At 36.5% G+C, this 72,089-nt stretch overlaps 1 protein-coding gene across 8 annotated transcripts; it reads left to right on the forward strand.

Moving 5' to 3' along the window:
- The first annotated feature begins 21,030 nt into the window (after nucleotides 1–21,030).
- POSTN (periostin) lies at nucleotides 21,031–55,348 on the forward strand. 8 transcript variants are annotated; one of them, XM_004012111.5, is made up of 23 exons: nucleotides 21,031–21,191; nucleotides 22,475–22,573; nucleotides 25,711–25,775; nucleotides 27,778–27,935; nucleotides 30,596–30,760; nucleotides 31,633–31,779; nucleotides 32,325–32,466; nucleotides 33,604–33,816; nucleotides 34,678–34,812; nucleotides 35,918–36,066; nucleotides 38,110–38,246; nucleotides 38,815–38,945; nucleotides 39,459–39,589; nucleotides 39,689–39,791; nucleotides 39,899–39,966; nucleotides 40,931–40,976; nucleotides 43,877–43,957; nucleotides 46,573–46,662; nucleotides 47,348–47,437; nucleotides 48,275–48,352; nucleotides 48,737–48,820; nucleotides 53,308–53,349; nucleotides 54,554–55,348. In XM_004012111.5, exons 1-23 carry the CDS (start codon nucleotides 21,073–21,075, stop codon nucleotides 54,589–54,591), a joined length of 2,511 nt encoding a protein of 836 aa, XP_004012160.3. In that variant the 5' UTR covers nucleotides 21,031–21,072; the 3' UTR covers nucleotides 54,592–55,348. The 8 variants fall into 8 exon arrangements, with proteins under 8 accessions (XP_004012160.3, XP_012039934.3, XP_004012161.3 ...); XM_012184544.4 differs by lacking the exon at nucleotides 48,737–48,820; XM_004012112.5 differs by lacking the exon at nucleotides 46,573–46,662.
- The last annotated feature ends 16,741 nt before the right edge of the window (nucleotides 55,349–72,089 follow it).

Genomic DNA, 72,089 nt, shown 5'->3' on the forward strand with positions numbered 1-72,089 from the left:
ACTCTGCATATAAGTTAAATAAGCAGGTGACAATATACAGTCTTGATGTACTCCTTTTCCTATTTGGAACCAGTCTGTTGTTCCATGTCCAGTTCTAACTGTTGCTTTCTGACCTGCATATGATTTCTCAAGAGGCAAGTCAGGTGGTCTGGTATTCCCATCTCTTTCAGAATTTTCCACAGTTTGTTGTGATCCACACAGTCGAAGGCTTTAGCTTAGTCAATAAAGCAGAAGTAGACGTTTTTCTGGAACACTCTTGCTTTTTCGATGATCCAATGCATGTTGGCAATTTGACCTCTGGTTCCTCTGCCTTTTCTAAAACCAGCTTGAACATCTGGAAGTTTACAGTTCACATACTGTTGAAGCCTGACTTGGAGGATTTTGAGCATACTTCACTAGCATGTGAGATGACTGCAACTGTGCGGTAGTTTGAGCATTCTTTGGCATTGCCTTTCTTTGGGATTGGAATGAAAACTGACCTTTTCCAGTCCTGTGGCCACTGCTGAATTTTCCAAATTTGCTGGCATGTTGAGTGCAACACTTTCACAGCATCATCTTTTAGAATTTGAAATAGTTCAACTGGAATTCCATCACTTCCACTAGATTTGTTCATAGTGATGCTTCTGAAGCCCACTTGACTTCACATTCCAGGATGTCTCATTCTAGGCTGGTGATCATACCATCATGATTATCTGGGTTGTGAAGATCTGTTTTGTATAGTTTTTCTGTGTATCCTTGCCATCTCTTCTTAATTTCTTCTGCTTCTGTGAGGTCCATACCATTTCTGTCCTTTATTGTGCTCATCTTTGCATGAAATGTTCCCTTGGTATCTCTAATTTTCTTGAAGAGATCTCTAGACTTTCCCATTCTATTGTTTTTCCTCTATTTCTTTGCATTGATCTGTGAGGAAGGCTTTCCTGTCTCTGTTATTCTTTGGAACTCTGCATTCAAATGGGTATATCTTTCCCTTTCTCCTTTGCCTTTTGCTTCTCTTCTATTCACAGCTATTTGTAAGGCCTCCACAGACAACCATTTTGCCTTTTTGCATTCTTTTTCCCTTGGGGATGGTGTTGATCCCTGCCTCTTGTACAATGTCCACAAACCTCCATCCATAGTTCATCAGGTACTCTATCAGATCTAATCACTTGAATCTATTTCTCATTTCCACTGTATAATCATAAGGGAGTTGACCTTCATACCTGAATGGTGTAGTGGTTTTCCCTACTTTCTTCAATTTAAGTCTTAATTTGGCAATAAGGAGTTCATGGTCTGTGCCACAGTCAGCTCCTGGTCTTGTTTTGCTGACTGTATAGAACTTCTACATCTTTGGCTGCAAAGAATATAATCAATCTGATTTTGGTATCGACCATCTGTGAATGTCCATGTATAGAGTCTTCTCTTCTGTTGCTGGAAGACAGTGTTTGCTATGACAAGTGTGTTCTCTTGGCAAAACTCTAATTAGCCTTTGCCCTGCTTCATTCTGTACTCCAAGGCCAAATTTGCCTGTTACTCCAGGTGTTTCTTGACTTCCTACTTTTGCATTCCAGTCCCCTATAATGAAAAGAACATCTTTTGGGGGTGTTAGTTCTAGAAGGTCTTGTAGGTCTTTATGGTACCATTCAACTTCAGCTTCTTTAGCATTACTGGTGGGACATAGACTTGGATTACTGTGATATTAAATGGTTTGCCTTGGAAATGAACAAAGATCATTGTGTCATTTTTGAGCCTGCATCCAAGTACTGCATTTTGGACTCTTTTGTTGACTATGATGGCTACTCCATTTCTTCTAAGGGATTCTTACCCACAGTAGTAGATATAATGGTCATCTGAGTTAAATTCACCCATTCCAGTCCATTTTAGTTTGCTGATTCCTAAAATGTTGATGCTTACTTTTGCCATCTCCTGTTGGCCCACTTCCAATTTGCCTTGATTCATGGACCTAATTTTCCAGGTTCCTATGCAATATTGCTCTTTACAGCATCGGACTTTACTTCCATCACCAGTCACATCCACAACTGGGTGTTATTTTTGCTTTGGCTCCATCCCTTCATTCTTTCTGGAGTTTTTTCTCCACTGCTCTCCAATAGCATATTGGGCACCAACCAACCTGGGAAGTTCATCTTTCAGTGTCTTATCTTTTTGCCTTTTCATACTGTTCATGGGGTTCTGAAGGCAAGAATATTGGAGTGGTTTGCCATTCCCTTCTCTAGTGGACCACGTTTTGTCAGAGCTCTCTACCATGACCCGTCCATCTTGAGTGTCCCTATACGGCATGGCTCATAGTTTTCATTGAGTTAGACAAGGCTGTGGTCCATGTGATCAGGCTGGTTAGTTTCCTGTGATTGTAGGTTTCAGTCTGCCTACCTTCTCATGGAGGCTTATGGACGCTTCCTGATGGGAGAGACTGACTGGAGGGAAACTGGGTCTTGTTCTGATGGGCAGGGCCATGTTGGGTAAATCTTTAATCCAATTTTCTGTTGATGGATGGGGCTGTGTTCCCTCCCTATTATTTTACTGGGACCAAACTATGGTGGCTCAGAGGTTAAAGTGTCTGCCTCCAATGCGGGAGACCCAGGTTTGATCCCTGGGTTGGGAAGATCCCCTGGAGAAGGAAATGGCAACCCACTCCAGTATTCTTGCCTGGAGAATCCCATGGACGGAGGAGCCTGGCGGTCCACAGCCATGGGGTCGCAGAGTCGGACACGACTGAGCGACTTCACTCACTCACTCAAGCAAACTATGGTGGAGGTAATGAAGATAATGGTGACCTCCTTCAAAAAGTCCTATGCACTCACTGCTACACTCAGTGCCCCAGCCCCACAGCAGGCCACCACCAACTCAGCCTCCATTGGAGACTCCTGGACACTCACGGGCAAGTCTGGGTCAGTCTCTTGTGGGGTCATTGCTCCTTTCTCCTGGTCCTGGTGCACACAAGGGTCTCTTTGTGCCCAGCAAGTTTGTTTTTCCAGTCTGTGTAAGTTCTGGCGGCTCTACAGTGGGATTAATGGTGAACTCCTCCAAGAGGGCTTATGCCATATCCAGGTCTGCTGCACCCAGAGCCCCTGTCCCTGTGGCAGTCCACTGCTGACCTGTACCTCCTCAGGAGACACTCAAACACAGTTCTGTCTCAGTCGCTGTGGGCCTCTGGGTCCTAGTGCACATAAGGTTTGTTTGAGCCCGCTGAGCATCTCTGGCGGGTATGGGTCTTGATTCTAAACATGATTTTGCCCCTCCTACCATCTTCTGGAGCTTCTACTTTGTTCTTGGACATAGGGTATCTCTTCACAGTCACTCCCGCACCACACAGCCGCTGTTCCCATGCTGTGCAATTTAACAAAGAAATGAAAGTAAGAAAAGAAATCTATTTTGGGACACTACTTATACCAAGACATTTTCACACCTATTTCCTTTAATGTAACTCATAAAGGTTGTTAATGAATAAGTTTTGCAGGAAGAAGAGATTGAGAAAGTTTAGCACTTTGCGTCAAATGCGTATTTGGGGAATATTCTAACATATGCAACTCATTTCAAAGAGAAAGAGGAGGAAGAGGAGGCAGCAAAGGAAGGGGAGGAAGAAGAAGAGAAAGTAGAAAGAGAAATCAATATTTCATGGGATAAACACTTCATCTTATCATTGTCACAATAACTAGATGTGATAAACTCTGTTCCCATAATATTATTCAAAAATTGATGATCACAGAGTTTTTATGATCTTTCCATGTGATTCATAACTAAAAGGTAGTGGAGTTGAGATTTGAACTCAGTTATTTGTAAACCCAAAGCCAATGCTCTTCTGATTCTGTCACTATTTTTGACAGTAAAAAGAAAGGCAGATTTTTAGAAAACTGTATTTGGGCTGATTCTTACAGTCATGGTAAATGAGGGAGAAGGTGTTCCTTCTTATTTACAAGTCTCCATGCTTCTGTTAGCTGGAGTTACGTTGTTTGCATTTATATGTTAACATTATACTAAAAATAAAGTTATGAGGAAATTATGATTAGTAAGCTATTATCCCGTACACATATGATCACCATCATGGTAATTGTTTCCTCTCACATTGGATAACCTGTCACAGAACCACTATAGAAACACAAAGAAGAAGAAAGATTTTTTTCCTTTGCTTTCTGCTCCACAGAATGTAGACTTGCAGATTCACCACATGAGTCTAGAGAAATGCTCCCAGAAATAAGCCCCAGCAGTGATTTATGCAATAAAAAAATGAAGGGTGGTGTGGCATTAAGTACACTCTTCAATAAAGATGCATAAGGATGACTGCGTTTTCCATTAATAATGCACAGGGATTTTTAACAAGCTATGCCTACCCTAACTTTTCATATTTGTTCTGTCTTTTTTCTTGAGCTCCCATGTTATCTTATGGATTCATGTCACCACTAATAATAACTGTAGACTCTGATAAAGATTTCAGTCAACTGATTATTGTGTAAGTGATGAATATAATAGCAGCAGATGAAAAGTCAACAGTTACAGAAGGCAAAATCAGCTCTGTGTACAAAAAAATAAAAGAGAGACACAGTGCCTCACCACAAAGTCAGGGAGGGTCTATTGTCATAACATGATGTCTTACAAAGGGTTATTGTAAACATTTGATTTGAGAGCAAAGTTAAGAAATGCTGCTTCTGTTTGCATTTTTGAAGTGCTGTATTTTTAAGATTTCTGTCATGAAATTTTTGACACACAGCCTTTACCTGAATCTAAAATACAGTGACTGTTGTATTCTTGCCATACCCTCTGCAGGAAGATTTCAGCTATTGAAGAGAACTGGTTGTTGGCTGGTTGGAAGAGAACAAATAGAGGCACAGATGCCCTTTGTTTATGCCTCTCTGCTGTCACCCAGCATCCTCTTACCTACTCAGCCTGCTAGTTCTCAGGATAAATGATGGCCTTTCTCATATAAGAAGGCTCTATTGACTGGACTCAAGTAGAGAAATAATGGCAATCGTCACAAGTTCTAACTCTTCTAACACAGGTTATTACAATAGAAATCTGTCTATTTCCAACCTCTCACTCCCTGTCAAGAAGCAGGGGCATCTCTGAGGGAATTTTTACAGAAGAGACATAATATGTTGTGTCCAGGTCCTAAACGTTTTGCTTCTGAGGGATTGGCAGGGAGGGGGGGACTGTGAACTCCAATCACAAAGAGAGTGGTCCAAGGATGACTTCAAAGTGATACTGACCTTGGAACATGTATTTGAGTGTGAGTTTGTACACTGATATGTGCATGTCTGTGACACAGGCAGGGAGTACCCACAGCCTGGCTCCCAGCTCAGGGGAGATGATCAGAGGTAATTCTTCCCAATGGGGAAATGTTTGGCAATGGCTACAAACTCGTAAGTTCAGTGCAGCAGTCTTTTAAAGAGTTTTAAAGAGAGGGAGAGTGTGGGATGATTTGGGAGAATGGCATTGAAACATGTATACTGTCATGTAATAATGAATCGCCAGTCTATGTTTGATACAGGATACAGGATGCTTGGGGCTGGTGCACGAGGATGATCCAGAGAGATGATATGGGGTGGGAGGTGGGAGGGGGATTCAGGATTGGGAACTCATGTATACCCGTGGCTGATTCATGTCAATGTATGGCAAAACCAATACAGTATTGTAAAGCAAAATAAAGTAAAAATAAAAATTTTAAAAATTAAAAAAAGTTTTCCATTCCCTTTGTTCATCAGTATCATGAAATTCCCTGTATGCAAATAGTAATACTAAATATAACAAAAGCAAAAAATGTGATTCAGACTCTGCAGATCTTTCAAAAATGCTCACATCAAATATACCCAGGGAATTCCCTGGTGGTCCAGCGGCTAAGAATCCACCTTCCATTGCGGGGGACGTAGGTTCAACCCCTGGTTGAGGAACTAAGATCCCATGAATTGCAAAGTGAATAAGCCCTTGCCCTACAACTACCCAGCCAGCATGTGGCAGTGAAAGGTCCTGCATACCCCAACTGAGATCCAGTGCAGCCAAATAAATAAATAAACAAGTATAAATAACTGCATCCAAATAATACACTTTGATATGTAAAGGTGATGAAACTGAGGGGTAAAAGGTTAAACTGTTGCCAGTGTCACAGACCTGGTAGAATTCATATTAATAACTGCTCGATGTTATAGAAGAGCATCACCCATTCTCTACTCTTAAAAACAAATGCTTAGCCATGCTTCTTTTACATCCTACCTGCTTTGAGCTTCTCATCCCTGCTCTCTTTTGTCCATGATGGGAACCCAGAGCTTAAATGTGAGGTTGCTGCTGGTGAAAGGAATCTCAGACTTGTATGAAGAAGCAGATGACACTTCGTCCCCTCCAGGTTCCATGAAGATGTTGACATTTATAAAAATTCATTGTCAAAAACATAAAGAAGCATCACACTTCTGACTTGTACCAACATGTAGGAAGATACAAATTATTGTTTGGAATTCCCTATTCAGAGGAATATGTAAGCGTTGGTATCTCACCTAAGTTAACAATGTATTAGCTGGAGAATTTCCAAGTTGGAAGGAAACTTTCAAATCCTCTCCAGCACTCTAATTTTAACTGAGGTTTTGTGAAGTGAAATTATATTCACAAGGTTACACAGCAAGTTAGAGGTGGAAACAACTCTGGAATGCAAGTTTCCAGTTTCCTAAGCCAGCATCTTAAGTCCCATCTACATGACCAGCCTTGAAGAATCATATGAACAGAACCTAATACTTATTGCATGTTATATTTTAGAACTTGCTGTATATGAGACCTGATTGGGGTTGCTCAGAACCTGAGGTGACATTGTAGTTGGCTAAGAGCTCATAGCTCTAATTTTAAAATCACCCTTAGATCATATAATGTATGATCGGCATGACATTTACATCAAGTCAAATTCAGAAAGTTTAAGAATGAATTCATATTCTGCCCAGGAGGTGCTAGTGGTAAAGAATCCACCTGCCAATGCAGGAGATGCAAGAGACACGGGTTTGATCTCTAAGTCAAAACGGAAATGAAGGAAATGATCCCTAAGTCCCTGGAGAAGGAAATGGCAACCTGCTTCAGTATTCTTGCCTGGAAAATCCATGGACAGAAGAGTCTGGTGGGCTACAGCTTTGCAAAGGGTTGAACATGACTGAGCACCAGCACCAACCAACCAACAGCCAATAACTCATCATATTTCATCTCTTTGTAGAATTTGTTCTGGGTGTCACTAAACACCAGGGATCTAGTGAAAAGTTTATCACAACCTGGGGCCCACTAATCACAATTTGGTTGGTAGTGGTTTATTCTGGCTCATCTAAAATAGTGTGCAAAGTCAGAAGACTTGAACTATCACTTCAAACTCCATCATTTAAGTCTTATTCTAACTTACATTCACCAAGAGCTAGTTGCCTTAGCAATAAAGTAGAGTTAATCATAGAACTTGACTTACAGACTTACCAGCATCAAGTGAGGTAAAGTGCTTGAAAGTTCTTTGAATTGCAGAAATGATAAATGAACATAGCCTGGTGGATCTTGCCTGAACTCAACTTACAGATGCCCCAGAAGCAAGAAAGAGGTTGAAAGATGACAAAATCTCTCTCTCTCTCTCTCTCTCTCTCTCTCTCTCTCTCTCTTTCTCTCACACATACACTGATAGATCCTTGGGGAACAAAACATGTTTATTTTCAGCTGAGGGTTTGGGGACAGAGTGGTAGCCCAGGACATTATAAATAGAGTGTAGGGGCTTCCCTGGCGGCTCAGCGGTAAAGAATCTGCCTATCAATGCAGGAGACGTGGGTTCGGCCCTGATTTGGGAAGATCCCAAGTGCCATGGATCAGCTAAGCCCACGTGCCACAACTACTGAGCCTGTGCTCCGCAACAGCGTCTCTTGTTGTAGATGGCAACAGCTCGAAGCACCACAGCTAGCGAGGAGCCCAGGCAGCAGTGAAGCCCCAGCACAGCCGAGAATAAACGAACAGAAATTATTTTTATGAAAAAAGATTGGTTGAAGAATAGACTTCTAGATATTGTCACTAAGGGAATGGGTATCTGTGATATCCTATGAGATTGAATGTTACATGTCTGTCAGGAGTAGCAAGCTAAATCTACACAGAGCTACATGGGTTGATTTTAAAACATGTTATTGAGTGAAAAATACACATCTGTAGGAAATCTGAACACACAAAATTCTTGATTGCTTTACAATTTGTAAGAACCATCTTCTCCCATTTTGCACACTTTTTCCTGGTGAAAAATTAAAACTTCCACCCTCTCAGACATGTTTTGAAGAAGCCTTTTCCCTTGGGCTTCCCTGGTGGCTCAGATGGTAAAGCATCTGCCTGCAATGCAGGAGACTCGGGTTCACTCCCTGGGTCGGGAAGATTCCCTGGAGAAGGAAATGGCAACCCACTCCAGTACTCTTGCCTGGAAAATCCCATGGACGGAGGAGCCTGGTAGGCTACAGCCCATGGGGTCGCAGAGAGTCGGACACGACTGAGCGGCTTCACTTTCACTCTCTGTAGGAAAGTACTATTTGTGTACATTTGTAATCTGCACATACATAAAACAGAACAAAACACTACATTTTTCCTGCCACACACATATATTAGCAATGAATTGAGTTTCTATAATAGAGGAACACTATGTGGGATGGGTTTTTTTTAAAAAAAGAAAATAATAAAACAGAACATGGGAGGAACTTTAGCAGAAACTAACACAACATTATAATGCAATCATACTCCAATAATAAAATTTTTTAAATTAAAAAATTTCAAGGTGGAAAAATTTGAAATATATAATCATAATGACTTTCTGGTTTTTAAAAAATAGTAGTCTCCCTTTCCTACTCTCAAATCACTTTTGAACCTTTTGGGGAGCCAGCCCTACTTTCCAGAGAAAGCCTTCTTACGTAAGTAATAAATGTCTTTATATCCTCTTGTGCATGTGTGGAATCATCAGTCTTGAACTCTAGACCAAATGTGAGTAGTGGAATTGATCCTGCTGCTACTCAGGAAGCCACAAATTAAAAAGGAAGACAAAAGACACACCGGTACTAACTTCCGTTCTTCTGATCTTTTTAATGATGATGCTGGCCCAAGGAGCCAACACGTGGTAAAAGAAAATTGCCAGAAAGAGCTATGCATTGATTACTTTTATCCTTTTAACTGAAATACCATTAAGGCTGAAAGCTAAAGAGAAATATTTTTATAATTTTTATCTCTATTTCATTTTGAATAAAATAAAAATAGCACTTAAGCAAAATAAGTCTTTTATAAGCCACAGGGAATATATTTCTATGGTAACATGATCCCCAACAGAAATAGCGACAGAGATCTTGACACACTCTCAGGATTCGTTTTCTCTTGATATGATACAGTGGCATATAGATAAGTCCTGCAAAGACTTTAAACAGAATTCTTAAGCTACGATGGAAGGCAACTGTCATAATGAGGTTATATAAAGCGTTACCCTCAAAGTCATTGTGCCAAACAATCAGAAGTTCCTTTTTGGACTGTGCATTTCACATGTTACAAAGGGATACAAAGCATAGCTGCTTTTTCAGGGCACATCAGCAGAATAGCAATCCTGTCAGGTACACCTTACTTTTCAGTTATTCTCAACTATTTATGTCTCCTGGCAGCCAAAAGCCAAACCGTGTATCCACAAATAAATATCTTGGATCTGTTTAGACAAAATACTAAAAAGGATTCTTTAAAATTCAACTTACATTTATTGACAAGCAAATATGTAAATTATTTATAATTTCCGATGCATTACTGAACAGTATTTCTATGAGTATATTGTGGTTGTTGTTCAGTCGCTAAGTTGTGTCAGCCTCTTTGCAACACCATGGACTAAGCCCATCAGAATCCTCTGTCCATGGGGACTTCCCAGGCAAGAATACTGGAAAGTGTTAGTCGCTTAGTCGTGTCTGACTGTGACTCCGTGGCTCCTGTGTCCATGGGATTTCCCAGGCAAGAATATTGGAGTCAGTTGCCTTTTCCTTCTCCAGGGGATCTTCCCGACTCAGAGATCGAACCCACATCTCCTGCATTGACAGGGAGATTCTTTACCACTGAGCCACCAGGGAAGCCCTCTTAAATGTGTATAAATATATATATATTTCTTATTCTTTTTAATGTGGACACTTTGCATTTTGAAAACGTGTCAGTTGAGCATCTCACTGTCATCATGCCAGGATCATACAACCCTAATAGTGAACTTATGCATCTAGTACTTTGTCTTTTGTGCATTTGACCTGTACTTTCTCCTCCATACCTGGGCTCTTCCTGTATGTCCCCTGAGTTGATTATCTAAGTAGGCTGAGTAGGTGCTTCTATGTTTTTTTCTCCCCCCAGAAGTGTCTTATTCCTCTGACTCTAAATCCTCCTCACCTGCTGTACAATATAAAAATCATACAAATATACACAATCCCACTTCAAACAAAAATAACTCTGGGCATTTTCATTGATATTTTTGTTGCTACAGCAAAATAGTTCCTTGAGCTCAATCACCATGCCTATCAAGGCTGAAAAAGAAAAATTGTCTCTTACTGTCTTGGTGGCTCAGACGGTAAAGCGTCTTCCCGCCATGCGGGAGACCTGGGTTCAACCCCTGGGTAGGGAAGATCCCCTGGAGAAGGAAATGGCAATCCACTCCAGCACTCTTGCCTGGAAAATCCCATGGGCAGAGGAGCCTGATAGGCTACAGTCTATGGGGTCGCAAAGAGTTGGACACGACTGAGCGACTTCAATTCAATTCAATTCAACTGTCTCTTGAAGGTCTCACTAGACATAAAAACAGAATTGGCATTTTTGAGTATTATTCACTTCCATCAACCTTGAAAAGGCACAGAATTTACTTTATTTGGACATTTACTTTAAAACTCTCTCTTACTTTAAAAATAACTCCTAAAACATCTCTGAGGGGGGAAAGGACAGATATTATTAGCTGATTAGTCAGCTAAGGACACTGAGGCACAAAGATGCTAAGCAATTTTCCAATGATTTCATTGCTGAAGACGAGATAACAAAGGGTTCCACCCTGGACATCTGACTCCCAAGTAGCAGCCTCTTTAAAGTATATATACAGCAGTGTCTCTCTCTTTGTCTCATCTTTAAGCTTTTAATTTCTTTACTCTGTCCTTACTTTCATTAATATTTAAATCTTTTAAATTTTAACAGTAATGTATAAGTTTCCATGAAAGAAGAAAGATCCAATGCAAAAGCTATGGAAAGGAATAAAAGACGAAAAATAAGCAATCTTTACTAAGGGGTCAACATGGTGCCAGTCATAAGTTTCTTTACAGTTTTCCTTAATTTTTCTTACCAAGATCTGAAATCAGCAGAAAGAAACTCATTTTTACCTTTAGAAGATGATCGATCAAAGTTTTACCCCTGTTCCTCAGAGCTGTATCTTAACAGATGAATTTGTTAAAAAAAAAAAAAAAGACTTTCATGTACATAAAGTTTCAGGCTGTATCAGACAGTGGATGACTTTAGCAGGATGAAGAATTTGGAAGAGAAGGAAAGAGTGTCTCTGCTCATCTCTGAGAACATATCCAGCAAGAATTTTCCTACTCAGCCTTTCAGATTCTCTTCTCTGCCTTAAATTTGATAGTTTGGATCACTTCCAGTCCATTGTCAAACCCCAGACATGATCCATCTCACCTTCCCCCATTTTAACCATGTGTGTGGTGATATAACATTATCTGAATCAAATGCAATCCTAAAAATCATCTAATTGCTTTATTTTGAACTCATCTAAAAAAATATTGAGTTCTAAATATTTCATCTCTTCAAGTGATTTGTATATGCTAAGTTAATTAGAAGCTGAAAGCATTTCTTTGATTAACTTTAAAGGAACAACAACAAAATCCAACTAGTACACTTTGTGTCAGAACATCTGAACCAGTGGCTGCCAATCCTGGCTGTTTATTATCATTTCTTGGGAAAGTATTTATTCATTTATTTATTTTCTAGGGTGGTGGTCTGGCTATCTGCACTTTTAAAAAGCTCTTCAGGTCATTCTAATGTACAGTTAGGGTCAACAAGCATTAATCTAGACATTTCATATAGCAGTACTTTAGAGCCCAAGTTAGCTGGGGAATGGTCACAATATTTTTTCCCTATATAATTATAAAACCCTCACATTTTTAAAGGGTCAGTGAATATATAGTTAAGCTAAAAGTCAGTTTTTAGGACTTTAGTTATTATAGCCAAAATATTTTCATCTGCTACCTCCTGAATTTGTTATTTTGTCAATAAAATCTCAAAGGAATTAGTCAAGGCTGAACAAACTCTGAAGGAAATTTATCTCCTTTACAGTTGCAAAAAGTGGTTGTAACCACTAGGGGTCAGGCAGTTAAATCTGTAATATGATACACAAACACTAAAGTTACCCAGTTTAGAATTCCATACCCTGATTTCAAAAATACTTTCTAAATTTTCTTCCATCATTAAAACTCACGTCCTTTCAAAAGTTCAAAGCCATTTCCTTCCTGGGTGGATAGGTGTTTTACACGCTATTTAGTCCACGCTTCAAAATTCTAAAGAGAACTGTAATCCAGGAGAATGGAAAGTTAAAGCATGATCGGCATGATGATTTTCAAAAAATAAAATAGGAAATAAAGCTATTAGGTATATAGTTCTTCCACATACATGATCTGATTTCACCACTGTTTAGAGGACTCTGTAGGCATTTCTAGGTCTACCAGAAGTCCCAGGGCCTAATGCTATTCTCCCATTGCCACAAGTATTTTTATCCTCTTGTCATTGAGGGGTGTTGTCTATGAGCCCTCTTCTGACATTTGGACTGACTTGTGACACTTTCAGTCATTATTACTGTGACTGAACATCGTGTGTGCTCAGAGTCAGCTCATTAAAAAACATGCATGTTAGTTGGATCATGCAGCTATCATGTACAAAGCCTAACTACTCTGAGGCCACCACAAACTGGAGAGGCCATGGGGAAATGCTCCAGCTGACAGTGCCAGCTGAGCTCAGCCTTCCAGCCCACCTTGCCAATGTGCTTGGCCTCCAAGTGAAGACACCATCTTGGCAATAGAGCCTCCTTCAGTGCAAGGTGTTTCGGGTGGCGGCTGGCAGCCACTGACCAGCCATTCTGGCCTCCCCAGCTGAAGCTGCCGACAGCACAGCAGGATGGATCTTCACTGTGCACTGTGAGAATTCCCAGACCCAGAGAAATCCACTGCTATTCCCGCCTATGGGGTTGCACAAAGTCGGACACGACTGAAGCGACTTAGCAGCAGCAAGCTCAGAATGGTGTGTTAGGCAGAGCTAGATAACTGGAACTCCCAGAGAAATTAACTGAGCTCCCTCCCTTCAACTGGGGTTTTGCCAAAGCAGAAATGTCCAAAATATGGGTCAACTGGGGCAAATGATTTGTTCTTTCATTATACCCATTAACCTTTGGGTATAAAGCTTGGGGTGGGGGGAGAAAAGGTGTAAAAAAAAGCTGGCGAAAAAGTCACTGCTGCATGGTAAAAATATGTGCTGATAGGTGTTTAAATACAATTGAAAACATAATCTGTCTTAAAATTGAAATTCCCCAAATACTGTATAGATGTGAGAGTTGGACTATAAAGAAAGCTGAATGCCAACGAATTGGTGCTTTTGAACTGTGGTGTTGGAGAAGACTCTTGAGAGTCCCTTGGACAGCAAGGAGATCCAACCAGTCCATCCTAAAGGAAATTAGTCCTGAAAATTCATTGGAAGGACTGATGTTGAAGGTGAAACTCCAAAACTTTGAGACTTCTGATGCAAAGAACTGACTCATCTGAAAAGACCCTGATGCTGGGAAAGATTGAAGGCGGGAAGAGAAGGGGATGACAGAGGATGAGATGATTGGATGGCATCACCAACTCAATGGACATGAGTTTGAGTAAACTCCAGGAGTTGATGATGGACAGGGAGGTTTGGCGTACCGCAGTCCATAGGGTTGCAAGGAGTTGGACATGACTGAGCGACAAAACTGAACTGACTGAAATACTCTGACTGAAGAAATATTAATTTACAGCCTCTATTTTTTTTTACTGCTTGGCTATTAAAGTTTCTTACTGTACCAGCACTATCAACTCCCACCCAAAGTAAAGTTTTTCTCCCACATTTTACTTTGTGTGTGAATTCCAAACACTGCTGATGTACATCAATATATTCATTATAATAAATAGCTACTATTGTTATTTTTAAGATCCCTTGGAGAAGGAATGGCAACCCACTCCTGTATTCTTGCCTGGAGAATCCCATGGACAGAGGAGCCTGGCGGGCTACAGTCCACAGGGCCACAAAGAGTAGGATACAACTGAGCAACTGAGCGTGTGCATGCGTGTGCGCACACACACACACACACATGCACACACACACATGCACACACACATGCACACACACACACATGCATATTTAAGACTTTGCCTGGAAAAATCCATGCACTAGGAGCCTGGTGGGCTATAGTCCATGGGTTCTGGACACTACTGAGCACTCACACTTACTTAAACTGCAAATGACTTGCTACAGGTAAAAAATATGCAATTATGAGTGTGTCTATGAAAATGAAAAGCAGACTTAATAAAAAATTCTTGTCTCATTTAAGGTAAAAGCTGCCATCAACTACTATAAGCCTTATTTTTTTTATCTGAATAAGAACCATAGAATTAGTCTCTATACCACTCGAATGACTTTTCTCTCCAGAACTCTTTCTAATAAGGTCATTTTTTGTGGTTTGTTATATCCTGGGAGACTATCATGTCCAAACCCTTGTATAAGTTGTACATGTAGATATAATCTTAGGTCCTAAGACTCGTCTAATTCCATTTTCCCCACAACTACAGGTATCTCTGGGGACAAGAATAAAAATGGCATTTGTTAAACAAGGAGAATAGGAGGTCTTTCCATTTCTGTTCCCCACAGTGCTAACATAGTACCTCAAGATTAGTTTGCACACAAGAAAATTGTAGCAAGTAAAAACCTTCTGCAATGCATGCATTTAGAGAAGTGACATTTTTGAGGACATTTGAAAAAGGAAATCGGGAAATCTCATGATATAGGGGGAGAGAAAGAAGAATCTCCAATAGCAAAAATGCTCAGTCTCTGCAACTGGAAAGTTATTATATAAGATTGATATCTGGAGAAGTGGAGAAAATCAGTTTATTTTAAAGCAGCCTCAATCTTTGAGGCTAGCAGACAGATGTTAGTTGAAAAATGAGAAGTAGGGGCTTCCTTCATGATCCAATGGTTACGAATTCTGCTTGCAATGCAGGGGGCTCAGGTCCAGTCCCTGTTGCATAACTAAAATTCCATATGCCTCAGAGCAACTGAGCCCACGCACCATGACTGGAAAGTCCGCGTGCCACAGCTGGAGAGTCCAAGCGCCACAGTGCAAGGTCCTGCATGACCCAACGAAGACCCCACTTGCTGCAACTAAGACATGACACAGCCAAACAAACAAATAAATACTTTAAAAGAGACAGAAAGAGAGAAAGGGATGTGAGAAGTAACTCAACTTGGGTTGTTTTCCTGGAAGAAGTACGAGAAACTTCTCAGGTATGCAGAGAGGGAGAGAATATAGGCAATGCATTACAAACACTGGACACAGAAGTTGAGGATTTGAGGACAATGACAACATTGGACAAATAAATGGAGGAGATATCAGCAGACAGAGGGCTAAATATGAGGCCTGAGAATATTTCTGTTTCAGAAGGACAAAAGGAGGTGATAAACAGATTATCGTGAATGATGGTGTTAGCGTAATTCAGACCATTCTTTTAGGAGAACACATATGCCGGACAGGACATTGAAATTCTAGCACTTTAAGTGATGGATGTCTACAGAGTTCTTTCAACAGCAGCAGTTATCCATCCCTCCATCTCACAATCTGGTCTAAAAGGATATTAGAAGTTATCTGTAAGTGGGAGACAGATGATGACTAGAGTCTTAACTATCTCTGAAATGAGGACTTAGTTCAAATCTCTGTGAGAGAAAAGATCAAAGGCACCTGTCAACAGCATCAAGCAGGCAAGAAACATGAGGAGGAACCAACAGTTGAAAATAAACTGCAGAATTGATCATTTCCAATCAGTTACCTGACATAGAAAAGTCCATCACAATTTCTTATCCTTGTCACTAGTCTATGTCACTGTAGCACAACAACAAAACTCAGATTAAAAAAACAATGAAGTGATTCATTCTTCAGACATATACATACAAACACAAGACCAAATTTTTCACTTTTTATCTGGATTTGACATCATTTATTGCAGTCAATCTAAATCAGCTTGAAAATATTTTATGTAAGAGATCATTGCTAATCTTTAGTTGCCTGGTATTCTGAAATGCACATAAAATGTTTAAGATTATTTTATGTCCAGTTCATATTAATTATTATTTTAATCAAAATGTTATCTGTGCTTCTGGAAACATATACTGCACTTTCTCCACTAGATGTCTCCAGAGAAATACAAGTAAATACTGGTAATAAGAAGTGTTTCTAATACACTCCCATTTTAAAATTTCCAAAAGTTTGGAGCTTAAAGAAGGACAAATAGTGAAACAATGGTTACTTAGTATAGGAGTGAAATCTGTCACTGACAGATTTTTAAAGAAAATGAAGGTCTAAGTACATTTTTATAAAAAGATAGCACACTGTCCACATTTACCACAGAAAGCCAACTGATTTCTAAATGAATTAACATTAAAAGAGAGGTCATTTAATGCTTTCTTTGGGATCCGGTTAAGTCATATCTTTCTTGGAATATGATTTCATTATCTTAAAAATGTTTGGCCAGGGCATGCCTGAAGATCTATGGGCAAAGATCTGTAGAGGAAGAAATCCACTGGAAGAAATCCAATGGGTGGATGGCTGGGGAAGTGACCTTTCTTATAGGCTTTACAAGGTGTTAGCCACCAATATCTGAATCTATAATACTGCCCTTCTGACCTCTTTTAAGTTGGCCATTAATGTTCAATTTTATTTTGGTCATGTGAGTGTTTTAATGAGGAAAAAATTGCAAAATTTAATTTGGGGCTTAATTTGAATTCCTTCTACTGAGTTCAACATAATCTAATCACTTTAAGAAAATGTTTTCTCTCATTTGAGGGAAGTAACATCTCTGGGGTCTTTGTCAGAACTTCAGTTTACAAGGCTGCAAACCCAGGTACCAAGGAAGGCTGTACCCGTCACTGGTGAATGTGCTTGGACACTGAGAATTAGGTCCCCAAGAAAGTCCTTTTAAGCTAAGGTGCTTCAAAGCCTTAAGGTGTTTTACAAGTAAGTTCTACTACTGGTATTTTACAAATGAGCCAATAGGAAAGAAAAGCAGTACTAAAGAAACATCAAGATTCCACAAAAAAAAAAAGAAGAAAAGAAAAAAGAAAACAAGACGAGATTTTAAATTATTGGATAATTCGATTCAATTATTGGATCACTCCAGATCATGCAATACCAAGGACATTCTGTTTTTTAAAAACCTGCTCTTGGCTTGAGTATCTAGGTTTGTTGAATCCATAGGCCATGTCCAATCCTAGAGTGTGCAGAATAAGTTTAATGTTTGTTACAGGCTGGTGATAGGGCTTCCTTAGTGTTTCAGACAGTAAAGAATCGACCTGCAGTGAGAGACCCAGGTTCCATCCCTGGGTTGGGAAAATTCCCTGGAGAAGGGAATAGCAATCTACTCCAGTACTCTCGCCAGGAGAATTCCGTAGACAGAGAAGTCTGGCGGGCCACAGTCCATGGGGTCGCCAAGAGTAGAACACGACTGAGTGACTACCATTTTTCACATCCTGGTGATAATAAGCACAATACTTTAATCACATCACAGTCTCCAGAGGTTACAAGGCCTCTACAATGACCCACCTGATGATTTGCAAACTGCCAGTAAATTAGCATCCTGATAGAAACAAACATCTCCTTCAGACACATTATTTTTCTTTGGTTGTAAATCATTTCTTTTTCAGTAATGACTTACATTTCCAGGTCAAACTCTGCAACCCTGAAAGTCAGACAATTGCCAAGGTTTCAATCTTCCTCCAGACTGCTAATAAAATTATGTAGCCAACACAGGGGCAGGATCTTTTCATGAAACAGAAGAATAAGGGTCCTGTGTGGAGAGAAAGCAAGAGATTAACCCTTAGTGACTTCTCTGAAAGGAGAGAATTGTGTTGCTCTCAAGATTTTAAAATCTTTTCTCTACAGCTTGGACAGTGTTTTCTTCCCATTCTCTGAAACTATTTCCTTCCCTCACCCTACACCAAGTTGTTGATGGACCATAGTTCCATTATTAGCTTCCTTAAAGCCAGGATGATGGCTAAAGTAGTTGCTTGGACTTCCTCCCACTATATAATGTCTTATAATATCGCACTTCTGGGATAAGCTCAGCATTTTAAATTGCAGTGCTTTTTTTTTTACCCTAAATGTTCCTTCTCTTGGAATGTTCTCCAACCTCTAAATTTACATGTAATTTAGATGTACAATCTGGTCCTCATTTTCAAGATCCTCTTTGATGGCATTACTCATCCTGAATGTAAATATTTGTTGAGGGCTAACATGTGTTGACATCCATGGGACTTTTACAAGTTCCAAATATAATGCTCAGGATGGCTACATTTAAGGCTCAATTATTCAAAACTCTGAAAAGAAAGATTTAAGAACCCTCTTTTTAAAATATGAACATATACCATGCTTCTTACAAAAAGTAAATCTCTAACTCCTTTCAGAAGAGAACAGTCGCCTTTTGAAATACAAATGCCTTTCCATTTTCACGACTTTTTTCATGCAATTATTTGTCCATTTGTGCCACTGAAGGAATCAGGATGAATGGAAGCCATTGATTCCCACGGATAAAATTGTGGTCACAGGAACAAATACTTCAAAATTGTTCTTGAAAATAATCAATATATTTTCCATTTATAGGCACTGTTAAGAAAGTAGGTAACAACAGAATATTATTAATTTTGCTTTCACGCCTATCTTCATAAGTCTATGTGTTATCATTCTGAACCAGATTTAAAGAACTTTTTTACTCTTGATACATATTAACCAAGTTTATATCTTCCACTGAACACCTCAGTCCTTTTTCTCCAGTCCAACCCCACTGGATATGAGTAGATTTCAGCTTCATCACAAAAGTGCTTATTAACAGTTACAGCTGTCTAAAACGAAAAGGGTTGCATTAATCGCAGAGAGCATCTCAGTAAAGAGTGATGACTATTAATATTTACAGTGATGATGTTGGAGAGGTTTCTGTATTTTGAGTTTGATCTGTTTCTCTGTAATTCTAAAATTCTACCATTATATCTTAAGATACTCAATCTACATTATATTGCCTCACCAGCCTAGAATTGAAGACTTTTATATAACTGTTATTAATAATCTAATAGCTAATATATTGATATCAGAACTTGTTTTCATAAAAGCTTTTCCATCCTATTCAATAAACAATTACTGATCACCTACTATTTAAACCTACTATATAAAGCAAACCAGTGACATTAAAATTAAAATAATTCCATTCAGAGGAACATAAGTGATAGATTAATTCTCCTTCCCACGAGGGACCAGGGAAAGCATATAATTTACTTCTTACCATCTTCTCTCCAGTTCTCCTTCTGAATTGCTCTTGCGTTTTCTGTACCTTAATATCAAGGTTTTCAAATTGAAAAGAAGCCTCTAAACATATTTTAGAATTTATTATTTTATTGTATGCTTTCTTAATAAACTAGCAGCACATTGCAGAATTATTTCAGTGCCCCAAGACAAAATCCTATAGCAAGCTTAATATAACTCTCCTGGTCCTTGGAATCCTCTCTGGCCCATTCCAGTCCCCCTTAAAAGTCTATCCAATTGGGCAACACAGTTTCATTTTCAGATTTCTCTACATTGCCAGTGGGGAATCAACTCTGATGGACCATTATAGCGGGAATACTTTGCAACAAGAATGTATTTGAATTATGCTTTTACTTTAGGATAATGTATGACTTGTTTATCCAGGGAGACTGCAGTTATTGCAGGTAATTTTTGACTTCTGATGTTCAGATTTCTTTCATCCAAAGCATTCTGAACATTTCCTGTATCATATATGGGGTGGTGAGAGTGGATATTCTCTTGGCTAGGAAATGCACTGCGTAACACTGAGACTTTAGTTACTCTTTGTAAAAGAGAAGAAGCAGAATTCCGGCAATGCCCTTGTTTCTTAACACATATTGCATTATTCCCTTTCAGTTAGATTGGTAATAGTGGTTTCCAAAAGGGCATGCTTTTGCCCTCTGGTTACCAATAGATGTGCTCTCCAGAAATGGTCAACGTCATGCCCTGTATGTAAGGAAAAAACAACAAAGCGCACATGGTTTTCCTTTGCTGCTTCATTTCAAAAGTTAGGGCAACTTGCCAGAGCTGGATGTGTGTTAACTCTATCTATGCCTCGACATCTGAAAGGAGAAGTGAAATGGGACGTATCCCCCCAGTTTAGTGAAAACATGATCCCTCCTACATGTTTCACCATCAAGTTAGAATTCTAATCTCATACTCTGTGAAAGTTTGTATCTAGACAACATTTGTTTTTAATCAGCAGTCGTTACTGCCTTGTGATTATCAGACTTACATCTACCTTTGCTTACTGGTGAAAAATAATAACCTTTCAGTTCGGCTGTGAACTGAATATGACAAGATGTGATAAGATCCAATCATGCTCTCACTGAGCACGGGGACAGGGACTCTGAAAGGTATGGATTACAGAATGATCCTTAACGTCTAAATGAAATCATTTCCCATAAAAGCCCTCTAAATTACAAATGAATAAGATGGAAATATGAACCTGAAATGAGTCAGGAAGTAAAATAAAGAGAAAAATAAATCATTCAAAAATAAATGTCTTTTGGAGAGTGAGAAGAAAAAGGAGGCTCAGTTTGCTCAGTTAACACAACTGACAAAAGCGGATTTTAGCTGGCAACTTGAAGTTGCTGATGCCTTTTGGAGAGAGTTCAGATTCCCAGGTTGATACAGAGCTCCCTCCCAGAACTCTGACATGTATATAAGCTCTGAGCTCTCCAAAGCCCACTGCCAGTTCTCTTCGTGAACTAACTGCAGCGGAGAGACTAAAGATGATTCCTTTCTTACCAGTATTTTCTCTGTTCCTGCTGCTGGTTGTTAACCCTGCAAATGCCAATGGTCACTATGACAAGATCTTGGCTCACAGCCGTATCAGGGGCCGGGATCAGGGGTAAGTCAGTGGTTTGATTCTATAAACCTTTCCCTACCCCCACCCCCTTAGCTTGTTGTATGTATAGTTCTACATAAAGTTTCTTATTTATACCTCAGGGTTTTATTCCTACTTATTTGTAATAAGAAAAAGGAACAAATGAGTAATCTGTGGTTTATGTACATGTCTTAAACTTTAAGAATTACTGTCCAAATAATTTGTGTATAATTGCTTTTTATGAAACATTGCAAGATTTTAGTCTAGTTAGCAACATTTAATGGGGCATTTCTTTATGATTCAGTTTATTTGTGTTTTATTTCCTTCTAAATTTCCAGAATGAGGTTTTCAAAATTAAAGAATCTGTAGCTAGAGGCTCTCATTACATAAATAACTTTGAAATATCTCACATTATGTTAGGGAAAATTTCATTTATGTATGAAAATTACACAATAGATAATGTAACAAGTTTTCTGAAGTTTTTTGAAGCATTTAAGAATGCTTTTAAATTTTGCATTCTATAAAATTTGCAATAACTTGATTTCATAGAAAAAACTACAACTGAGTTTCTCAAAGTTATCAGACAATTTAGTAACTTAACCAAGCATTTAGTATTAATTTTTGAAATGGATCTTGGCACTGCTGCCTGTGTCTCAGAGGAATTTTTCATCATGCTTCCAAGTTCCCTTGCCTTACAGAGCAAATAAGACTCGCATCTCTTTAAGGGAGAAAAACACTTAAAATTCTGGCAGAGAATGTTTTAATCTAATTACTTCCAGGCAAAGAAATAAATTTTCCTTTGGGCAGCCATATTATTTAAGTTAATCTTAACATTCATTTACTTCTGTGATTGCTTACCTAGAAAATTACAGAGTACAGTATCTTGGGACTTAGTAAAACTTGTCTATTTTGCTGTCTAATCTGTCATTGTTCCAGGGCCCTGAAGCCACTCCCATGCCCTACGTGAGTACACGTTTGGTTTAAAAGGGTCAGGGCATCACCTACTATTAAAAGTAATAAGAAACATATTGTTAAAATCTATTAGATTAACTTCTGAAATACTGGCATTGTATTCCCAGAAGTGTACAATTTCCTCTCCGTCTCTCACAGTTAGTTTTTCTAATGACTCAGTAGGATTGGATCAAGAATGAGATCTGCTCATGACTGGAGTCACATCTTTGAAAATCTAAGCCACATATTAACTTTCTCTTTTTCTTTCTTTGTTTTTAACCACCTGACCTATAGATATGAAAAGCTATTTGTTAATGTTATGACATTAATGTTCTTTCCTTACTTCTGTCTTCCAGTCCAAATGTCTGTGCCCTTCAACAGATTTTGGGCACCAAAAAGAAATACTTCAGTACCTGCAGGAACTGGTATCAAGGTGCCATCTGTGGGAAAAAAACGTAAGTCTCATCTGTTCTTTAATGTGCCAGTTCCAAAGACAACACTGCGATGCCCATGGCTTTCTTTGGACAGAAACACACACTGTTCTTTTGAAAATACTCTCCAAAATTGGTAGCTTAAAAAAAAAAAAAATGGATCACTGTGAATAAAGAAATTTCTCCTGCATTTCTCCCTGTGCTCATAAAACTAACTTTTTCCTTAATTCTATGGCACTGGCCCTGTGACCTGCTATAGAATCACTGTAATAGTTTGGCTATGTCATTTCTACTCCTGGTTAGGCCTCTTTTATCTTGGGGCTTCCTAGTGGCTCAGTTGGTAAAGAATCTGCTTGTGATCCAGGAGACCTAGGTTCAATCCCTGGGTCAGGAAGATCCCTGGAAAAGGAAATGGCCACTGGCCACGTGACTTGGTATAGAATCACAGAGAATTTGAATGGAATCACTGAGGGTTTGACTATGTCATTTCTCCTCCTGGTTTGGCTTTTTTTATCTTGGGGAAGTCAATTAACCTCATTATCTCAGTTTTCTCCTTTTACTAAAAAGTGGGCCAGAGGAACAGATTGATCTGAAAAATCAGGATTTTAAGGTAAGATTGTTTGCCTCCAGTCATTTAGAAATTATCTAAAATACTTCACTTTACCCCAGAGTTTTCATCAAAGATTAAAGTTGGAAAAGATTCAAGTTTCATGTTTTCATTTAATCCAGTCACTCCATCCCAAACTGTCAGATTCTCAGAGTCTCCAAAGGTGATAATGGAAGCCCACCACTATATCTACTATTTCAATAACCAAAAAAGATGATTACTCCCCAACTTAGTTATCTGTTTCACTGATTAACTTAAAATTGGAAAACATTTTTTATTACTTAATAGCTTATTGGTTTAATCAATTAATACATATTGGCAAGTTCTTCATTTTAAGATGAAGGAGCTGAGTTCTAGACAGAACAAATTACTAGATCAAAAAGGTCAGAGATGTCATCCTTGGTCAAGAAAACAGTGGAAATGGCTCCTGCCTGCTTCCTATTAATTTGGACCCCACCTTCAGTGAAGGATACCCTGAGAACCACAATATGGGAGATACATCATCATTAAACTTCATATACCCTAAATAGGTGAAAGCATTAGGGTATTGTTAAAAATATATTCCTAACTTAATAATATTGGTTACAAATACTAAATCACATCACCTTTTGGAGTCTTCAATGCTTTACCTAAATTCACCTGAAAGGTGAATTTAATTCATTTTCTGAAGGGAAAGAAAGGGAAAGAAAGTGAAGTCACTCAGTCGTGTCCAACTCTTTGCGACCCCATGGACTGTAGCCTACCAGGGTCCTCCATCCATGGGATTTTCCAGGCAAGAATACTGGAGTGGGTTGCCATTTCCTTCTCCAGGAGATCTTCCCGACCCAGGGATTGAACCCCGGTCCCCTGCATTGTAGGCAGACGTTTTACCATCTGAGCCACCAGGGAAGCTCTGAAGGTAAAATGAATGAACAAATGTGAAATTACTAAATAATTCTAATTCATAATGTTAGTCATCCTTAAGTTTAAATTATTTTAAGCAAATCGGATATACGCTGGTGGGAAAAGGAGGTATGAACAGATACTATTTAAAATGCATAGGGTTATCTTTATTTCTACTAAGAATCATGTATTCAAAACATACAGCCTTAGCTGGACTTTCCATAGTAATCAAGTTTAGTACCCCACAGGACACTGCTGCCTGTTCCCACACATTGGCTTAATGTAATTGTAACTAATGTTACTTCTTGACCAGGACATTATTCCTATTAGTTTGCAGACATCTGCTAGACTTATTAGTCATTGACACAATTGCAATGTAAGTCAGTGGTTACAAGGATACTGGCCATGATTTAGGTCAGGCCCTAGTTGGGAATGCCAAAGCTCTGGATTCTTCTCCCTTTGTTCTTTATATTCTTGATTACCATGAGGCTTATTTGGAATGCACACTAACTACAAAAGAGAGGACCTGCTTTCTGAAACATTTAAGGGAAATCTTTATTACACCCTTCCTGGAAGTTAAGGAAATCTGATATAATCTTACTTTAATCCTCTAAATATATTAGAAATGCCAAGGCTTGTACAAGGCATATGCCAAGAATCCTTCTTGCTTTCCATTAAAAAAAATTCCTGCTTTGAAGTCTGGCTTTTTACCAGAAATATAACATGTCTTCTTTGATTAATTATATTAGCTTATTTCTGTTAACTTCATTTTCACAAACACATTGACATCTGTGCTCTGGAATAAATGTAAATGCTAGTTTTAAATAACCAAAGAAATCAATAATATTGACAGGAAGAATGCCTGATTTGCCATCTGCTTGCAGCTGCTAAAAATTCCAAAGTCATCTTTAGGAACTTATGTATCAGTTGACAGAAATATATTGAATGATTTGCTCAAGGTCACACATCTACTAGGTAGTAGAACTGAGAACCAAACTTCATTCTGGCTCCACGATCCTAGAACTTTTCCACCAGCCATGAGGCTAATGAGAAATGAAACTCATATGACTACCTTAATGTCAAAAAATGTCAAAGATATGGCTTTTCCAGTAATCATGTGCGGATGTGAGAGTTGGACCATCCAGAAGGCTAAGCGCAGAAGAACTGATGCTTTTGAATTGTGGTGCTGGATAAAACTCGTTAAATTTCTTTGGACAGCAAGGAGATCAAACCAGTCCATCCTAAAGGAAATCAATCCTGAATATTCATTGGAAGGATTGATGCTGAAGCTCTAATACTTTGGCTACCTGATGTGAAGAGCCAACTCACTAGGAAAAAACCTGATACTGGGAAAGGTTGAAGGCAGGAAGAGAAGGGGACAACAGAGGATGAGATGGTTGGGTGGCATCACCCACTCAATGGACTTGAGTTTGAGCAAACTTAGGGAGATAGTGAAGGACGGGGAAGCCTGGCCTGCTGCTTCATGGGGTTGCAAAGAGTCAGACACAACTTATCAACTAAACAACAATGTCATAAACAAACAAAAGAACAACAAACTTGATATCTAAATTATCAATAAGTCATGGCAATAAATGATATGTTTTGCTAACTTAGTCAAAATGTATCCTATGCAGTGCCTCCATTTTAATATTAATTTTCTTCCAATGTATAGGACTGTGTTATATGAATGCTGCCCTGGTTATATGAGGATGGAAGGAATGAAAGGCTGCCCAGCAGGTAATGTATCAATTATAGAATTAAATGAAAAATTTGTCTTGTGTGAGGAAAAAAGAGTTGAATTAGCTTTTAGAGAAGCCAATATGTGTGTGTGTGTGTGTGTTTAGCACCCTGATAAATCCTAGATATATTCTCCATATCTTAATCACTAGTTTATCATGGCAATAAAGCATGAAAACATACATCTTGTACACTGGATGCTGGACAACAGACGCTTATTCCAAATTTAAATTAGTTCAACATTCCTTCAAGACGAAGATCCTCACTACAAAATGCCTTTTTTTGAACTTGTCTAGAAACATGGGTTGACTACTTGGCAAGGCATCATCTTTTCTGATTTAACTGCTCAACAGCTCTGATTTTATAAGATTCTTCGTACTGAAAGTTGGTTTCCTGTAACTCGCCAACTTGAGAAAAAATAGTTAATCTATTTCCTCTTTGAGATGACAGCCATTCAAATATTTAACACAAGTCATCACACCCTTCCTCCAGCTACTCTCTTTTCCCCAGTAGAATCTTCCTTTCTGTGGGCTCATCACCCACAGTTTGAATGGGATCTAGACTTTGGAGCCCTTACTGTCATGGACAGCAACCCATGGAAAACCTCTAATCCAGTCTTTTTTTTTTTTTTTTTTTAATTGGGATCCAAAACTGGTGTCTACAACCCATGTGTGACCAGGCCGTGGAGAGAATATTAAGACAAATATGTCAGTGTAGGGAGCTCCTGAACTTTTGTTGATGTCATTGGTAACCATGTTATGCCATTAGCTCATGTTGAATTTTTAATTAATTAATACAGATTAGCAGTCTGTTTTATATGAATACTATCGAATCAAGTCTTCCACAGGAATTTGTTTGTGGCATTTAACCTGTTAATTTGGACTCATTTTCCCCATTCTGTTGGGATGTCTTTAAATCCTGATTTTGCAATTTAATTTACTAATTGCATACCTGTTCTTTCTATTGTCACAAAGATAAGAATCATCTCTCCTGTGATATGATCCAAATCATACTAAACTTCAAATAAGGTCATGAAGAGTAAGTTGGCTGTACCCAACCTAAAGGCTAACATTCACATATTAATTTTCATTCTGAAGTTCAGGAGATTTCTGGAAGTGTTAGATATTTTAATCTATTTTCTTCCTGAAATTATGATGAAAAGAAGTAGGTCTACATATTTCTTTCAGGGATCCAAATCTATATAATTATGATCCTTACACCTACAAGTATTATACTACTTAGGAGCTTTAAGCCAACATGAAAAAAATTATTACCTTGGCCACTCTCAGAGAGAAGTGAGGAAATTTTTTTCAATGAAATGATCAAAGATACTTAGTGATAATTGTGATTGAACCCTTACAGACATAGCAGATTTGACAACTAAATAGATAAAATATTAAACTAGGATAATAATTTAAAATTATTTGACCTTCAACATAAAGGACAAGTATTTTGGGGCTTCCCAGATGGCACCAGTGGTAAAGAATCTGCTTGCCAATGAAGGAGACACAAGAGATGCAGGTTCAATCCCTGGATTGGGAAGATCCCCTGGAGTATGAAATGGCAACCCATGCCAATACTCTTGCCTACAAAATTCCATGGACAGAGGAGCCTGGAAGACCCTAACACTGGGAAAGATTGAAGGCAAAACAAAATGGGGATGGCAGAGGATGAGATGGTTAGATAGCATCACTAAACCAATGGACATGAGTTTGAGAAAACTGTGGAAGATAGTGAAGGACAAGGAAGCCTGGCATGCTGCAATTCATTGAGTCACAAACAGTCGGACAGGACTGAGTGATCAAACAACAGCAACAACAATAGTACTTTATCATTTGACGTTCAAAAGGCAACTTTCATAGAAAACTGATGATTCACAGACTTGTGTTGCTAAAATCATCCATTAAATATCTTGAGGGACTTCTTGTAAAGGTTAAATCATTGTAAAATAACATTTTTGACATTTTCTCCTAAGTACTTACTCATCTCTTGATTATTTCAGTGATGCCTATTGACCATGTTTATGGAACCCTGGGCATTGTGGGAGCTACCACCACACAGCACTATTCTGATGTCTCAAAACTGAGGGAGGAGATTGAAGGACAGGGATCATTCACTTACTTCGCACCGAGTAACGAAGCTTGGGACAACCTGGATCCTGTAATTCATTATTTTTAATGAATATAACTTTTCCTGTTATTGTTATATTATTTCAATTGATTTATTAACTTAGAAATTAATAGAAATTGTATATCTTTTTGTTGTGCATATATGATGATACATAAAAGGATGAGGGTATTAAGGATGCTCCTTAATTGAGGGTAAGGAAAAAGTGGCTCAGTGGTAAAGAATACGCCTGCCAGTGCAGGAGATGTGGGTTCAATCCCTGCATTGGGCAGATCCCCTGGAGAAGGACGTGGCAACCCATTCCAGTATTCTTGCCTGGAAAATTCCCAAAGACAGAGGACCTTGGCGGGCTACAGTCCATGAGGTCGCAAAGAGCTGGTCATGAATGAACATGCAAAAAAATGAACAAAAAAGGAGCAAATCATTTTAGTACCTCCATGAATGGAATAACAGCCCAGCAGGCTCATAGACTAATAACAAAAAAGGCAAACCAACAGTAGATTGAACAAGCACTTATTACTCCATTTTACTCCTTTTCTCTTTCCCTTTTGGTTGTGGAGAATTATAGGTAATTTTAGATGATGTATCTTGTAGAAAGGCAAGTTAAGAAGCCTCTTGAAATGTTATTTTTAATAAGCTCTATTAGATATATATTTATCATTTTAATTGTATATAAATGTATATGACTGTTTAAAGACTGACATAAGTGTATATGGATATTTAAATGAAGGGTTGTAAATTATGCATTTAATTTTCAGGTTTTTCTATGCATAGTCTGATTTATAGCACACTAAATTATGGCTCAATATCCAGATCTATATAACTGGTATAGAAATATATTCCTACTTTCTACTTGATATGAAGATGAACTGAAAATTACTACTAGAGTCATGTCAGTTCAGTTCAGTCACTCAGTCATGTCCACCTTTTTGCAACCTCATGGACTGCAGCATACCAGGCTTCCCTGTCCATCACCAACTCCTGGAGCTTACTCAAACTCATGAGTCATATAGTATTTGGTAAAACTTAGGTAGATTCTTTGGGATTTTACCTTGATACATTAACTGTGAGGTTACTTGCTAACAAATACAGAACTTTCCCTCTTCTGGTTGTCTTTGATCAAATCTCTAACCACCTTGCTGGCCCTTTTGGCAGACTCCTCTTCTTCCTCGTCTTAAGAATGGGTTTTATTAAAGCCTCTTCTAGGAACTCTACTCTGCAGTTCATATGCACTTCAGATGGCTTCAGCTTTCACTTAATGCACAGAACCATGAAGTCTGTGTTTCTGGATCCCCAGAAGAATATTTCTAACACCTGTCTTAATATTTCTCCTTGGATACACCATCTATATTTTTAAACAAACTGTTATCCAAAACAGATGCCACTTTCTCCCCGTCAAAAACTGCTTTTCTGCTGTTTCCATAACTGGCAACCCCAATCTCAGAGTTCAAACTTTAAAATTATGAGTCATCCTTACTTCTCCCCTCTTCAGTTCTTAGAAACTACTATTAGTCATCCACAGCTCATTTTTCATCCTCATAATACTCTCCTTCTGTTACACATTGCCACCAGATTAACCTTCTTAAAGCCCGGGCTAATTGTTGTATTCTAATGCCGCAAAAGGGGCTTAGTGGCTCTCTATTGCCAGTTTAATTTACTCTTTGCTTGGGAATTAAAGTCTTCTATGTCATTGTCCCATACACTTTTCTAAAATTTCTCCCTATTATCTGAGAAACATAAAACCACACTGGACAACTTCTGCTTTCTTTGCCAGCAGTTGGACTTAGAAAGATCACTACAACATTCCTACCCTATCTACCTATCCTACAAGACCTGTCTTCAAACTTTGGATTGCTGGCCATTTTCATTTGACCTAGAAAGCATTTATTTCCTCCGTCTGTCCTTTATCTAATCATGCTTATATTTACCAGCTGCTATAGCATCCGTGGGCTTCCTAGGTGGAGCTAGTGGTAAAGAACCTGCTTGCCAATCCAGGAGATGCAAGAGACACAGGTTTAATCCCTTGGTCAGGAAGATCCCCTGGAGGAGGGCATGGCAACCCACTTGCCTGGAAAATCCCATAGACAGAGCAGCCTAGTGGGCTACAGTCCATAGGGTCTCAAAGAGTCAGACACAACTGAAGTGACTTAACATGAACACACATAGGATAAGTACCTCAAAGATCAAGATTTCACCTTACTTATCATTGTATTTCTCATAACACCAAGTACAGTATGATATGATATTGAATAAATGAAAGGTACAGAATGGTTGAATTCTTGAATGTTATAGAATAAACATAAAACACATTAAAATTACAATATTGTATGTATACAAATATAATGCCATTTTTAATTTTTTCCACCCTAAAATTTTAAATATCTGATAATTTCATACCCCCTAAGCCTTGACAGCAAGAGCATCTCTTCATCAATATAGTCATTAAAATTTTTGTTTTGACTCTAAAAATGTCCAAATACTCTGTAAGATCGGAAAGACTTTACTGAGTACCTGTACTTATAAAATTTCTTAGTCAGTTGAAATAATATAATTTTAAGTTATTTATTTCAACTTGTTTTGACCATCTGGGTAATTCAGTGAGACAATAATAAGAGAGTATAAACAGTGTGATTACAGGCATTTTAATAATTAACTATAATAAAATAAACTTCTGCCATTTCAATTTTTCCTAGGATATCCGGAGAGGTCTGGAGAGCAATGTGAATGTTGAATTACTGAATGCTTTACATAGCCACATGGTTAATAAGAGAATGTTGACCAAGGACTTGAAAAATGGCATGATTATCCCTTCAATGTATAACAACTTGGGGCTCTTCATTAACCATTATCCTAATGGGGTAAGTTTATGTAATAAAAAGTACATTGATCAATAACACTGCCCCTAATTTTTTCTATGACCTTTATATAAGGTTTACAGAAATAATAAAATGTCAGTGAATAAACTTTTCCTTACATGTAAAGCATGTGAATTTCCAATTCAGTGACTGATTTCTACCAATGAGTGTTGGCAAGGAAGAAATTAAATGGACAGTTTGTTGACAGTAGACTTAGATGTTCTGCAAAGGGAAATTTTATTAGCTGATGTGTTTGAATAATAAGAGAAAAATAAAGAATAAGAATTTATCAAAGAATAATCAGAGAATGAGAATTCTTTTATTCATCCCCTTGCGACTATACTGATTTAGATTTTTGTGGGTTTTGATAAGCATGTTTTGATAAAGTCATTGTGGGAAACTTCCAGCAAGGTCATGGGGCTCTTCCAGTAGTCAGATTTCCAGGGACAGAAAGGATCAGTGATGAAGCAATATTCAGGAAATCACTGAAATAGAACTGATTACATTTACGTAATAATTGTTTCTGTCTCAGAACTTGGCCTACATTAGAAATAGTGTATGACTATCTCTATTAAAAAAAGTGAGCAATAAAAACAATAATTCAAAAAATGTTTTTGCCTTATGTTTCTAGACATGTTAAGTACAACTGGGTTCTCAACTGGTTCCATTTTCTCTTAGTTTTGGGTTTTGTTTTGTTTTTTTTTTTTTTAGACACAATAATTTGTAAGTCTCCATCCTCAGCATTTGTATTCAGAATGTCAGTTCTTTTATGTTACATTTACCAATAAACTTGAGACATGGGAAATGGGCTTGCAGTCTCAATGGTCAACAGACAGCTGTGATTTCTGCAATCTGATTTTCCCAAATAATTGCAGGTTGTCACTGTGAACTGTGCTCGAATCATCCATGGGAACCAGATTGCAACAAATGGCGTGGTGCATGTCATTGACCGTGTCCTTACACAAATTGGTACCTCAATTCAGGACTTCATTGAAGCAGAAGATGAGCTCTCATCTTTTAGGGTATGTCCAAGAAGTAACAGCAGATTGTTTTGGACCACTGAAATTCTCCTCTTCTCCATCAGATTCTAAAAAAATAATAAAAAGCTATTAATTAACAAAAGACTGTCAATTCTAGCAGACACATAAGCAGTATATTTCTTGAAATGAAAAGGTTTTCATTTTACACAGAAGAACTCATCTTCTCATATGAAAGAATAATATTTATGTGGACATAATAAAGAATGATGAGTTATGTAACTGAAGTGTATTGAACACATTTAGAATGTGTCCATCAGTTATTACACTAACTGCTGGATATTGCTTCAGTCACACAGGCATTAGCAGAATTTCCCATCTAAAATACAGTTTGTAGAAAGTTCGAAATAACATGGCTGTTTGTGCAAAAAATAACAATAATTTTTTTTAAAGATCTAACAAGAGTAAGATATAATTTCTACAGCTTTCTATAGGGTCAACTCTCTGGTGTCAGCCTAGACTGAGTGTCTTGTAACTTTTTTTCTGAATTTGCAACATACAAGCCTCTGAAAAGCACATTTGTGTTTCAGGCAGCTGCCATCACATCTGATATATTGGAGGCGCTCGGGAGAGATGGTCACTTCACACTCTTTGCTCCTACCAATGAAGCTTTTGAGAAACTTCCACGAGGAGTTCTAGAAAGGATCATGGGAGATAAAGTGGCTTCAGAAGGTACTTAAGTGTCTTTGTCTATGAGAAGCCTCCCAGGATTCCAAGAAAAGGAAATGAAAAAGAGATTAAGTCCTGCCAATGCTATTATTTTTGATAAGCAAAGGCAAAGAAAAACTTTTATTTTGAGGCAGATGATAAAAATCTTTGAAAGAGTAGACAAAGTAATTAAATAATTAATTTAATAATCCAAGTAATTAAGTACTCCGGGTACACTAAAAATCACATGTTTCTGCGCTGCTTTCAAGTAAATAAGTAGCAGGCATTAAAAAGAATTAGAAAGTGCTGAAATATTAGATCATCCAAGTTTAATATTATATATATTATTCAGTGGTTTTAATTCTAAATTTACACTGAAGTTAGGGGAGAAAATTCCATGGTTATCTTTGGCCACTACTTATTCATACACAGAATTTGGCTTCTTTCCAGACTCCCTTTTTATTGATAGTTTCAACTAGATTTTAAATTGTGACTAGCACATTTCTCTTATGCAGCCTACCATAAACAGGCTTAACCAATTTATGATGAGATATTTTGGTGAAAATATAGACATAATAGAGTTTAGGCACAGATCACTTCTGAAGTCTTTCAAGAAACCATCTTTGCTTTGGTTACTTTCTAGATGTTGTCTTTACGGCTGCCACAAACCTCCAATTTGAAAAAAGCACACCATCTGCAAAGCACACAAAAGTGAAGCTCAATAAAATAAAGTATGCCTGTTCAGCTGTTCTGTCATGAGTAGTTAAAGCAAGATACTACTTAGGTGTTTGCAACAGGTATCACTAACAAATAACTTTGAAGGCTTTCTGAAAGGAGAAATTATTCTTGAGTTTCCATCAGAAATTATCTTCTTATGATAAATGGAACTTGATCTAACACATTGTACTGTACAAATAATTTCATGCAGTTGATCTTCTTTTCTGCTTATTTCTTACCAAACTGAGTTAATTTTACTGGAGAGTTGATGAAAAAAAACATTCTGAGAACAAACAAAATTTTAAACCCTTAGGTCAGTACTTAGGTCTTATATATGCATTCTATTTCTGAGGAATACTTGGTTCCACAGTGAAAGACATCTGTTAAGGGTCAAATGCTATTTTCCTTGATCTGAAAGCATGTTCCTTCTCCTTCATCCTCTAGCTCTCATGAAGTACCACATTTTAAACACCCTGCAGTGTTCAGAGGCTATCATGGGAGGAGCGGTCTTTGAGACCCTGGAAGGAAACACCATTGAGATAGGATGTGATGGTGACAGCATAACAGTGAATGGAATAAAAATGGTGAACAAAAAAGATATTGTGACAAATAACGGTGTCATCCATTTGATTGATCAGGTCCTGGTTCCCGATTCTGGTGAGCAACAGTTTCCCATTCTTCTACCTACTGCTGTTTATCAATCATGATGTCTAAAGTATAGGCCTATGGGAAATAAATGTGCAGTATGAGGAGTGCCACGTGAAGCACAAACAAAGCTAACAGGGATGTGGTCCAATAAAACTTTATTTATAAAAACAAGTAGTGGGCTGGACTTGGCTCTTAGGTGATAACTTGCTGACCCCTGGTCAAATGGGCATTCCTGTAGCTGGGTCATGGCTACATAAGAGTTTACCATTCTATTCTGTCTACTTTTGTATATGTTTGATGTTTCCCTCAATAAAATATTTTTTTAAAAAATAACAACAACAACTAACAGCGAGCTGAGTCCTAAATAGGTAGCTTGTGTAGTCATGGTCATTCCAGTGCAATAGACTCTGGCTTTCCAGAGTTTCTAATGTCTAATATCGTCAAAGATTCTTACAGTGCCAGAGTTTTTCTTGAAAATGGAACGAAAGATATAACCAAATGGTTACTTTTGGATAAATGAAAGAGCTATGGCCCTCACAAGAGCAGAGAGACAAGGGATGAGCAATAGAGAACTGAAGAAAACGGCAAAGCATGAAATTAGAAAGATATTTTCCTTCTGAAATTCTTTGAAATTCTCCACCCCTCCACCCCCCCCCCCCCCCATCCCACCCCCACCCATTCCGCACCCCCCCCCCCCGGCCAAAACAAAAGGGGAGCTAGAACTTTCTTACTAGGGAAAGGCAGGACTTCTTATCACATTGTTAGCACAGCAAATAGCTTATGGAAACAGCCAAGAACTGATTTACTAATTTCATGATGATAGTAATAACAACAATGACATTGTTTGAATGGTCGTGGTTTATTTTACAGCCAAACAAGTTATTGAGCTGGCTGGAAATCAGCAAACCACTTTCACAGACCTTGTGGCCCAGTTAGGCTTGGCATCTGCTCTGAGGCCAGATGGAGAGTACACTTTGCTGGCACCTGTGAATAACGCATTTTCTGGTATGTATCGGCCACTGCCATTCCAGCTATTCCCACCCCTACACACCTTTTTTTTTTCCCTGCACTGTGACTGTCTGCTAATAAATAATAGATCTTTTATGAGGTGTTGATTAGTTTCTTCACTGGCTACATATACAATGAATTAGTACTGTTTTTATTAAAAAGCCCTTTATTTCAAAACATTTCATTATAATAGGTAATGACCTACAGGAAATGAAATTTTGTGATAAGGGTCTTCAGTTTCTCTGTGAACCTGATCATATTTCCAGCACACATAATGGATATATTAACAGATCTTAAGAAAAATAAATTTGATTTGTTTAACACCAGCATTATACATAGGTGCATTTTGCAACTCAGGATTTGAAAGTAAGGTATCAAATTATGAGAAAATAAAAACAGGAGAATATGATGTACTTCTATATTATGATGTAAACTATTATTACAAGTATTTGACCTTATACTGCTATTAAAAGACTGTGGTTAGATTAATACAACCTTACTTTCTTTTCCAGAAAAAATGACAAAGACATATGTGAATTGTTAGGCAAAATTTAACAATGAAAAAATAATCATCATTATTTTTGATGTTTTTCCAAATACTAGATTGTAACATAGAAAGTTATTAATAAGAAAATTCAAATTCTAAAAAATGCTGTTTTTCCTTTTTGTAATAATAAGGTCTGTAACTTGTTGACATCAAGCCAACTTTAAGAAGCTACATGATTCGCCAACTCTCTCTCCAGAAATTAAAGTAAATTTACAAATGATTCATTAGTTGTTTTTCACGTGACTAATGGACATCAGACTTGGCCAGCCTTAGAGTTTAAAGTTTAACCTTTATCAATAACCACATGAAACCATGTAGCCCCTCACTGAGATGTAACTATTGTCTGGACTGCTTGGACTCATGTAACCATTTGATGAAATAGCTCATGGTGCATAGAGTTTCTAGTCTTCAGTATTTAGTCAACTCATATATAAGTGTAGGATCCTTAAGATCTATAATATTAGGGATTTTCCATTTTCATGATTTTCTCTTACAGGGGAAACTGTAATGCTTTCTAAATAAAATAACATTCTTTTGTAATGAATTTACTTATAGATGATACACTGAGCATGGATCAGCGCCTTCTTAAATTAATTCTACAGAATCATATATTGAAAGTAAAAGTTGGCCTTAATGAGCTTTACAATGGACAGAAACTTGAGACCATTGGAGGCAAACAGCTCAGAGTCTTCGTGTACCGTACAGTAAGTGCATTAGAAAGAGGTAAAATATCCACACTGGCCTACATGTCAAAAGATACGCCCTTGTCAAAGACTGTCCTTATAACAAATGCCCCTCAGAATTTTACTAATATGATTTTAATAGTTCATAGGAAGATCAGAGAAGTGAGTAGCATATTTGAAAAGACTATGAAGAATGTATACAAAAGTGCTATGCATTAATAATTCTGATAATTTGCATTTGTTTCATCATCAATAACTTTTTTTAAAGCATTGTTTCAATCCCATAAATAACTAAAACCCCTTTCAGATAAGCTTTTTGTTTCATAGAGTACTGTATTTTACTGTTTACATGGTAATTTTTATACTGAGTCAAATATTTAGGATGATCTTCAACTGTACCGTCACCATTCAGCAACTAAATCTCTTTTGAATGAGTTTCATGGTTAACTTCTATAGGCACATAAAGATCTCTATAAAATGGTTCTAATGTGCCTTATCTGAGGAAAAGTTTCTAGAAGATATTGCTTATCAAAATTACAGTTTGACAAGTGATGCTATTCAGTTTCTTTCCAGGCAACCTTGCAGTTACAGGTAAAAAGAATTCATAAGAAGTCAAAGATGACCTGCAACCAAACATGACTCACAGCGTTTTCATACCATAGTTCCACAAGGTCAAGACACACTTTTTAAATGATACGGAAGGGACTTCTCTGGTGGTTCAGTAGTTAAGACTCTGTGCTTCCAACACAGGGGGCGTGGGTTCAGTCTCTGATGAGGAAATTGAGATCCCACATGTTGTGCGGTACAGGCCAAAAAAAACAAAAACAAAACAGAAAATGTGCTGCATTCTAAATGATACATTTATAAATATTAGTTTTGTTCAAAGTGCTATAACTTAACCAGTAATTTAGCTTATACTTGATAGGGTTTTACTATCAATATAGTAAATATTTGCATAGAAAATACAGCAATATATGGAAATATATGGGCTTCCCAAGTGGTGCCACTGGTAAAGAATTTGCCTGCCATTGCAGGAGACACAGGAACTGCGTTTTTGATCCCTTGGTTGGGACGATCCTCTGGAGTAGGAAATGGCAACCCACTCCAGTATTCTTGCCTGGAAAATTCCATGGACAGACAAGCTTGGTGGACTTCAGTTCATGGGGTAGTAAAGAGTTGGTCACGACTAAGCATGCACACACATGCCACACCATAGTAATATATAGTCAAGATCACAAGAGGCAGTGAAGTCACTGAACTTCATGATTAAAGAAATTTACTAGAAAGGGTCTGAAAGAATGAGTAGAACCTGGAGAGGAATGACAGAAAACACAGAAATAGAATTATATGGAATTGCTTTGGCATCACTGACTCAATAGACATGAGTTTGAGCAATATCCTGGAGATAGTGAAGGACAGGGAAGCCTGGCGTGCTGCAGTCCATGGGGTTGCAAAGAGTCAGACACAACTTAGCACCTGGACAACAACAATCGACAACACTACCTGTCCTACACATATAGTAGCTTGCCTAGTAGTAGAAAACCTGGTTGAATAAGATGAGTGAGGTCAGATGGTGTGCTATGCTTAGTCGTTTAGCTGTGTCCGACTTTTTGCAACCCCATGGTCTGCAGACCACTAGGCTCCTCTGTCCATAGGGATTCTCCAGGCAAGAATACTGGAGTGGGTTGCCATGCCATCCTGCAGAGAATCTACCGAACTCAGGGACTGAACCCAGGTCTCCCACACTGCAGGCAAATTCTTTACCATCTGAGCCACCAAGGAAGCCCGTAAATACTAGAGTGGGTAGCTGATCTCTTCTCCACCCAGGAATAGAACTGGGGTCTCCCGCATTGCAGGCAGATTCTTAACCAGCTGAGCTACCAGGGAAGCCCAGGTCAGATGGTACAAGTCATTAAAAACAGAGGAGAGAAACCGTTTCCTCTGGCATCATAAGCCTAGAGACCTTTCAGAAGAAACCATCCAGAAATTTTATTAGGGAGCTTCTTCCACATAGGGAATTTCAAATAAGGAAATGCACAGTTGTATCTTTCTTTTCTTTGCTAGGCTGTCTGCATTGAAAATTCATGCATGGTGAGAGGAAGCAAGCAAGGAAGAAATGGTGCCATTCACATATTCCGAGAGATCATCAAACCAGCAGAGAAATCCCTCCATGAAAAACTGAAACAGGATAAGCGCTTCAGGTAAGCTTCACCTCCACAAGAGAATAAGACCTTTTGACATAGTTTTATTTCACAGTAAGTATTCCAAAATGCATTCAGTATTCAGTATTGCTGAGAATGCAATTTAGAATAAGAAGCTTATACGAGTGTTTCAAAATTAAAATATATTCTTAACACTAGTTTTCTTCCATAATATGATTTGGTAAGTAAAAAACAAACAAAAACCAATCTAATAGACTGAACTACTCCTTGCAAATTTTTTATAATTATGTTTTTTAAAAATGGTAGTATGTATTAGCAAAGACTATTTTGCAGAATATTAAATGAACAAATGCTTCTATTGTGTTACCAAATGTGACTTCGTCAAGTGTTACAGGGGAAAAACAGAGGTTTGGAAATTTAAAAATCATACACATATTTAAATAATTTCCCCATGATAAACCTTTAATGTTCAAATTGCATTTGAAACATATGAAAGTGTATGAGCCATTTTCTTATTTTTCCACGTAAAGGAATTCTACTGTATTTCAGGCATGGTCGGTAGGCTTACCTAGACTAAATCTAATAAACATATGTCCTTCCTGCCTAGCATCTTCCTCAGTCTACTTGAAGCTGCAGACTTGAAAGAGCTCCTAACACAGCCTGGAGATTGGACTTTATTTGTACCAACCAATGATGCCTTTAAGGGAATGACTAATGAAGAAAAGGAAATTCTGATTCGTGAGTAGAAGTGAACACCAGATATATTTGCCCCTTGATTTCATGATCTCATTTCTTCCTCAAGTGTTCCTACCTAGATGTCGGCCCCCCACAGTTCCCTCTTTCATATTCATGGCTAGCCTTCCTCCTCTTATTCCACTTAGACTATGTAGAGGTTGCCTCATCAGTGTTCTCAAATAACTCCTTACTGTCATGTTGTGGGGCTAGATAATCACGTATGTTGTCTCTATTAAAGGCCACACAGTGAAGTGACAGAGAAGGAAATAGTCACAATTTCAAAAAAATAATTTGATTTTTTTTCCTCCAGTAAGTTGGATAATATTTTGATTGAACTGACTGAAGAGACTATGTTTTGACATAGCATTGTTACTGCCTTGAGAGCAATGACATTATGAGAAATTACAGAGTGGAAGAAAATAAATACAAAGAAATATTTTCCCCTTAGTCGTCATAATATCAAAATGTCAAAATATATGACATATTATTAAATAAATATATATATTTTTCTCCTAGGGGACAAAAATGCTCTTCAAAACATCATCCTTTATCACCTGACACCAGGAGTTTTCATTGGAAAAGGTTTTGAACCTGGCGTTACTAACATTTTAAAGACCACACAAGGAAGTAAAATCTATCTGAAAGGAGTAAGTTGTCTAGAATATATCTATGAGAGTGTTAATCTAATATTCAATTATCCTAATGTTCATTAAATTTCCAATTGACATTATCCCCTGTTTTAACAGGTAAATGATACACTTCTGGTAAATGAACTGAAATCAAAAGAATCTGACATCATGACAACAAATGGCGTCATTCATGTCATAGATAAACTCCTCTATCCAGCAGGTTGGTAATTATTGAACTGATTAATGAAAAATAAATCTTTTTCAATAGAAACCTGGATTTTTATTTCATTGATTCTTACAATATTCACTTTATATTCCTCTTCACAGACACACCTGTTGGAAATGATCAGCTGCTAGAAATACTTAATAAACTGATCAAATACATCCAAATTAAGGTACAGATGTTATTGCATAGTGCTCTCCTTGTAGCTCAGTTGGTAAAGAATCTGCCTGCAATGCAGGAAAACTGGGTTCGATTCCTGGGTCAGAAAGATCTGGAGAAGGAAATAGCAACCCACTCCAGTATTCTTGCCTAGAGAATTCCATGGGCAGAGGAGCCTGGCTATTGCATATGTTTCTAATGTGTTTAACAGATATTGCAGGTTTAACATAAAAAACTAGAAATGTATACATTAATAAGTAAATATACCCTAACTACATTGCTCTTTGTTGATTATACACCATTGGCATCATTTCTTCAATAGTTTACAATCCAGTAGGGAAGATAGGACATGTAGATAAAAGCAATAATTTTTCTATCATCAAATATTTTTGCTACAGAATATAAGGGAAAGATATTTACTTGTAAGAAATAGTCACTAATTACAATAGTTAGGGTCTCCTTAGCTGCTGAGATGGTAAAGAATCTGCCTGCAATGCAGGAGACCTGGGTTGGGAAGATCCCCTGGAGGAGGGCGTGGCAACCCACTCCAGTATTCTTGCCTGGTGAATCCCCATATACTGAAGAGCCTCGTGGGCTAGAGTCCATGAGGTTGCAAAGAGTTGGACATGACTGAGCGACTAAGCACACAGCACAATAATTCAAGGCAAAGGAATATTTGGGAATAAACACTGGGTTGAATATCAGTAGGGTTAAAGTGCCTGACAACATATGAAATATTATTTAATAAACATTTAATTTGGGATTTGCTATTTTATAATTTTTAAAACTCTGAGTAACAAATCCGACCATTTTTGCCGTCTTGCCAATAGCAAGAAATTTGAAGGTGACATGAAGACTTCATTTTTTACTAAATGTAATGGTAGTTTCACTTCTTTAGTAGGAATTAAAAATCATGGTGCCACAATTTTGTTAATACAGTGACGACATTTCATGTTACTAAATATTTTTATTTTCAGTTTGTTCGTGGCAGTACCTTCAAAGAAATCCCCATAACTGTCTACAGTAAGTACATAATGAATATTTGTCACATATATGTGGCAAGATGTAAAAAAAAGAAAATAATTTTGTGTTTACTGAGATGATTGATAATCTGGTATTTAGAATTCCAAACAATGGCAAAACTCATCCCACTTGCATCAGGGCTTGCAGTCTGGAGGAGACCTTTCAGCCTTGACTATCCTCTTCAACTCCAATGAACCACTTCTTCACTCACAGCTTGATTCAGTTGTTAGCATGGCAAAGATGCAAGGGAGAAAGTCATACAAACATATAGGGAAAAGACAGCTAAGATGCATTCCAGAGCTATTTGAAAATTCAAATGTGTGGAAATAGAAATAATATTGTTGAAACATTTCTAGCTCATTCCACTCTCAAGATCTCAGCTATCTAAGGGCAGACTGTCAGAGAATTCTAATGTTTATGGGCTGGTGGTTCAAAAAACTCTCCCCATTCAAAATTGGATGAAGGAACAAAAGCATTGTCAGGTGATAAACCTAGAGTTTCTAGATTCCAAGGTTTCTTTTATTCCTGACTCTACCAGATTATCAAAATTAAACCTCTATTTCTTAACCATGGTAAAGGTATTTCATTTGCATAAATGTTAACTCATAGTATTTCTTATTCAGTGTAGTTTTTTCTTTCTTTGTCTTTCCCTCTTTTCCACTGCAGCTTTCAAAGCAGAAATTCTTTTTCATTTTGTTTTGACTCTACAGTTCAACACTCAAAACATATCAGTAGCTAAAACGTTGCACCCATTTGTACATTTATTTTGGCTAGAATTGTTCTATTTTATACTGTGAGCATCCTGTTATTCAATTAAGAAAATTTTCCTTAAGATTTACACCAGATATGGAACAGGCATAAAGATGATGTAAGGAGCAAAACAAAATGTCTGCTGTTCTTACTGATTTCAAGTATGTGATATTGACATGGACAACCCTAGAATCAGGCCAGATCAGCACTGTTTCAAAGATTTAGTTGGAAATAGTTATACTTCCACATGGTTTAAATTCCAGTCTGGAAGTATACAGTCTTGTTAAAGATATATTTTATTTTAAAAAATCAGAAAACGTTATGAGCTCTATTCATCAGAAATGCTATGTCATCTTCCTCCATAAAAATTATGCCTGCACTGCATTTCCCTACTTTATCCATGAGAGGTTCACCATTTTCTCTATATATCAATGCACTATTTTGCTTACAATGACCTAAAATATTATAATTCCTTTATTTTCCTTTACTTACATTGGATACCTACTCACAGAGAATAATCTACATTTTATGAAATTATGCAAGTCTAATGAATCTTGTCTACCTACTCACAGCTCTTGAAAGAGCTCTGAGATTTACATTCTGATGTGGAATGTTGCTTTACCTCCTCTCTGACGTGTATGCTGTTACTTGGAAGCATAGTTGAGATAAAGGTTGAGACTAATTAAACCAAAGATTCCATTTTCATGTTCCTTTATTGACCTGTCTCTAAAATTTCTTTGTCTTATTATGTACTATTCTTGTCCCCCAAATACCTTACATATTAAATTGTATGGGGGAAAAATGCTCTCTAGTATATGTTGCCAAATATATGACATTTGAGGTGGAGAGGAATAAAATCAGTATTTAATCTTCATCCTTTGACCTGTCAAAACTATTTAAGTATTCAGAAAAGCAAAACTGAAGCAGAACTAGGAACCAAATAAATATTCTAAACTTCAAGTTCCTTAACATGAAGTGTATTTTTAAGCTAAAGCTAATTAACCCATTCTGATAGTAGCAGCAGAGACCTCTATGGATTTGACCTTCATGGAAAGGTTTCTCTGTGGCCAGACCACCTGTGGAATGGATAACTGGGCTCACCAATTTGATTTCAGAGTTTCATCATTTGAGATCTCAACATGTTAAATCTGAAAGAACTGAAACAGCCACAATTAAGCCCTGGAATCCATATTAATTCAAAAAGTTGACACAGATACAAATTTCAAACACCTGAAGTGAAAATGTGACAGAGATCCAAATGTACTCACATTTTGCCTCTAGTGTGTCAACACAATCTGTTACAACTGCACAGACAGCTTTAGTTCCTTAGCTAATGACTCCGTCTTTTAAGGCTGTAATTAGAAATGATAAAAAGTCAGTAGCTCTGGTATCTGACTCCAGAGGCACACTTTCAGTTAATCTATGCAATCAAAAGCTGACCAAATGGTTGGCTACTATTTTAAATATATTTTGCACATAATTATTTCAGTTGAGTGGATAACATACATTCAAAATACTTAGCTTTCAGTTTAAAACTGATGATGAAAATTATAGTCATTTTAGTCTGTAACAAATATTTAAATAAATGATCATATCATATTTGTTGCATAGAGCTCACGGCTGGCTGACTGAAAAAATCCATTTTTAAGTATTCTGAACTATTTTTTTTTAATTTTCCTTTCTATATCACTGTCATCAAATGCATGAAAAATATTTCAAGTCTTTTTCTTTCAATGTCTTCTTCTAATTGAGAAAGAACCCAACAATGCAATTTAAGATACTATGAATTGTATGAAATTAATCATGTTTATTTGTCTTTGTTGCTATGCAGCCAGTATTTTCAAGAAGTACAAAAGAAGGTAAAGAGCTTTAGTGCTGCAGTTCAAACTTGTAGATTTCTAGGTAGAACTCCTCACATAGAAAGTATATATTTCACTGGAACAAATCAAAGTCACTGGGCTTCAGAGTTCATCTGGACAAGAGAAGATACTAGATAATTACTATGAATTATTTCCTGTATATGACTGCCTGAACATATTACCACATCTGATACCTCAGTACCCAACAAAGACCAAAGGGGAAAAAAAGACAATTTCATTCAGGTTGTTTTTATGTAAGCATCATTTATGTTCCACTTTCTATACTTTCAGCAACTAAAATTATAACCAAAGTTGTGGAACCAAAAATTAAAGTGATTGAAGGCAGTCTTCAGCCTATTATCAAAACAGAAGGTAAAAATCAATGTATACATGGTTCCTTAAAAATCCATGTAATAAACTGATTTCTATGAATGTATCTACATTCTTTTTGAAACTAACATGCTAAATATTTCCATATCGATGGCATGCTCATTTAACAGCAGAATGCAGAATGCAAGTTTATTTAGAAGGGTAAATGTGCATTCCTAATACCTTCAGTACATTTGCTTGTATCTGATTTCATTTGAACTTAATTTGCCATTGCATTAGCACTAGTACCCAGATACTCACTAAACTGAGCTTTCTTCCCTGCACCTGGACTCTTTCAGAGAGTGTACTCTTTATAGCTGTGTTTCCAGTCTCCCCATATCAATCTCTTTCATACTGTTAGAAGGTGCTCCAAAAAAGTGCACATATCTTTTTATTCAACAGACTCAGAGAGCACAGAAGCTGTATATTGAAGAAAACTTTTAAAATGTACATCCACACATGATATACTTTTTAATTAAACCACTAGGAACAGAGGAAATAAGTAGTTGGTACAATGAATCAAACCTTAGAATCCTTAATTCCAGCCTTGAATGTGTATGTATATTTTACATATTCTTATATATAGCATTATATAATCTTATATGTATATATATATAAGATGGATGTTCCTTGGATGTTCAGTGATTAGGGCTCAATGTTTTCATTGTGGTAGCCCAGGCTTTATCCCTGTTTGGAGAATTAAGATCCTGCAAGCCATGTAGCATGGCCAAAAAAATAAAGTTAAAATAAATAAAATTAGGTTGTTTAAAGAGAGAGAGAATTTGGTGCTTTAAGAAGTTAAAATCACAGAAATTTTTGTTTAGAAAATATTTCTTGATCATTTTAATGAAAAAATAAAATGGTCCTTAATTTTAAAATTCTTGTACTATTTTTTTAAATTAGATTCCCTAAAATTGTGTATAATCACTTCCACACATCTTCTTCAGTAGAAATCATTCAGATGCACTATTTTTGTTTTCCAAGATTCATCTCTTTTCTTTCAAGCTTCTTTCAACCTATCTATCTTCCCAGTCTTTGTGAACAGGTTTCTACTGTATTACTGTTTCTTCAATTACAAACACAGTGGAGTATCAACTCTACTTGGGTTCCTCCTATGAAGGGAACTAATATGAAAAATGGGATCATGTCCCCTGTGCATTAACAACTCTTCAGTTAAAAAATTTGGAAATTTGACTTTGTATAACATAATGAGGGAGACAAATAATACTTGCCTTGGCAGCCATCTATAATTTTGTCATCCTAGGATTGCTATTGGCATTTCCTTCTCACTGTTTAAACTTTTGCTGATTCATTGGTAACTCCTGAATTCTTACTACATATATTAGGATGTTTCTTAGAAAAGGTACTTAACCAAATTTTAGAATTAGGAATAAATCAACTGAAATTCAATTCGATAAATACTTATTGTACCAATCCTGTGCTGGGTATTTTCCTAGGTGCCCACCAGAGTAAATATGAAAAAAAAACTTTTGGTAGTAAATTCCTGCCTTCATAGAACTTAAGGGTGGAGGATGTTTCTCAAATGCTAGTTGAGGCTTTTCTAAAGAAATGTTTACTTGGATATTTTATTAACTCACTTCCTGCTTTTAAACTCCTTAGCTGTTCTTTCCCTTTGAAGTTTCCACACCTTAAAAACTTGGCCTTATGTTTTGATACTCAATGTCCCTTGACCCCATGGATCAAATATTATGGTGTGAAATATTTACTGTTTGAATCAGCTGTACTCTTGTTTCATTATTTTAGATCTTCCTAGACTATTTAATTCTGGGTAATGGTGTACATTGACAATTTCTGGACAAACAAATAAACCTTCTCAAAGATAAGGAAATATAGCTCCATTCAACTGTTAAAGGGTGTTACTATATGAGTTAAATGTACTGAACTTCTCATCTAATTACTATGTAGTAATGTAGTAATCAGCTTTCTAACATTCAAAATGATTTTCTCTTGGAGCAAAATCATTTTGCAAGTCAAATGTAACACAACTTTTGCATTTGAAGGACTGTTTAACTATTAATTAGTAAATATTTGCAGCATTCACATAGAAAAGGTAAGTACTCCCATTTTCCCATAAAACCTGAAAATTGTATCTTAAAGGTAGGCATAAAGTTGGGCTTTTTTGATGTTCAGTTATGCCCAGTAGATAAAAATATAAGATACGGAGTAGTTAAAAATTAAATTTAAAATGTAATAAGAAAAGCAAGTAATAGGCATCAGTATGGTAAAGTAAGATCTACACTAGCTATCATTAGAGCAACTGAGATTTGTACATACTGTGTGATTCACAAAGTATAGTCATATATAACATTTTGTGTGAACAGAATTTATAACTATGAATAAATGGATCAATTAAACATTCATTTAAATTCTAAAGCTGATGAAATTCATTTTAGCAGCACACTAATAGACCCAGGAGTCATTTGTTCTCCTAAATACTACTCAATCTGAAGACAATGGGAACTATTTAAAACCGATTTCATAAAACCTGAAAGTACTTTGACATTTCAGCAACACCAGTGTTGAAATAAATTTCCTGTTCTGGTAAATTTAAAGGACTGCATTAACATGATAATTTGTCTCCTAAAACGACGCCTCAGGACGCACAATACCAAAGGTCAAAATTGAAGGTGATCCTGAATTCAGACTGATTAAAGAAGGTGAAACGGTAACTGAAGTGATCCATGGAGGTGCGTTCTGTTTCCCTAGCCTATTTAGGATCACTGTGAACATTTTGAAATTGTTCTGGTTTAAATATGTCGAATATCTGATGTTTTCTCTTGACTTTTATACACATTGGTGAAAAGCTTTTATTAGTTATGGATTCTTATTAGCCAATCAATTAAAATATAATTTACCTTTTAATGGATCTAGTTGGATTCGATTTTACCATTAAATCACCAGGTCCAACAAAACCGTCCTTACTCTGCATATGCAAGGATGATTATGAATATAATGAAAACAATCACATCAATACCAGATAACATGTTGGTCTTAGAAGAAAGAATGAAAATTCTATAAGACTAATAAGCCACAGCCTGGGCTTTTTATAAGGTTCCCATTCTAATGATGTGTAATTCCTTGGATTCTCCGTAAATGCTCATTGCACAGTCAGGAGACAAGTATGACATGGAGTGTTAGCTTGACAGTTGACTCTCTCCTTTACCCAAGATTCAGGACATGACTACTACCTCTATTATCTGAATGTATTTGAGATATGTTCTCCAAATGATTATGATTGATTTCTAAATGGTATTACTGTGAGAAATACATTTAATCAAATGTACATTTAATACATTTGATTAAATGTCTAGCTTATGGCCATTTACACACCATACGAGGACAAATCAAATGCATTTTTCTTCCCCAATTTAGAGCCAATTATTAAAAAATACACCAAGATCATTGATGGAGTGCCTGTGGAAATAACTGAAAAAGAAACAAGGGAAGAACGAATCATTACAGGTAGTCTTTAATTCAATGCTATAGAACACTGTGTGTGTGTGTGTGTGTGTGTGTGTGTGTGTGTGTGTGTGTGCATTCAACGCAACCCTATGGACTGTAGCCTGCCAGGTTCCTCTGTCCATGGGATGCTCCAGGCAACTATGCTTGGATTACAAAGAGCAAATCACATTTAATCCTAAAATATCTCTATAAGAATTACTAAAGAACTTTTAAGTCATTTTCATGGTGGTTACTGAAGTTATTCATTTCTTTTTTGGTAGAAATAATACTAACTCTAAATATATAATCTATGTTTTCTCCTGAATTGGAAATTTGGGAGCAAATCTATAAGCATGTGTTTTTATTATGAATACACATATGTATTATACAATATATTATCTTCACTTTGCTATTTATTGAGTTACTAAATCCTAAAAGAAAAACCATTCCCTCCTTTGAATTTTCCATTAATCTTAAGGTCTACACACCAAACTATATGCAAGTTAGTATAAAACAGTTTATAAATAATTTCAGTAAACCTCTGTATTAGTCTGCCACCAATGAATTAGCATAAAATTCTGAATTCAGCTATTTTACAAGTATTTGTCTAAACAAGCAGTCAGCACCTATGGCCCATGCCATCTTTTAATACTTATGTAAATAAAGTTTTATTGGAACATGATGTGACCATTCATTTATACAATGTCTATGGCTATTTTCACACTACAAGGGAAAAGTTGAATAGTTGCAACACCAACCATATGGCCCATAAAGTCTAAATTACTCACTATCTAACTGTTACAGAGGAAGTGTACCTACCCTTGTTTCAGGTCTTTTTGTAAACTGTCTTTCCTTTAGGTCCTGAAATAAAATACACTAGGATTTCAACTACAGGTGGAGAAACAGAAGAAACGCTGAAGAAATTGTTGCAAGAAGGTCAGTATATCTAGAAAAATAAGAACGTGACTTTTCTTAAGCTATCTATTTATATCAAATTCTAATATAATCTTTGAGGCCTTTTACATTTTCTTCTCTATCTCACTCCTTTGTTCTAGTTCCATACCAACACAAGAAAAAAATCCAAAGATAGGGAATGAAACTCAGATGATAGTCATATTGATGGGTTTGTTCTGTATTTGTTATATACTGTTCAACAACTTTGTAAGAAAATTGGCTTATCAAAAAATAGCACTAAAAACCAAGAAGAACCAAGTGTTGGTCTGGAATTTATTGTTTGGCAGATGCCATTATGTATCGCATCAAATCTCCAGCCTTTTTATTACATAAACCAACTTCTGCTGTAAACATGTATCCTCTCAGAGGTCACCAAGGTCACCAAATTCATTGAAGGTGGTGATGGTCATTTATTTGAAGATGAAGAAATTAAAAGACTGCTTCAGGGAGGTTAGTAAAAGGGAAACAACTAACCCACTTAACAGGTTCTGATAACTGAGTTCTTCAGCTTTTTAAAGACTGAGCATTCAGGTTGGTTTGTTTGTTTTTTAAGTAGGTTAAAAAATAGCATCAAGTCTGTCTTAACAGATTGATTGGGTCAATGGTGGTTAAAATAAGAGGTATAAAGAAAGAATTACTAGCTTAAACAGTCTTTAAAAAGTTCAGTGGGGAGCAATGAATATTTTTTTGCTCTGATACAGACAACTGTAAGGATATTCTTAGTATGTGAAAGAGGAATGCTTTTAAAATTGGTAATTATTAAAAGAAGCACAAATTGAAATAATTTTTCTATTTTAAAAAAATGTATTCACTGCCCCCACAACCATAATAAAAGGCATGTTTATGAATTTTTTTAAGTGCATAGAACTAGCAAAAAAAATTGCATTTAGCAATTTTATTTTCCAAAACTACATTCTCAGGAATGGGTTATCTGTTTCTTCTAACAGTTCAAGTGATAATCTGTACCTGGAGCTGTAAATTATTTTGCATATGAAATTAATTTTAATCTTTAAAATATGGAATGTTCTCTATGGCATTAAAAGGACCTACTTTTAAAAGGAAAGAAGAAAAAGAATTCAAAATCTTACACAAGCTCTCAATGGTAATTACACAAAAAATTTGACTAAACTAATTTCTAATTCATTTTATTAACAAAAAAAGTACTTAAATTGTTTTAGAGAAACAAGAATTTAAATTATCTAGAAAAATCAAATATGTTCTTTGAAATATACTGTGAATTAAGAAACACAACTTAAGTTTAGTGTTTATCCAAAGTATGGTTCCCATTAGCTTTTATGCTTAAAATTTTAAAAATTATAGTACTATGTCCAAGAAGTTGTCATTTCTTTTGGGACTGTATCTATATTTAGCAATTATTCTTTATTTTTACATAAGCAGAGTCTCTTGCATAATATTGATACTGTTCAGCAATAGTAAAAATAAATAATTTTTTTGAACCAATGATTGAATTTCCCCTCAATAGAAAAATGTGTGTCTGAAAAATACAAGACTTCCTTTCAGACTGCTGGGAGTATATGACACTCCCAAAGCCACAGTAGAACCAGTTTCCTATAAGCTATAATACAAAATTTACTCACCTACACCTAAATGCTTACACTCTACTAGAAAAAAGGTGGAGATTTGAGTGAAGAAAGGCAGATATTGTGAAAATTAAGTTGAATTCTTTTTTTTTCAGTCCTTGCCATAGTAAGCAGCTTTGTAGAATGGCAGTGCTTTTTAGAGAATGAACCAACCAGTAGTTGCACTTGTATATACTGCTTTAATTTATTTAGACTTAAACTTCAGGTAAGTATGTTTTCCTCCCCTTCAATACGCCCCTGTTATCAAGTCCATTATAAACAACGAACTGAGTTTTGAAGAATAACTTCGACCAAAAGAAGATAATACCTGTTACAAGAATAAGATAATCTAATTTTAATCAATAGAAATAGAATCCTTCTTTAATTCTGGTTTCTGTTCATCCCAGAGGTTGATCCCTGAATCTTCCAGTGTTTGGTTTCTCTACATACCTATAAAGCATTCATTTTGTCAATGTCACAACATAAATTTAATAGTTTTTTTTAAAGATGTTATATTTTATATTGGAGTATAGCCAGTTAACAAAGTTGTGATAGTTACGGATGCATACACAGCAGAGCTGTGCCGTAAATATACATGATTGAGCCACACATATACATGTATCCATTCTCCCCCAAACTCCCCTCCCATCCAGGCTGCCACATAACATTGAACAGAGTCCCATGTGCTATACAGTAAATCCTTGCCACAGCATAAATTTTTATCAAAACATTTCCAAGGATTCTTTTCTCGTGAGGAAGACAATATAAGTGGTATAGTTACTAATACCTGGACATTAACTGGACATTCTAGTTTTCTTTTTTCCAGCCCTGTAAAACCACTGGGTCAACACTGAGTAACAAGTGTCCTCTTGTCTAGATCCCAAGAAACACCAATGAAGCTGGTGTGAATAAAGATTATGTCATGCAAGATAGGCTTTTTTTTTCTTTCAGAATATTGATCTATAGCTAAACTATGGTCTTCATCTCAAAGCTTGTAGTTTTGTATCTGAACTGCTCATTTTATGGTACATACAGTACCTTTTGATGAATTGAATGTATTCCTCAATCATTTAGTTCATGTTTATAAACTTGGCTAAATGGTCAATTGGGTACTAATACTATGATTTCTAATTTAAATACTTCAGACTCCTTAACTAAAATTCTTCTCAAAAATGTGTACAGTTGTTCACTCTTATCTTAAATGCAACTACATTTACTGAAACTACTGAAGTAATTAAGGGAAAATTGCAAAAAAGTAGGCTATGGAGAAAGGAACAACAACAAAAAGCTGTTTGAGAAGGTTTTGATAAATCTGCCAGTATAACATTTGAAGATTTACGGCCTCTGTACAGAATAGAGGATCAGGTCCTAGGTCTGGCTTTCAATCTGGGCTCCCACTTGAACTTAAGTAAACTTATGTGTTTCTGTCTTGTTTTCCTAATCTGGGAAGTGGGGATGGTAATGTTACCTACATAAAAATAAACCAATATATGGACAGCACTTGGAATAATGTTCACTGCATAATAATAATGTCCTCAGTGATGTTAGCTACTATCAGGATTATGTCAATTCACACTAACATGGTCAACAAAGTAATATTTTATGCTCTACTTTAAATTTACAAAGTCATAGCTATGTAAAAATACAACAATCTTGCAGATAATTGGGTGGAAACACTTTGTGTGTTTAAGGAAACATGGTGGGGAGGGGCATTTTCGTGGGATCATTCCAATGACTGGTTTACCTTAACACTTTTGCTTCTCTAAACACAACATACAAGTGTCATTCAGTTTGAAATTGTAGAGAGCCACTGAGAGAAAATCTGATTTTCTGCATTTTAATTAAGCTTTTCTTCAAGAGATATTTGTTTGCCGCAGTGAATATTTCTTATTTTGATTTTGTCATAGCCAAATAGTCATAAATTAACAAGTTAGGTAATTAGATGTGCATTAATCAGATGCTGCCAAATTTATAAAAGAAAACTGAGTGTAAGTGCTTATTTTCAAAAGTAATGTTGAAATCTTGTTTTAAGTTGCATGATAAGTGCTCTTTGGAATTAGTAAGTCCATTTTATACAATGATTTCCATCTTTTCGTGACAATATTTCCATCTTTTCTTGACATTTTTTTTGTGGCCAAATAAACCTGAAGTTAAGGGAAATATATCAGTTGGAGCATACTCATAATTCAGACTTTTCTATCTAACCTAAACTCTCCCCTACTATCCAATCTGAGAAGGTTTTCCATAGTTCTACATTTTACTATAGTGTTAATGCATATGATAAATGGTTATGTAACTTATATCCAAGCAGAATAAAAAGACATGCTGGAAATGTGCTATGTAGACAGAAACACAATTCTTCAAAAAATACTTAATATTTCTTTTTTTTTTAATTCTTGACATTATACAGCCGAAAATACTGTTGGTGATAGTTTCATGTCTTACTTTTATGAGATTTCAGAGAATTGAAAGAAATATATTTATATATCATAGAAAAATTTTGACTTCATTTTGAGTACAGATAATATATAAAAATCGAGAAGTCAAACTTTGGAGAAAAAATAAAGAAGGTAAGCAGAGAAGCGAAGTCACTATAGGGACCATATTTATTCTTTGATCTCAAATGTCCAACAACAGAATGAAAATGTGAATTTCAGTTGACCAAGTAGTCTTGTCAATAAGTTAAAAGAAAAAATGAAGAACTGGGAAATATTTCGCAAAATATTGCATTGTATGAACACTGCATTGTTATAAACACTTGAAATTCTAAAATATGAGCTCTTATCATTTTTAACTATTTAATTTTTAAATGGTCTTGTTGGATTGGAATTCAATTCAGGAATTGAATTGGTACAAACTTCTTGAATTGCTTATTGGCAGACTTCACATATTAAAAGTTAATCAAAATTAAATTACAATGAGAATTTTACAGAGGCAGAAGTCTGATATATCACAAAGAGGAATGACTAGGAAAAAAACGAGTGCATAACTCTGGGAATATACTTCTGCTAAACTTCATAGGATGTTAGACATCCTTTCATCATAAAGTGATGTCTCTTACAAAAAGGACGAAAAGTAAGTCATGTAAGTCACTTACTCCACGCAAAAATGGAACACCATCTGGGGCTCCACATAACATAATAAAACAATATGTTTTGCAAAAATAGTAAACATTCATTATGATATAAGGAAGACAAATGTCTGTTGCCAATGCCAAAGTCTCACTACTCCAGGAGAAAATCTACATGTTTAAGTGATGATTATTTAAAACTTTACACTTTTCTGCTAAACTGTGTTTTCCTGTCTCATGTTAGTCATAATTTCAAAGTATTTTTAACTACAACTGTTTAATTTCAGACACACCTGTGAGAAAGATACAAGCCAACAAAAGAGTTCAAGGTAAATATATTGATTATGGTGATTTGCATAAGTGGCACATCTGTTACAGTAAGACAAAACAAAGGAGAGTATTTTAATATACTTTATTTTAAGCAAAGTATTCTGATTATATGAACCAGAAAATAAATCTTTCATATCACTCACTATTAATAAAATGTAAGAAAAGCAAACATTAAAGGAAAGAAAATTATACTCATGTAAACTGTTAAATATATTGAATCACTGGGGTAGATTAAAGTAGAGTTAATTTGAAAAGAAATCTTTGAATAACAAAGTTGAGTAAAAATAAGTTGCAGGTACACCAGAACTCTGTGAAACTATTATTTAAGATGAGGCTGCGGTTTGAGACAAAAATAAATTCAAAGCTATATATATTGTACACTTATAGGAAATGATTAATATATCTATGTACAAAATGTTGATATAATGTGTAGATTATATACATGTATATATCACCTATATACTATAACTTTCTTTATAACTTCATTTATGTGCATTTTCTCATCTTCCACTTAGGATATCTTATATTCTGGTACAATCAAATATCAAAGATTTCCTCTGTGAAACTTAGAATTACATACTAATAGTCAAAAGAAATTGCAAGGCTTTTCTAGAAAATGCATGTATAGGCATATCTGATTTTAATTTAGTTCAATATAGACATTTGAAACTAAAGACTCAATTGTACAAATAATTTGTAAGTGAAAACTTTATCATGGATTTCTTTTAAACATGCAAAAATCATCCAAATTTTCTAAGGAAATAAAGCATAACTTTATTATGTTCATATACCTTTGATCAAAAGATGACTTGGTTTCATCATAAACAGAATATTATTAAGAAAACATAATTTGACATTTATTATAATAAGAAATAATAGTCTTTTATAGATATAATTATGCATAAAATGGGGCCTTGCTGATGGCTCAGTGATAAAGAATCTGCCTGCAGCAGAGGAGACGCAGGTTTGATCCTTGGGGCAAGAAGATCTCTGGAGGAGGGCATGGCAACCCACTCCAGTGTTTGTCTGGAGAATCCCATGGACAGAGGAGCCTGGCGGGCTACAGTCCATGGGGTTGCAAAGAGGTAGACATGACTGAAGCCCCTGAGCATGCACCCATACACATGAGTCAAATATCATATTGTTAAACACTATAATTTCATCCAATTAACAATCTATATTCTCTGCCTTCTTCCTAATCAGCATCTAGAAGACGATCAAGGGAAGATCGTCCTCAGTGAAAATCCAGACACCAGACAACAAAGTTTATACAACCCTAAACCAACAACCCAGTCTTAAAGGAAAAATATGAAAGCCACTTTGATGTGAAGAAATGAGCCAAGACAAAAGAGCAATTGTTGAACAATTCTGAATGCAGTAATTTTTTCTTTCTGAATGAGAAACATGAGGGAGATTGTGGGTTTAGCCTCCTGTGGGATAGAATCTGAGGGAAACATAACACCTTACAGACTTTTACATCTTGACATGAAGAGTTCCAGCTGACTTTGGAATCCATGAGAGAAAATCCTTGTCACTGGATTCATTACAATTCAAATCTCTGAGTTGTGACCTGTTATCCCATTGAGAAGATTGAACCTTGAATTTACATATGGAGAGATAAAATGCATACAAGGAGTTACCTCTCCGTGGGAAATGGGTAAATAAAAATGGGTGCTCAGTATTAAAAAATGACAAAACCAAAATTTTACATTAAAAAGCTTTGCACATTTCTAATAAAATGTGGGTTTACTGGCAAATTATGTTATTTCTACAACTAATTTTGTACTCTTGAAATGTTTGTCTTATGCTTCTTGCAATACATATTTTTTATCTCAAACATTTCAATAAATCCATTTTTCAGGTATAAAGACAATTATTTCAAATGGGTAATTCAAAAAAACTCAAGGTTTAAGTTAATAAGAGGTTTGGACTTGGGAACAGGACTTTATACCTCTTTTTTTATATATAACAAATACTCATTAAAGGAGATTGAATGAATTTAGTGGTTTTTGAATTTTTAAAACTATTATGATACATAAATAGCCATTACACAATGAAGCAATAGTTAAACATCAACTGAGTGTATAATATAACCCCTGAACTGTGCTAAGCTGTGAGGATTCAAAAGAGGAATGAGACAACTACTGTTTCAAAGGGCAAAAAGACAAACCAGTAACCCACAATGTACCATAGACTGTTAGAGAAGAATTAACGGCATGACACAAACACTTCAATTAAGTATTCCTAGGCTTAGGCTAACTTAGAAGGAGCCAAAGAGATGTCTTTAATGAAGACATGAAGTCACATAAGTGTCCATTTCATGACAAAAGAGAAGAAGAAAACTATTTGTTTTCTGAGAATGATAAAGAGATTTGTTTGATCTACTCAGATCTCAATAAATGTCATCCTTATCTTGGACCAGAGATAAGAGCAGGTAGGGATCAGAATCCATACTGCTGAGAAACCAACTTGTCATAGCTTAATAAATTATACCATGTGTTGAATTTAGCAATCAAAGGACTGTAAAACTGAGGAAAACCAAAACAAAGGTATCTCTTGGGTCAGAGGCTCAGTGCTAGAGTACTACTAAAGGACCTGGAGAGATCTGAGGTAGCTGAAAAGCTTTTGTTCTTTGAGCAGCAGTTGAGGCAAGGAAGTGAAGTGTTAAGTTCTAACAGTGCCACTGACTGGAGAATTGCTAGATAGCATGGGTTTTCCAGAATGCTTTCTAGTTTAGACAGTGGTGAGATTTATGCACAGCACTTAAGAGCCCTTGCCAAGAAAGAAAATGTCCTACCAACTGAGTACTCAGATAGATATCTTTGGACTTTGATTTCAGCTGGACAGACCATTGCCATGACTTAACCAAAATGATTCAAAGGAGGTGGTTATGTAAAGTGGTGCTGGTGGAATATACTAAACTAATATCAAGATAAATGGCTGTTCTAACCAGACAGCATATTGCTAACTAACCTTTTGGAAGATCACAGGTTGACTGCATAGAACAAAGAGTACGTGGATTCATTCATTTCACTCCCTTCAGGGTTTGCTTTTGATAATGAGCTGAGTATTGCATGCAGAGTTTGCCTTTGAACATGGTCATCATAGACAGTAGAGATGAACTTGAGGTCTTTTTAAAGACTGGCACCTTTAAGTTCTAAGGCCCTGCTTTTTAAAATTTTTTTGTACCATAGAAGAAAAAAAAATAGTATGTGCTAAACATACATACAAAAATCTAGCATATCTCTGGTAAAGGATAGCCAACTGATACATGTCAATATATTTAAAGATGAAATTAAAAGATAAACTATTGATAAAATAGAAATAACAATACAAGTAAAATGATATAAGGTTAAACTGTATGAAAGTAAACCATTTAAAACCACAAAATAAGAATTTAAAATAGATAAATAATGAATAAATATCCTACCAGGGCACTTTCTACAAATGGAAACTGTGGCATAGTATATGCTTTTATATACAATATTTATTCCTTTAAAAATTCTGAAGAGTTGTATTATCTCCAGTTCTATGTGAAAAACATGAGGCTCAAGGACTTTGTATCACTTTTCTTATTTCTTTTGCACTGTACTCTTACATCTGGCCATCACTCAGCTTACCACATGTTCATTACCCAACAAGCACAACTTGAATAAAACAAACACACTTGTTTTTTGAAATTGTGCTTACTCTGCACTGCTTGATTTCAGCTCTGAATTTCAGTTAAATTTTAAAATAACCCTTTCTAGTTAAGTCTGGTGTACAAGGTTTTCTACACTAACTTTGAGAAATAAAGCTCTATAGAGATTCCTGTTGAAATCATGGTATTCAAGCAGCCACTGATCTACTTTCCATCACTACCGATAAGAGCATTTTCCAGACCTCTATATAAACTGAGTCATATAGTATGCACGGCTTCTTTTTCTGGATTTCTCTTACATTAATATATAGGAGTGAAATGGTAGGATCATAGGAAAGATGTATGGTTAAAGTTTTAGGAAACTGGCAAATCATAGTCCAAAGGCATTCTATTGTTTTGCACTCCCACCAGAAATATCTGAGAGTTCCCATTTCTCTAGCCAACACCTGCCATGGCCCATCTTTTTTATTGTCTCTATGCTAAGAGTGGTATAGTGATTTCATTGTGGTTCTAGTGTGCATTTCCCTGATGTATGTTTTTCATCTGTTTATTTAGCATTTATGTATCTTCTTCAATGAAGTATCTGTTCAACTTTTTTGCCAGTTTTATTATTTTTTCTTTTTAAAATTTTATTTATTTATTTATAGCCGTGCTGGGTCGTGATTGCTGAACAGGCTTTTCTCTAGTTGTGCCAAGCAGGGACTACTCTCCAGTTGTGTTTCGCAGGCTTCTCATTGTGGGGAGCTTCTCTTGTTGCAGAGCATGGGCTCTAAAGTGTGCTGGCTTCAGAAGTTGTGGCACAGAGCTCAGTGGTTGTGGTTTCCGGGCCCTAGAGCGCCAGTTCAGTAGTTATGGCACACAGGCTAAATTGTTCTGCAGCATGTGAGACCTTCCTGGATCAGGGGTCACACCCGTCTCCTGCATTGGCAGGCGGATTCTTTACCACTGAGCCACCAGGGGAGCTCGCCGATTTTAATTGGTTTGCTTTATTTACAAAAATAAAAAAATTCTCTTGAGTTTTGAGAGTTTCTAATATATCACATATACAAGTCCTTTATCAGCTATATAAGATGTAAATATTTTCTCCCCATATGGGACTTGTCTTTTCACTCTCTTAACATTGTTTCTGAAGATACCAACACCTACTTTATCTTTGATCTTTTTTTTGCTTTCATGGATTCTACCTAACATCTTTCACGGTGTTGTATCTAAGAAATCTCTTATTAACCAAAGGTCATGAAAATTTTCTGGTATGTTTTCTTTCAGAAGTTTTATTAGATTAAGCTTTTACACTGAGATGTGTCATCCATTTTGAATTACTTTTTGCTTGTGGTATAAGGTTTGAATCAAGGTTCTTTTTTCCTATAAAAAGCCAATTATTCCAGCACCATTTTCTGAAAAAAAAAAAAAAAAAACTATCCTTTGTCTACTGATCAGCTCTATGCCTTTGTCAAAAATCCATATATTTGTGGATATATTTCTGTTTATTTTCTCTATTCTTTTTATTCTGTTCCATTAATCTTTGTCTATCTTAATTGAAATGTCACACTGACTGTATTAAAATAGGTTTAAAATACTATTTCCTATGTTTGTCTGTAATGTGTTTTTATTTTCTATTTCACTATTTTCCACTCTTAACTTTATTGCTGTCTTTCTTCTCCTTTATCCGATTTTACTTTGATCTTGATTCTCTAGTTTTCTAAGGTAGAAGCTGAAGTCATTGACATAAAAACTTTCATTTTTCTAATACCATAGCTGAGTGGTATAAATTCCCCCACTAAGTACTGCTTAATGATATGTCATAAATTTTCACTTTTTAATTTTTATTCTACTCAAAGTACTTTCTAATTTTCTTTCTAAGTATGTTTTAAAGGTCAGGTTTTTTTTTGAAGAAATTGAAGTAATAAGAAAAATATTTATTTTCAAGCATAGTGATGATTTCTTACGTTCTTTGTTCCTTTGTGTAGATCCATATTTCCATCTGGTATCATTTTTCCCTTGGTAACATTTCTTTTAGTGCAGATTTACAGGTGATAAAATGAATTTTTCTGTCTAAAAAAAAATCACTATTTTGTCTCTGCTTTTGAAAACTATTTTTGCTACATAAGCAACTTGAGACTGTTTTTTATTTATAATGCTTTCAGTTCAGTCGCTCAGTTGTGTCTGACTTAAAGATGCTATTTCACTGTTTTCTTGCTTGTCTTCTTTTTATTTGCTCTGTATGTAACATGCCCTTTTTACCCTCTTTGCCAGTGTTTCTGAAAATTTTGATTATGATGTGCATTGGGGTGGTTTTTTCTTGTTTTTGTTCCTAGGATGTATTGAGTTTCTTAGATACGTGATTTTAGAATTTTTATCAAACCTGATTTTTTTAAACTGGTATCAATGTTTTTATTCTGTCCCCTCCCTTCTGGCATTCTAATTACATATATTAGACTACTTTTCAGTTGTTGTACAGTTCACTGTTCAGCATGTTTTAATTATTTTTTTTCTCTGTGTGCTTTTATTTTGGAGAGTTTCTACTTTCATACCTTCATGTTGATTAACCCTTTCTTTCACAATGTGCAATTTGACCCTAAATCTATCCCCTGAATTTTTCATTTCAGAAACTACAGCTTTCATCTCTAGAAGTTCAGTTTGGCCTTTTTTTAATATCTCACATGTCTCTCCATAACTTTTTGAACATATGGAATATAATTATAGTAACTGTTTCAAAGTCCTCTGCTGCTGGAACAATGCGCCAGTTCTGAGTCACTTCAATGGGTTGAATTTTGTCCTCATTATTCTCCATATATACTGGCTTTGTTGCATGCCTAGTAAACTTTGATTGGTTCTCAGACACTGTACTATTTTCTTGTTGGGTGCTAGATATTTTGCATTCTTACAAATATTCTTGAATATTGTTCTAGGATACAGTTATGTCTTGGAAACAGTTTAATCTATTTGGGTCTTGCTCCTAAGATTTGCTAGGCAGTGCCTGATCTACGTAGTCTGAGGCTAATTATTCACTGCCATGTAGCCATGGTCCTGTTGAGTACTGTCTCGGTGCCCAGTGAATTATGAGGTTTTCCAATCTGACTGGTGGGAACGGGTGCTTTTCTAGGCTCTTGTGAATGTGAGATACTGTTTCTGCTAAACTTTTCAAATGTTTTCCTCACCTCTGGTCTCTATTAGTTTTCTAATATAGCATGATTAATAATCATTATTTAAAATTAATAATTATTTCAAAAATTTTCTAATATTTCTAACCACATGCTGATGATTACTCTGCTGAATACTCGCGGACGCCCTCTGCATTTCTCTCAAGTTCTCTCTCTGTGCAGCTATGTCCTCTGTCCTGTGAACGCTAGCCTTCTTGGTCTCCCTGTACAGTCAGCTCCCTCTCATCACTTCCATGACTCAGCCAGTCTCCCCTGTAGGCTCTCCCTTCCTGCGTTGCAACCTGCAGGACAGAACTCTGCAACAATCACAGAGCTCACCTTGCCTGTTTCCTGACTCTGACGCATCACTGACATTTGTTGCCTGATGCCCAGGCCCCATTCCTGAATACCATTCTTTGGACATTTTTGTTTTTTCCCCTGTAAGTATAAGATCTACTCTAATTTAATTTAGTTATATTAATTATATTTCATAATCATAAACTATAACTTTAAATAGGAGCAGCCAACTGGAAAATGCTAATCATAAGAAGAGCCAGATGGAAATGTGTTGATAGGATGCACACAGACCTATCCTGAGTAACAGGAAAAGAATTCAAGATGAATCTCTTATAGCTACTATCATTGCTATGCACAGGCACTCATATATTAGACACTGATAAGGAACTGTCTATGGAGAAGGAAATGGCAACCCACTCCAGCATTCTTGCCTAGAGAATCTCATGCACAGAAGAGCCTGGTGGGCCATAGTCCGTGGGGTCATAAAGAGTCAGACACGACTGAGTGACTAACACACACAAAGAACTAAGAGAAAATGGTAGCTGAATTTTATTTATTGAGATTTCTTTTTTATGTTCATCTTAACATATATTTCTTTTCATTCATCACGGACTCAATGCACATGAGTTTGAGCAACTGAGGGAGATGGTAAAGGACAGGGAAGCCTGGCGTGCTGCAGTTCATGGGGTCACAAAGAGTCAGACATGACTTAGCAACTGAACAGCAACAAACACTGAGAACAGTATTTCTTAAAGTTTTAAGCACTTATTTAGGGTAACTGAAAATAGCCTCATTGTCTTCACTTCTGAGAGTCTCCAAAAGGTCTTACAAAACATCTGTTAAATATTCATTGATGAGATTTCTATGCAACATGATGAGAAAAGAGCAGTAATTTTCTAGCCAACCTAGGTTCCAAAAACAACACTTGAAAAACTTAGACCATATGTGAATAAGGCTGTTAGATGACTTCCATTTACAGTGATAAAGTCATTAACTAAAGGATTTCTTAAACTTAAATGCGGTCTCAGAAAAAGTTTTGGAAACACAGAAAAACATCTGAAATGTACAAGATAATTCTGGAACTTCAGGAAAGATAGATCAAAAATTTCCATAATTACAACTACCTTCAAGGGGTTGGTATGAATAATTAGCTTGAAAATATAAGATATATTCCATGCGAATTTAAAAACCGGACAGAAACAAGGTCAATAAACAATGTGTAAATTAAGGATCCAGCTTAGTTGAAGGAATTTTAATAAGTCCTTCCTCAATTAATTATTCCTGAACATTAGTCCCAACTTAATTCAGTTAAACTTTAGAAACTGTTTATTAGGTTAAGTCACTATTATAAAATCAATTTGGATTTTTTTCTTAATATGGCAGAAAAATACACCATTTGGTTTTAAAAAACTGAAATCATGATTTATCCTGTTCTAGGAGAGTTCAATTAAATTTTTTCTTCAGTCCATTATGTATCACCAACATCTGAGTTTCAAATATTTGTGCCACAGTTTCTATTTGCTCATCTTTTACTATAATATAAGGATCGTCTCTCACACCCTTAGATTTCTGGGGTCCAAGTACACAGCCATCAAAGTCAGCAGAGAACCTGCTGCAACCAAAAATTACTACACTGTTATCTCTGCAGACCCAAAGCTGCTCTCTGGTGTTCGTCATCTTCTTAGCCACCATGTAAGTACATCTTCAGGAAAATGAGCATAAAAAGCAAATAAAATCCTTGGGTCTTGTTTCTCTATGACAGTTGTGTCTAAGCAGTTTTATTGCCAAACATAAGAACTGTATTAGAAGAATTAATTCAAGGGGTAGGAAAAGAACAGCACTTAACATCTCTTTTACCCTATGTATTTTTTATCTCCCATAGCATTTATCAGACTCAAACATACTACAGAATTTATTGATACTATTTAATGTTTATTATATATTCCCCTTCCCTCACTAGAATATAAACTCTGTGAGGGTAGGGATCTTAACTGTTTTGTCCACAGCTAGATCCTTAATGTCTACACCTGGGCTTTTCCCATTCTAAGCTTTCAATAGCGAATTTGTGAATAAATCTACTTACAGTAAGTGCAAAAATTTTTAGAACAAATTCCTCAAAATATCAACAAAATTAGTTTTACAGATATTTTATAACCCTTCATCATTTTCTATGCTGTATACACTTTCTAACATTGATTTTTATAATCAGAAAATGTTTTTTAAATGGATATGTGTGTACATTATTGAAAAGACATTGCTAATGGAATTTGTATGTAAATGAAGGAACATGTAAATCCTTATACATGATGCACAACACATACTATACATAATAAACACATGTCACATATCCCTACACATGCCAGAGACTCAACTTTTTTTCAGACTTCTATGGACCTTCTCAAGCATCATTTATTTATCACTGATTACAGTCCATGATGATTTTAGTTATTCTTGCCTTTCCTCTCATTTTTTCCCCTCATATTAGACCTGCAATGTCTTCTCTTCATATATCCTTCTAATAATTTCTTCCTTTGAATACACACTTTTTTTTTGCTTCACTCAACCTCCTCTGCCTACACTACACAAACCATACAACACACTTCCATGCTGTAATTTCTCATCCCAGAGTCTGCATGACATAAACCATTCACACTTCCTGATCAAGAAGGAGATCTTTGTTTTAGCCACGTGTGTACAATCATTGCCTTACATAAGGGCTGGTATAGACAATATAATTACCAAAAAAAGCAAAAATTAGGGGTCATGATGAAGTGTACTCTCCTTAATTACCTGTATTTTCAACTAGGAGCTTTGCAGACCTTAAAGAAGATAGACATGCTCTTGCACAACAGATCAACGTCAAAGGGGGGATAGCCAGTAGCTATCTCTAATTCCTGGACTTAGTTTCCCAAAATGCCTTACATCATCTGCTCTGAATGAATCCTTTGTTTCATTCTTCTGGCCTCTCTGGTCATATACTCACTGCCTCTTTCACTGTTGTGTCATCATCTCATGCCTTTCTTCTAATGTTTCCACTTTTCTCAATCATCACTTGGTTATATTTAATATATATTTTTTCTCAATGAACTCACAACAGCTCTCTTATGACTTTCTACTTCATACTTATAAGCAACCACCTCCCAGACAATCCGACATTTCTACTGGAAACCAGAAGTTATACAATAATAAGAATGATTTTTAAAATAAATAACACCTATTTGGCATTACTATATGACAGAACCTGTTCAGCATTTTGTACAAATACTCCTGACAATTCTAGGAGGGAGATATAATTGTTTTCTATATTTTAGGGAAGAGGACATTGCATCACAGAGAGTTTAAATGATATGCTCAGATTAGCAAGAAGCAGAAATAGAATTTGAGTCCACATAGTATGGCTTTATAGTCTGAGCTCTAAATGATTTGATAGACTGAATCTCTTTTCTTAGTTTTCCCTGAATCTGGTCTTGAACACCATTAGTTTTTCAACTGGGCATCCTACTACTAGCATTTTTTGTCTTAGTTCATATTTAAAATTTTTAAATGTTTTTATTCCTAAAACTCAACTCTGACAGCATCACTCCATTGCTTAGCCACTTGGAGCACTTTCATTAACTATGGAAGTCTAAACTTTTATGCAGGCATACACAATGCCCTTCAAATTAACCTAACCTCACACTAGCCTTGACAAACACTAGATATACCAACTTGACTGCACTACTCCTAAATATTTATGTTTCTTTCCTCTTCATGTTGAAGGCTTAGCTTGAGTCATATACTGTCCATGGCACCCCTCTTGATTTGCCCAGCAAAATTTCTCTTCCTGTTCTGATTTCCTATACGACTTTGTTGGAATCTCTCTTTTGTCACATGTTATAGCCAACCTTGTATCTCTCCTGCATTCATTCATTCAGCAAACATAAAGCTACATATTTGTGCCAACTTTCCTACAAAACTTCAGATTTTAGAGAAAGTGCTACTCTTTTTCATAAGTGTATTTCTCATAGGTTATATCTAGTGAATGATGATTGAAATAAATGTATTTATTTGCTCAAAATTTTACTGAATACTTGTCAACAATTTCTACTAAATCAAAGTTATAGTGCTTCCAGTTGTGAATTAGTCCGATTTCTCTCCATCTTTAATAGCCATTTTTAGACAATTAAGGCTGTAAACAAGACATCTGGAGGGAAGAAGTGGTCTCAGAATCTTCCCAAGCTGCTGTTCATCTGCACACATCTGTTGGTCATTATTACTCATAGGAAAATATCTGAGTTTACAAGTTTTATTTAGGTTCTCCTTCATAGTCTCTCTGTATTAGTCAAACCATCATGGGACCCTGTGTATACTAGTTCTTCCCATGTACAAGACCTTGGCTTCCTGCCGAATCTTATTCCTCATTTTTCTGTTGATAAAGTGAAAAAATTCATGATCAATGTCAGATTGAACCCAGTTTTGGGAACTCCAGATGGCCTATTTTTTTTCCTTCAGAAAAAAGAAAAGTTTACACAAAAATATTACTTTGAAATTACCATTTGGGGGTTTTGAGAGATTATTTGTTTTTTAATAGTGTATTGTTAGTGAACAATTACATTTGGCAAAAATGATGGCCCTGTTATGAAACATATGTCACTAACACAGACCTAATCACAAATACAAGCTCCTGACAATCCTGAAGTTTGTAAAATTTTAGTCTTCAAATACTGCAGTTGTTATTTATTCATAAGAGTAAATACTTTATTTATTCCTGAGAGTAAATACTAGTCTGGTTTGTGGATAGAGTACATACAAATGCATGAACACAGAATTCAAAATGATATTAAGTTTAATGCAATACAATATGCCATTTCTTTCAATATTATAGATCACTACAAATTGGAGTTAGGAAAAAAATTAAATGTTATGCTCTCACATTTTCTAATTGAATATTTGATATTACTTTTAAACTAAATTTTTTAGTTTTTAATTTTCAGTTCTGTCACTCAGTCGTGTCCGACTCTTTGCAACCCCATGAATCGCAGCACGCCAGGCCTCGCTGTCCATCACCAACTCCCAGAGTTCACTCAGACTCACATCCATTGAGTCGGTGATGCCATCCAGCCATCTCATCCTCCACTATCCCCTTCTCCTCTTGCCCTCAATGCCTCCCAGCATCAGAGTCTTTTCCAATGAGTCAACTCTTCACATGAGGTGGCCAAAGTACTGGAGCTTCAGCTTTAGCATCATTCCTTCCAAAGAAATCCCAGGGCTGATGTCCTTCCGAATGGACTGATTGGATCTCCTTGCAGTCCAAGGGACTCTCAAGAGTCTTCTCCAACACCACAGTTCAAAAGCATCAATTCTTTGGCACTCAGCCTTCGCACATCCATACAAGACTACTGGAAAAACCATAGCCTTGACTAGACGGACCTTAGTCGGCAAAGTAATATCTCTGCTTTTGAATATGCTATCTAGGTTGGTCATAACTTTTCTTCCAAGGAGTAAGTATTTTTTAATTTTCATGTGTATATTATTCAAGATTTACTAGCTTGTAAACAACAGAAAGACCATTTATAATAAAATTATTAGTTCATATAGTAGCAAATATAAATAAATAACCTGCAAGTTTCAAAAAGAAAGAGTTTCAGACCAAAACCTTAGGAACTGGAATAAGAAACTCAATGTGAATAAGCTTCAGCTTGTACTGGATTTTTGTTTTTGCTTCTGGTTGTACCCATGGTATGGAACATGGTTACTGATAATATTACTCTAGAAGCTGCAGAAAAAAGAATGGTTTTATATTTCAGTGCCTAGGAAGGAGACCAATTGATCTTCCATGAGATGTGTTCACTCTTTGGACCAGTCCCTGTGGGCAGGACAATGTGGGAAGAAGTATGCACATAACTTCTCCCAACAAAAAGCTCCCACAGTGACAACAGTGTGCAACATGTTGGGGACTTTGGGGCTAAAGTCAGCAGAGAAAGAGCAGGGCAACACAGGGGAGTAATCAGGACAGTCCACGCTTCGCAGAGAGAGTGAGGTTTGGATGAGCAACATGGGAGCTTGATAGTGTGGTACCCTTTTAACTCATATGGTTAGGTAAAATTGGAAAGGATTAATGATAGTTCAAAGTTCTCTCAAAGGAGGAGATGAAATGTGCTGGAGGTTTCCATAGTTCCTCCCCCATTTGTCCCTGTAGAGTTTGCTCCTATCCTATACAGCAACAGCCTCTTTACCTGACATGCTTTGAACCTGCCTTCATTGCTTTTTTCTAAACAGGCTTCCTTGATTCAGGGAAGGAAATGTGAGCCATGGAACTTTTTCTTCATTCTCACATTCATTTAAGAATTATGCTTCATATCTTCTAAAGCAAAATTTAATCTTTTAGAACATAAATCACCCCTCCAAATATAAGAACCACATGAAAACATACATTAATTATGAAAAATCATCAAGGCCTTATTGAGTCCTTTTCATACCTAGGGTTCTTTATTTATACCCAGGTGATCTAAAAAAATTACTATCAACTTCTTTTATCCTTCCAGCTATAAGATATTTTAATAGATTATTGTTTCAAGAGGAAATGATCTCTTCTAGTTTAGAAAATACTTGTTGGAATTTATTTTCAACCCTCATCATCAAAAACATGAAATTTACCTTATTGACCAGAGGCGAATTTCCGAAGAACTACCAAATCTGTATTATGTCACAAGTTGCGACTCACATCAGCAAGTATCTGCTTGATAGGATATTATTGCTTCTAATGAGTTTTAGACTTTTTCCCTAAAAATTAGCACTGAAACTTATGGCTTATGGTCACCACATACCTAACACAATAGCTAATTTTCTGATAACTAGGTTAATTCTATTACAGAAGTCACAAATTATTTTAGAACCATGTTAACATTCTGTGCAAGATGGTTCTGGGTTGTTTTCTCTCACTTGTATCGTGACAGTTCACCTGGGTGCCCTCATATTCTGGTGGTAAAAGCATAAATAGGACCAGCTTTCCTAGGGATCATTTTGAGTTAGAACCATGCCAATACTTTGGCCCAGTAATTCAGCTTGCAATAATTTATTTGATGAAAGTAATCAGAGAACAATACTAAACACTTGTTAAAATGTTTGGTACAGGTTCATTTATAATATTATAAATATATATTCTAGTAATAAAGAGGAAATAACCTTCACTTCAGACTTCAAGAGAATGGTTAAATTATGGCTATTAGAATAATATCCAGGCAAATGAGGTTTTGATACAATTTTTTTGAAGAAACTGGAAGAATGATCAGAAAAATGATAGAATAATCTGTTACACAACAGGTTACTACAAATAATATACAGCAGGGATCCATTTGAGTAAAATTTGCAGCCATGAAATTAAAAGACGCTTACTCCTTGGAAGAAAAGTTATGACCAACCTAGATAGTATATTAAAAGCAGAGACATTACTTTGCCAACAAAGGTCCGTCTAGTGAAGGCTATGGTTTTTCCAGTAGTCATGTATGGATGTGAGAGCTGGACTGTAAAGAAGGATGAGCGCCGAAGAATTGATGCTTTTGAACTGTGGTGTTGGAGAAGACTCTTGAGAGTCCCTTGGACTGCAAGGAGATCCAACTAGTCCATCCTGAAGGAGATCAGCCCTGGGATTTCTTTGGAAGGAATGATGCTAAAGCTGAAGCTCCAGTACTTTGGCCACCTCATGTGAAGAGTTGACTCATTGGAAAAAACTTTGATGCTGGAAGGGATTGAGGGCAGGAGAAGAAGGGGACAACAGAGGATGAGATGGCTAGATGGCATCACTGACTCGATGGACGCGAGTCTGAGTGAACTCCAGGAGTTGGTGATGGACAGGGAGGCCTGGCGTCCTGCGATTCATGGGGTTGCAAAGAGTCGGACACGACTGAGCGACTGAACTGAACTGAACTGAACTGAACTGAGGCAAAAATAAAACTTTTGAAAATATCTTAAAAATAATTATCTTTAGTTTTAAAATTATACTTTTATGTTACAAAATTTTTACTATAAGGCATATTTTTAGCTATTTAATTCCATTTTCTAATATATTTACATGTAATCCATCCAAGTATGAAAGAATGATTGGTGATGCTTTTGAAGGCAGAAGTAAAGACAGATAGGGAATATTTCTTCCAACTAACAAAAAGGAAGGTACAAGAAGAGCAGATACTATTTCTGTTTATGAAGACAAGTACGGTGTGTGTGTGTGTGTGTGTGTGTGTGTGTGTGTGTGTGTGTGTGTGTGTTAGTCACTCAGTCGTGTCTGATTCTGCAATCCCATGGACTGTGGCCCACCAAGTTCCTCTGCCCATGGGATTTCCTGGGCAAAAATACTGCTGTGGGTAGCCATTCCCTTCTCCAGGGGATCTTCCAGACCCAGGGATCAAACCTGGGTTTCCTGCACTGCAGGCAGATTCTTTTAATGTCTGAGCCACAAGAGAAGTCCTTATAAAAGCAGAACATGGGTGCAAAGTTTCATTAAGGCTTTCTGTGGATGGAGCCGAGGCAAGAACATCTGACATACAATCTACAATATGTAAAAGGGAAAATGAACCAGTTAGAAAGCTATTGAGGCAATTCGGATCAGAAATCCTGGCGGCTTGAACAAAGGTAGTGGTAATGAACATTAAGAGAAGATGATGGTTTTAAACTACATTTTGAAGGTAGCAATGGCAGATCTTAGTGATGCATTTGCTGTGCGGCAGAAAAAGAGAAAGAAATCAAGGATGAGCCCCAGGTTCCCGGCTTGAGCAACTGGGTGAGTGATGGTGCCCTTTAATAAAATAGGAAAGTCTGGGAGAACAAAGATCAGGAGATGGATTTCGGATTTGATTAACTCTTGGGACTTCTAAGACATACAAATAGATATAACAAATAGATTCTTGAACAAAGGAATTTAGCATTCAGATCAGATACTCTTAACTAGAGGAGATATAAATTATACCTGTGTTGTCACATGCTGTTTTTTGAAATTTAAAAAAAAATGGATTAGATTAGGAGACATGTTAGAGAAAAGAAAGAAGAGATATGCACCCTGAAGAATTTCAGTAGTTGGAGGTGGTTGGAAGAGGGGGAGTTATGAAACGAGATTAATTAAGACAGAGTGGTGACAGAGATGGGAGGAAAAACAGGATGGTAGTTTCACGGGAAGCAGGTTGCTTCAAAAACAGTGTGGAGGAATGCATTGATCAATGGTAGGATGGTAATGGCAGGATGGTAGCTGGAATTAGAAAAGGTAGAGGATTGAGAGATTAAATTGTCAACATCCACTGGATCATCCAAAAAGCAAGACAGTTCCATAAAAACATCTACTTCTACTTTATTGACTATGTCAAAGCCCTTGACTGTGTGGATCACAATAAACTCTGGAAAATTCTTCAAGAGATGGGAATACCAGACCACCTGACCTGCCTCCTGAGAAATCTGTATGCAGGTCAGGAAGCAACAGTTAGAACTGGGCATGGAACAACAGACTGTTTCCAAATCAGGAAAGGAGTATGTCAAGGCTGTATATTGTCACCCTGCTTATTTAACTTCTATGCAGAGTACATCATGAGAAACATTGGACTGGATGAAGCATAAACTGGAATCAAGATTGCTGGGAGAAATATCAATAACCTCAGATATGCAGATGACACCACACTTATGGCAAAAAGTGAAGAACTAAAGAGCCTCTTGATGAAAGTGAAAGAGGAGAGTGAAAAAGTTGGCTTAAAGCTCAACATTCAGAAAATGAAGATCATGGCATCTGGTCCCATCACTTCATGGCAAATAGATGGGGAAACAGTGACAGACTTTATTTTGGGGGGCTCCAATATCACTGCAGATGGTGACTGCATGAAATTAAAAGACGCTTGTTCCTTGGAAGAAAAGTTATGAGCAACCTAGACAGCATATTAAAAAGCAGAGACATTACTTTGCCAACAAAGGTCCGTCTAGTCAAAGCTATGGTTTTTCTTGATGTCATGTATGGATGTGAGAGTTGAACTATAAAGAAAGCTGAGCACTGAAGAACTGGTGCTTTTGAACAGTGGTGTGTTGAAGAAGACTTTCGAGAGTCCCTTGGACAGTGTGGAGATCCAACCAGTCCATCCTAAAGGAAATCAGTCCTGAATATTCATTGGAAGGACTGATGCTGAAGCTGAAACTTCAATACTTTGGCCACGTGGTGCAAAGAACTGACTCATTGGAAAACACACTGATGCTGGGAAAGATTAAAGGCGAGAGGAGAAGGGGACAACAGAGGATGAGATGGTTGAATGGCATCACTGACTCAATGGGCATGAGTTTGAGCAAGCTCCAGGAGACGGTGAAGGACAGGGAAGTTTGGCATGCTGCAGTCGATGGGGTCGCAAAGACTCAGACACAACAGAGCAACTGAACTGAACTGAAGATGGTAAGAAAGAGGATGGCAGAGTGAGCTCATTAAATATTCCAACAAGATGTCATTGTGAGTCTTGGCAAGAGCAGGACTGGAAGTACAAGCCAAGAGTAGACTGAACAAAAAATGAAAAGTAAGAGAAGGAAAGCAGCAGAAATATACAACTTTCTTGAGAAAAATATTGTCTTTGGAGGGGACTGAAATTGAGGCAGTGCTTGGAGAGGGCTGAAGAGTCAAGGGAAGTGATTTCTTAAGGAAAAGCTTTTATTTTTATATTTTTATTGAAATGGTTCAGTAACAATCCTTTAATAGAGAAAGCAAGATGTTTTGTATTACAAACTGTCAATTAGAATTTTTTGTGAGGTAGACAGCTTAAAATGTATCTAAAAAACCTCATGAAAATGTTCTACACATCCAGTTGAAGTAAATATGAATTCAAAATATTTTGTTTACATCGTTATTTTTCTTACCACCAGTCTTAAGATATGACATTTTCTACTATAATTTCTCATCTGGATTACTACATTAGCCTCTCACTTCCTCTAGTTTTGGTGGTTTAGTTGCTAAGTGTGTCCAACTCTTGTGATCCCATGGATGGGAGCCCGGTAGGCTCCTCTGTCCTTGGAATTCTCCAGGCAAGAATACTGGAATAGGTTGCCATTTCCTTCTCCAGGGGATCTTCCTGACCTAGGAATTGAACCCAGGTCTTCTGCATTGCAGGCAGATTCTTTACCAGCAGAGCTACAGGGGAAGCCCACCTTTACTTCTCTGTTATCAGTAATCTTCCAAAATCCCCAACACAATTATGTCTTACCATTAAAAAAAGTCAACCATAAGCTTTCAGAACAAAGGCTGAACTCCTTACTTTAGCTCCGCAAATCAGCCCCTACATTTTGAAACTTTTGAACATCTTCTACTTCATCCATCATGCATCATTCTCCCAAATAGACATATTCCAACTCTCTGCTTCAGACTTTTGTACACACTTAGAATACACAGTTGCTTAGAATGTTCTCTGCAGTAATCACAGTACTCAAGCCATATCCATAAGTACACATACTCTTACACATTAAAGAACCCTTTTATATCTAGCTATTATCTAGTCATCTGTCAACTGTCTACTCAAATGTCACTTCTTGTGGTAAGCTTTCCCTATTTCATTTGTTTTAGATTCTGATTCCATAAAGCAAATTTTACCAATTATAACACTCAACCCACTGTATCATGGTTTTCTTGCCAAAACCGGCAGAAAACATAAGGTCCTTGAAGGAAAGAGAAAGGGTT

This window comes from Ovis aries, chromosome 10 (genome assembly GCF_016772045.2).
Source record: "Ovis aries strain OAR_USU_Benz2616 breed Rambouillet chromosome 10, ARS-UI_Ramb_v3.0, whole genome shotgun sequence".
Lineage (NCBI taxonomy): Eukaryota > Metazoa > Chordata > Mammalia > Artiodactyla > Bovidae > Ovis > Ovis aries.

Coding starts and splice junctions, on each gene's coding strand:
- POSTN (XM_004012111.5), top strand. CDS start 21,073: ATGATTCCTTTCTTACCAGTATTTTCTCTGTTCCTGCTGCTGGTTGTT. Junction 39,590..39,688: donor GTAAAATCTATCTGAAAGGA/GTAAGTTGTCTA, acceptor CTGTTTTAACAG/GTAAATGATACACTTCTGGT. Junction 48,821..53,307: donor TAAAAGACTGCTTCAGGGAG/GTTAGTAAAAGG, acceptor GTTTAATTTCAG/ACACACCTGTGAGAAAGATA.